General features: G+C 36.7%; 3 protein-coding genes across 5 annotated transcripts; all 3 read left to right on the forward strand.

The window, feature by feature from the left end:
• The first annotated feature begins 34489 nt into the window (after positions 1 to 34489).
• Positions 34490 to 49560, forward strand: LOC120086086 (chlorophyll a-b binding protein 7, chloroplastic). 2 transcript variants are annotated; one of them, XM_039042521.1, is made up of 6 exons: positions 34493 to 34702; positions 34775 to 34941; positions 42486 to 42632; positions 46787 to 46919; positions 47475 to 47567; positions 49072 to 49560. In XM_039042521.1, the coding sequence occupies exons 1-6, from the start codon at positions 34502 to 34504 to the stop codon at positions 49372 to 49374; spliced, it is 1044 nt and encodes a 347-aa protein (XP_038898449.1). In that variant the 5' UTR covers positions 34493 to 34501; the 3' UTR covers positions 49375 to 49560. The 2 variants fall into 2 exon arrangements, with proteins under 2 accessions (XP_038898450.1, XP_038898449.1); XM_039042522.1 differs by lacking the exon at positions 42486 to 42632 and having other exon boundaries at positions 34490 to 34702.
• A 3419-nt stretch (positions 49561 to 52979) lies between these two features.
• Positions 52980 to 60204, forward strand: LOC120086337 (probable GPI-anchored adhesin-like protein PGA55). Of its 2 annotated transcripts, XM_039042942.1 has the most exons (9): positions 52980 to 53122; positions 53227 to 53331; positions 53489 to 56427; positions 56538 to 56696; positions 56808 to 56987; positions 57408 to 57602; positions 58011 to 58109; positions 58245 to 58841; positions 58965 to 60204. In XM_039042942.1, exons 3-9 carry the CDS (start codon positions 53542 to 53544, stop codon positions 59292 to 59294), a joined length of 4446 nt encoding a protein of 1481 aa, XP_038898870.1. In that variant the 5' UTR covers positions 52980 to 53122; positions 53227 to 53331; positions 53489 to 53541; the 3' UTR covers positions 59295 to 60204. The 2 variants fall into 2 exon arrangements, with proteins under 2 accessions (XP_038898870.1, XP_038898868.1); XM_039042940.1 differs by having other exon boundaries at positions 53022 to 53331.
• A 5610-nt stretch (positions 60205 to 65814) lies between these two features.
• On the forward strand, positions 65815 to 71775 carry LOC120087235 (squamosa promoter-binding-like protein 14). The gene is made up of 10 exons (XM_039044151.1): positions 65815 to 66964; positions 67107 to 67300; positions 67394 to 68217; positions 68332 to 68406; positions 68512 to 68619; positions 68707 to 68824; positions 69039 to 69174; positions 69331 to 69472; positions 69570 to 70169; positions 70688 to 71775. The coding sequence occupies exons 1-10, from the start codon at positions 66387 to 66389 to the stop codon at positions 71102 to 71104; spliced, it is 3192 nt and encodes a 1063-aa protein (XP_038900079.1). The 5' UTR covers positions 65815 to 66386; the 3' UTR covers positions 71105 to 71775.
• Positions 71776 to 72089: the final 314 nt, after the last annotated feature.

Consider the following 72089-nt stretch of genomic DNA (forward strand, 5'->3'; position numbering starts at 1 on the left):
TGTGGAGAGTAGTGGGATCGAGGTCGTTTTTCACGAAATTCATTTCACATGATTCTTTCCACTGTAAGTAATCGGTCATTTTAAAAGCTTTAAATGGAAATACTAACGAGTTTCTGAAGAGAAAAACACATTGACCTACGTTAGATTTTGAGCAAATACCCATTGTAATACAAAACAACATCCAATAAGGTTTTAGCAAAACTAATATGAACCCCGTGTGACATCTAGTTTCGCAATGACATTTCAAAGGTTTAGGACAAAAGTCGTCGAAGGGAGGTCAGGTATCCCTCCTCTGAATTGAGAAGATTTTAACCAGTCATTAATACCATAACAACTCTTGTTCCTATAACGACTAGCCATCATTGATTTGGCCAAGAGATCATTAACTTACTTAACAATCTCCCGTAAGTGTGACCTGCCACCAAAAGGTCAATCCAAAGGGAAAAAATTTGATTGGGACAAAACCTAAAGCAACACTATCCATTTCTGGAGTTCACCTTGATCTTGACCAACTGCACAAAACCTATCCAAAGGGGTACCCACAAAGGCGACACGAGGGAGTACAGAATGATCTCACGGTGTGAACCAATGACAGAGACCATAGGACGTGTTGACACGCACCCTTCACCCACTTATTATAAACACTCTCTTCGTTCACCTTGATATTAACTCATGCAAACACCATCCGTAGAGGGATGCATCTAGGGGCACCACGAAGCCAAGCATGAATCTCACAGTGTGAACATATAGGGAGAAACATGAGTGGAATCATAGACATATTAAATACGCCTCTTCCTCTCACTGAGTATTTTATAACCTAGTGTTTAGCTTACTTAGAAAAAACATGGCTAAGGATTTTAACTAAGTGATTTTTAGGTTTGCGCAAGAGTAACTTTTACCTTGGATAGTGAAAAAACTTTTAATCATCATCCATTAAACTCTTTAACGAAATCTTTGACCAAATCGTTGCATGCTTGTTGAAAATTTATCTAATTCACCTTTCCAGGTAGGTTCCCAGGTAGGGGTGTTACATTTCTGTCAACTTAAGAACGCCAGTCTAGCCAGAACTTGCCTTAGACAAGAGGTCCCTTACAAAAAATGTAATCTTTTATTCCAACCAATTTAATCCTATTAAACTGATTTTAAAAGATTAATCTAGGTTACTAAACTCTTTAGAACCACTTGAACTCAGGTCTATCTCAATCCAATTTTAAAACCCTTTTAAAAACTTGAGCTCACCCTAAGTCCGCATGCAACTCTGATTAATTGATTTTAGGTCTAATTTCCTTTATAACTTTTATAAATGGAAACAACCACAATGCTAAACTAACACATGCAACGCATTCATAACGATTATAAACAGCCTAGGTGTCATGCTCAATGCATTGTCCATTCATTGCTACTCCTTTTATATAACACTTATAAAAAACAGCAATGAAACAAGAAAAACATGCTTCCATTCACCCTTAGAGTATAACACTTATAATAAAAGGATGATGCATGATAATGCTCACTACATGCAAAATATAACTCTTATATTTCATGATGCATGCATATGCTTTCAAGTAATTTCTTCATGCTCGATTATAACATTTATAATACATGATGCATGATGAATTGCACAACCTAAGGTGGGTTTTGAACTATATGTCAATTGGCATATACACCATACATCACATGCATAATAAACCAATGTTGATGAACCGGGTGAAATTGCCTTAAAAACACAAAAATAAAGCTAACTATTACAAAGACAAGGAGTCTCCGGTTCAAATAGGCAAACTGGGTCTTGAACCATTCAGGCAAACTGGGTCTTGAACCATTCAGGCAAAGCATCGTGTCTCCAACCATCATGTACTAAGCACACCACGATCGTCTACACGATAAAACAAACGCTTTTCTCTATCGCTTACCAGCGCTCCCAGAGTTAAACAGTCGTTTAGAAAAATCTAAACGATCGTTTAGCTTACTACACGATCGTGTACCTTTCACTAAGCGATGAAGCTTGAGGTACACGATCGCTTAGCGCGCTCCGCACAACACCTGCCTTCCACGATCGTCTAAATGACTACGATGCCGCGAAACACCATCGCCTAAGCGATTGCTTAACTAGCGCCTCCGTATCGCATACGCGCGATCATGCAGGTACTAACTAAGCGATGAGCCTTGCTAACTACACGATCATCTAGCGCACGCCTTTTACTAAACGACAAGCATCGCATGCTCCCACTACGATAGTTTACCTCCAGTGCCTACGCGATCGGTCAACCAACGCTACGCGATAGAGTAAACGATTTATCCCATCGTTTAGCATTAGCTAAACGATCGTTTACAAAATACTACACGATCACGTAGAAAAATCTAAACGATCGCTTAGTTAAATCCCAACAATCATTTACCTGAAGCTATACGATACGATCAACGCTTGGTCTTCTTCTTCATTGAGAACTGCATCTCCATGCTCCGAAGCTTCATCATGAACGACTCGACTGACTCAAACTCTTTGAATTACAAACTCGATTGAAAAGTTAATTTCGCCCATAAACACATGGATCCTTACAATTAACACTTAGTAATGACAAAAAGCTTTAACTAAAAGGCAATTAAACCCGAAACATTTATCAACTTAACCACAAATGCAGAAAACGATTAATCACAAATGCATAAACCCACCGCGACTGTAAATTTGAGTTCAAAACAAAGTTGTAATTTGGAATATCAGAACAACCTAGCTCTGATACCAATTGAAGAAAATCGAATCCGAGATTTCTATGAGCAGCGAAAAATAGATCATTCTAAATTAAAATCATTAATGAACATTACAAATTACAGTCGAAAACAAAACATACAGTTATGTAATCAATACAGAAATTACAACATGAACATCAAATAAACAAGGAGAATGCTACAAACGTTTGTCGACTCGTCTCTACGCTCCTTGCTCACGAACGCTCGAACATAGCAACCTCGAACACTCGAATAACACGACCGCATTGCACGAACACTTCGCGCTCGTCCTCAGCGATCACCTCGATCACGAACACTCTAGCAAGAACACGAACAACCTCCACAGAACCTCGATGGTGTCAAATTGAGTAAGACACCACTAAGAAGGTTACCTTGGTATTCTCGGTGTGAGAATCCAGAGGGTGGGCTCTGTTTAGACTTGGTTTGAGGCAGACGAAGAAGGAATGAACAATCGTGTACATGATTGGGCAAGTGGGAGAAGACAGAAAATTATCGCATAGGTCGATGCCTAATCATTTAGCTAAAGCTAAGCGATCGTTTAGCTCAGTGTCTGTCGCCTACAAAACACTACACGATCGTTTACTTTGCTCAAGCTCTTGCTTAGAAAATCTATATTTACTTGACAAGCTCCGTGAGTTTCTTTTTCGAGAGAAATCTCAAAACAATTTTTCAACTCTTTGCAAAACTTACTAAAATTAGGAAAACAATTTTCCTTTTATCTCACGGTTACCATGAACCACCAATAACCTCCCACTCAATTGGTTATTAGAGAAAAAGATTTAATTATCCAATAATTAATATTATTATAAATATAAATGATAACTAACTTTTTTAATATTTCATCTCATGAAACATATAAACCATAGTTCTTTTTCTATTCCATGTACTTAATGAATAAATCTCAATTTAACAATCAAATTCTCATTAGTATGTAATCTCTATACTATTATTCATTACGATTATATTCATCATATATAATCAAAATACCTCTTGTCAATTTGAACATTTCAATAATCAAAAGAAACTTCATCCTCAACTGAATCCATTGAGCTACTAAGGGGACCTTATGGACCTGTAGCTCGAAGCTCTAACGGTACGTGGAATAACTGACTAAACTCTTTAGTCACGGGATCACCATCTATTAACTGCCAGGCACTCCACTGAAAGACCGACAGCTAAACTCTTCTTCCACAGATATATTATGTGTCCATCTTAAACCAATCAGTATAGTGCGACCCACCCTTCACAGATCGCTCATAAGTACAGCTCAGCCAAAAAACCGTTATGCCCCTGTAGGTTACATCTAACTCCTTAGTACCACTGATCCCTCTAATGAACATAAGTCATGGTCCTACTAATGACTAAGTCTTCTCTTTCCAAAGAGAAGTTGTGTGGCCACTATGTTCACAGCCCCCGAATAAAACCCTTAAGGAGTGCAATCTCTCTACTTATCCCCTGCTTTGGCGAAAACGAAGTGAATTCCTTCTGTGGATATGGGATTACAAGCTCCCAGATTTTAGACAAGTCCCCAAAAAGGTAGGCATGTTGAGTTGGCAATCTGGCCATTCTCACCCATTACTAATTCAAAGGACCACCCTCAAAGCAAGCCACTTCTCAAATACTACGATGGTCTGTCACCTTATTGGTCGTTTTAGGTGAGATGTAAGTCTCTTTATATCAACGGCGTTATATACAGAGTCTAATCATCTCGTGGTTCAGGTCTTATACAAACTCTTTGTATAGGACATCCCCGCTCCACATCTCCACATGGATGGTCAGCATCAACCATCTGTAGTAGTTTACAACACTTGCAAACCTCTACAAAGCGGGCCGTATCCATAGTGTCACCAAGATCAGGTATCCCACCTTAATCTTTATACTACAGACCGATTTAGGTTATCACTTAAGGCATGATCCACTTGTATATCACATATACATGCTTAAGTTCACATAAGATAACCAAAGAGCTTTGTTAATCGGATATGACTAAATGCCAGAATTAAATAACAGTTATTTTATTCATTGAACAATGTGTATCTTTACAAAAAAACGAGACTCCAGAAGAATTAGGACACCAATCCTAACAAGGAAACCTTCGTGGTAGTGGCCAATTAGGGTTTTGAGTTCGTAGCAATTTTGGAGAAGAGGATTATGTGAAGAAGATTAGATCTTCAAGGGTGAGTTTCTAGTCTTTCTTATCTCCCTCTTTCTAATTTCATAATTGCATGCTATAATTTTAATTTAAATGCATAATCATTCTATATGTTTTTGTAAAATCTGGATTTGGGACTGATCCTCGCTTCCGCTACGAACCTTCATCGATTCCTTCAGATCACCACCTGGGGAGGAAAACATTAAAAATGGTGAGCTTAAATGCTCAGTGAATGACTTCTTTTAAGAAAACATGCTTTCATTAACTCATGATATAAACATATTTATAGTAAAATATTTACATTCATATTTAAGGGTTCGGAAATAAAAATTTTAAAGTATGTGAAATCATAGCATGTAAACCTTGAACTAAAACACATCAACATTCCCTGTAAAATTCTTCTATTCCCTTACCTAAACATGTGAAAGAGCCCTTTTGCTCGATCCTTAGTAACCCTAGTTGAGAGAGAGCCCTTTTGCTCGATCTCATCAATGTTAATATCATAGATCTTACGTGCACGTAGAATTGGATATGATACTGCTTACCTTACCATACCTTTGGTATAAAGGATCATCATATAACTAAATACCTTACTATACCTTTGGTACCAAATGCTCAAGAGTAGGTTTTACATAGCAAATAACATGTTAACATCATAAAACATCATACCCATCATCATGCTTAAGGAAATCAGTGAATAGCTCATTTTAAATGTCAAGTCATGGTTTAAAACTCAACTTTACTTAAAGAAAACATTGAAACATCATGATAAAAGCAACTATGCGTTGGAAATATATATATAAGTAAAACACTCAGTAAATATTTCAAAAACCAGTCACGCACTGTTTTTTATTACTTCCTTAAAGGATTATAGGCCTTCTTTATATGCATATGCTCTGTAAGGATAATAAGAGTCTTTGGTTAATGCCTTAGCTTCCTCTCGAGCTTAACTTTTATTCAAAATAATGTAAAATAAGCCTCAATTCTAGTTTGATGCTTCATTTCATTTCCTTTCCTACTCGACGAATCCTCAGTATATTGTATTTAACACATTATCATACTTAACTAAATTTTTACCCTATAACTAACTAGTGTGTGTGTCAGCTCGCAACAAGATACTCTTAGGTGTCAAACTTGCTAGTTTCGCCTATGCGACGATCGTTTGTTTACATTTAACATATGTTGGTTAGCTGCTTGCTTATGCGAGGTTTGTAGCTGCTTGCTTATTCATTCAATCCGAAAATCCAGATTTCACTTCCAACTTGAATAACTTAAATTTCAAATACAATCTCTTGAAACTTCCTTTTAAGAACTTATTCCTAAACATCTCAGCTACCTTAACTTAGAATTCCAACTTCTGGTTCCTTTCTTCAAGCTTGGAATTCACCAATTCTTTTACAACTCGTCCGTCTGGCCTTAGATTCTCGAATACTTGAAGAAATTCTTCACTTTCAGTTCAACTCCTTAACAATTTTCCTCTGCTAGCCTCGAATCAACTCTTTCAACTCTAAGCTTAAGTTGGCATAAATTCTCTTTCCTTAGCTCACGTAAAATGCCAAAACCCAGCACCCTCGTTCGAACTCTTCTTTTATACTAAGGCTGCATGGTTATTAAACTTATTAAACATCTTAAACTTCTTAAGATGACAACTTCTTAAGATAACCCATCCTTAGGGCCTCTAAGCATGCAATGTAATTTACTAACTAAGTGTTTAAACTGAATTCTTAAGTCCATCACTAACATTCAGGCTTGCGTTCTTGCTAGCCTTCTGCCTCAGAGAATGCATACCATGACTAATATCGCATCCCCATTACTAACACATCACTGGTCAACACATACGCTGGTTTTACCCTAAGACACTCGTGCTTATGCCTATTGCTCATAAGCGCATCCCTTACCTCTAGCACGCCTCAGCACTCCTCAACTACCATGCGTTCACTTAGGAAACCTCAACTGCCTGCATACTATCCATCTTAGGCCTTCACTGACCTCCAAGCCTTTGACGCATATGTCACACCCCACCCCAGACTACCCTCTGAGCCTAGGAGAGGATGTGACTGTAACAGTTATCAACCATTTTTTTGACACTTACTGCCTAATAACTCTTGTGGAAATAACTCTGATACCAATGAACAAATTCAATGACCAACTGATTAAGTCAAGGAGGCAAACAACAACGGATTAAGTAGGCCCATTTTATTACAACAAAGTAAAGTTTATACAACTCTAAGACTAACGACATAGTTTACAATCACAACTCTTTAAAACCCTCTGGAAGTGTAACTGTGGCTTGTGGAAAACCTTGACCTTAGCAGCACCCTGGAATTCCTCACCTTTTGCTACCTGGGAAGAAAAACATGAAATAACAGAATGAGCTTCACAAAGCTCAGTGAGTGGTAAGCAACTTCTAGAGTCTATTTCAACTCATAAATAACAAGTATATCATAAATACGAGGTTACATTTAAACCTCAGCCTTGAACGAGTCTGATCTCAACTTCTATCTACACGCATGGTAGATAGCTAAACTGATAACTAACTAGAATGAGTTTACTGTCTATCTACACACACGGTAGATAGTTAACTGTTACTAAATACAACGTTTACTCTTTACGTTTCCTTTGTCTTCTATGTGCACATAGCTCCCCACTCATGGGCTTAGACGCTAGGCCCGTCGGCCCTCTCACTATCCCATACGAGGATCCTCCCACAGGCATAGGAACTAGACCTCGTTTTGCTTACGGGCTCAGGAACTAGACCTCGTTTTGCTTACGGGCTCAGGAACTAGGTCTATTGACCCCCTGACCACCCCGATCACATAATCTCATTCTCATGCTAGGTACTCATTCCTAACATAAGCATACACAATTTACTCTAAAAGATATGCTCTAAGACTTAAAGGAAAGTACCACTCACCTTGGTCATTTAGGAACCTCTCTCTAGAAGTCCCTTGATCTTCTCGAGCTCCTCTTGAACCCTAAATTCTAGATTCAATTTAAAGCTCTGACTATTCATAGTTCTAGGCTTTATCTCGAGTTACTTCCTTCTGCAAATATGCTCTAAAATGTCTCAGGAAGCTTACCTCAAAATCTTAGCTCATAACTTCTCGTGGTTTGGCCGAAGACATCAAAACATCAAGAGTGGCCCAGCTTACCCGACAGCTCGACCCCTCTATCTTGTCCTCATTCTTCAGCCCGATTCCTTGGAGCTTCCTCTTCGGCGGCCCTACCCTAGCTTTCAATTAGATTTTGAATCACCTCAAATGCACGAGTATTCTTGGAGAACTTCTCGTCCCAAGTTGATGCCACTTCTTGTCTTTTCTGCCCGACAGCATCTCCTCTCTTAGGGCCTCTTGACCAACGCATGGTCTTGCTACTAATGCATACTTTCCTCCCAATACACTCTTCTTTATGTCCTTTGAAAAGAATTTGAGTTCTCATCCGAAGTCCTTGGCTATATTTATAGGCGTTCAAGATTGCTATAAGGCCAACATCTTCTATTTGGCTGCATGTCCAAGTGTTTTCCTTAGCATCTGCCAACTTCCAGCCTTCTCCACCTCCTGCTTGAGGTGTCTTCACCTCACACCATCAACGCAACTTTTGATCAACGCAACCTTAAGTGTCTTTCTCCCCCATTGCCAATGCGTGAGGCTTAAATTTGCATGTCTACTTGTGCACCCACCTTATTTTCTTAAGGCTTAAGACTCCTTCCTAGCAAGCCACATGTCTGATGACGTCCTCCATATGCATTCATTCTCCATATGCGCTCATCCTTCATATGCGTCCATCCAGTTCAATATGCGTTCAACTAGGATGATGACCAACACCTCTTTTTCAACGCTTACTGCTAGCCTCGGATATAACCGCATAGTATACCATCGACGCATAGTAGGCCATCAACGCATAGTATACCATGAACGCATAGTATGCCATCAACGCATAGTATACCATCAACGCATAGTGTATCACCAACGCATGGTTTATTATCAACACATAGCAACCCTTGGCTCCACTTGGTTTTCAACTCAACACCATCGCATCTTCTACAACGTAACCAAACTCACTTACTTTGTCACCGCAAGCCTTAACAATCGCAAGAGCGAACCACCATGCGTCCGACCTAGCTCTTCCATCGCATGGCCTATGCCTTATCAAAGTCGTCGCATCCAACGTATCCATCGTGCATGCCATCGTCTACTTCCAACGCTTAGCACGGTCGCATGGTGCCAACACATAGGACGGTCGCTTGGCATCAACGCATGGGACGGTCGCATGGCATCAACGCATAGGACGGTCGCATAGTCCAACACATCCATCGTGTCCAACGTGACCATCGCGTTCGCCTGCCCTTGTGCCACCGCAACCTTCCAATGCATCTCTTTCAGCTGTCTGCCTTCAGCCGTATAGACGCATACCACCGCGTCCAACATATCCAACGCATCCATCGAACCCTATGCGTTGTCTAACCTCTAAGAGCAGTGACTGCTGCATGCATTATTCTGGCCCTACTTCAACCTCTCCCGTTGCCCAAGTAATCTATCAAAATTTTTATGGCCAACGCATGGCAATGCCTAGTCCCACACTTAGTTATTTTCACAGCATGGTTATACTTAGCCACATCTTCACTAGTTATGGTTCATTTCCAAAGTACTTAAATTCTTTTCATCACTTAGGGAACTTCCTACTCTTGTCCTAGAAATTAACTCTTAGTTAATTCCTTAACCACCTGCTTCAGTAAGGAAAATGGAAATCCGGGTCTCACAGCATACTCCCGTTACACTTAGTCAATTTTCTGTTGAGTTATATGTCCTAAAACTCGCAGTTTGTAAGAATAAACATATTCTATTTGTAATAATAATAAAAAAAGGTTATTGAGATTTTGTTCAATAAAACTGTTATTGAATATGTAAAATGCACCAAATCCAATAAACTAAAATCTATGGCTATTGCATGAGTACTTACACTTTATGTGGAGATATAAAAGTGGATCAAGTTCGAGTAGATAGCCAAAACGGTCTATAGTATATGGAGAAGACTGGATAATTTATTCTGGAAACACTATCAGATGCAACCCACTTTATATTGAGTACAAACGATGTGATCCTGAATCGTTCATGTGGAGACATGTGAATGGGGGCATCCTATGTAAAGAGTCTGTATAAGATCGGACCAAGAAATGAAGTCACTCTTAATTTATAACGTTGTTTACTGTTTAAGACTGACTATTTCAAAGTGATGACCTAGTAACTTGACCTTAATCCTGAGCTAACTATGAACTCCCATTTATTCGAGATTATCCTTAGATTTGCATGATTGAGAGTTGGCTCAATAGCGCCTACTCAATAAACCTCCCACTTCAGGGGTAAGGCCGGGTAGATAGCTAGAGACATAGAGTGTAAAATGAAATTCACTCCTACTAGCTTTTAGGGATAGTAGAAAGGTTGTTCTCTTAAGTACTGACTTCAGGTCTTGAACAAGGAGTTTTACCCTCTCATTGGCCCAAAAGGGATTCTGTTTGGTGATTGGATCACAAATCAATTGTTCATTAGAGGATCAGTAGAACTTAAGGAACAAGATGTAATCTCGGGGGTAAGACAACTTTTGACTAGCCATTATTACGAGCAACCTATGATGGGTGGATTTATTAATTATGGTTAAATTAAGTAGACAACAATATATCTATAGTGAGGGAGTGAAACTACTGGGATTTAGTGGAGCAACCCGGTAGTTAACGAATGTTGATTAATTTGATTTAAAGAGTTCAACCAATTAATCTTGGATTGTTGGAGCCCATGATCTGTAGGTCCATTAGGTCCCCTTACTTTCTCACAAATGGATTAAACCTTAGAATAACGTGATGAGTAAATTTGAAGCGTTCAAATTTGAATTAAGGGAATATGCAATTATATACGATATAATTACGTGTTTCTATTATTGAATTAAACGGAATTGGAGAATTGGATAATATTTAAATTTGATTTAAATATTTATTACATGAATATGGGAATTGGTTTTTTAATAATTTAATATTGGACATTAAATTATTTTAATTAATTAAATGGTTTAATTAATTAAATAAATTTTATTTAAAATTAATTATTTGAATTAATTTTATTTTAAAAATTAGAAATTTGAATTTTGTGAAAATTCAAATAAATCGATTTTGTTTTGATTTAATTTTTGGAAAATTAAATTAAAATTGAATTTTATTAAAAAAAAATCAATAAATAATTTATTTTAATTCAATTTAAATTTGAAAATCAATTTAGTGGGTTTATCCCACTTCGAACACTTAATTCCCATTATAACTTTGATCTACTTGGTGTCAAGAGGTCGTGTAATTATATTGCATGATAGAGTAGAATAAAACTCAGTTGAAATGGCTGAGAAAAAGAGACATGCAAAGTGAATTTTGCTGATTTTTGGAAGAATAAGAGTTATTCAACTCAAAACAAAAAAACAGTCTTTTTCTCTCCAAAATTCCCTTAAAATTCCTACTTGTTTTGGAATCCACCTTCCAATCTAAGGTCTTAGAGAATAGTAGGGAAGATCAAGTGGAGATTCACAACCTTTTGAAGAGGAAATTCAAGCTGGAATTACTGAATTGAAGAGTTCAACAAAGGTGATCTTAAAAACCCCTATTTTTCTTGTTATGGACATGCATGTTTCTATGCTAAATTCGATGGAATTAGAGTGCTTAAGATCTTAATTGCTTCCCCATGTTGAATGTCAACTCCATCATTTTCACCCTTAGGTTCTTAAGCACACAACGCCCATGTGTTCCTCACTTGTCTTAGCTCTCTAAAATTTGTCCAAGTGTTAGCTACTCCTTACTATTAGAGAGCACCCTATTTGAAAAATTAGAAGATTTTTCCCTATCTCTGCCTCACACGCATATTCATTATAACTTCCATGTGTTTTAACTACTATAAACATTGTAACCACTTGCTTACAATAATTTGTATACATAATTAGGATAATTTAGCATGTAATTAAGGAGACTTAAACAGGATTAACTAGTAAAATAGGGTTAGGGATTTACATGAATCCCGAGTGAGTTGTGAACTCCTCCTGCCTATGGAGGTCGTCATTTGATTTGTATGGGTGAGAGTGACCAGATTCGTCGACTCAATATACCTACCCTTTTGAGGATTTGTCTGATTGGGGATCTGGGAACGCAGCTATACAAGAATATATTCACTTATTCTCTTCTATTAGAGTAAGTAGAGGAATTGTTCCCTTTAGGGTTATTTCTGGGGCTTGAACAATGTGGTGCCACACCCTCTCCTCGGTTATAGTTGGACTATAACTAATTATTTTTTAGGGATCAATGGTACTTAAGAAGTTATATGTAATTATTGGGTTTTATGCCCTAAAACTCGTAGATAGTAAATGTAAATAACTTACTGTCATCAATAAAGAGTTATCTATGTTATTTCAATAAGTGTTATTAATTGTGTTGTATGTGTTTTGTCTTAATAACCCTAAATCTAATAAACTTACATCCTAGGTTGTCTTATAAGTCTTGAGCTGTATGTGGAGACGTACAGAGGTCAATTTTCAAGATACAGCCTAAAGGGTTTATAGTATAAAAATAAGGTTGGGTACCTTATCTTTGTGACACTATGAATACAATCCACTTTATATTTGATATAAACACAATGATTCAATGTGTTCGTACAGTTGACACACGAGTGGAGATATCCTATGTAATAAGTTTGCATAAGACCGGACCGCAAAATAATAACCACTAGATGTAACTCTGTTGACTAGTTGAGTTTCTATTTCAATAGGATGACCTAGGTAACCTAGTCTTAATTCTAAGCCTATTATGAACTCCTTTTCACGATAGATTGCCCTTTGATTTGTATGGGTGAGAGTGGTCAATTCGCCGACTCAATAAGCCTACCATTTTGGGGACAAGATCGAATGGGAAGTTGGAAGCATAATAATATAAGACAGATTTCACTCATTCCCGACTTTAGGGTAAGTAAATGAGTGTTCTGTTGGGAATGTCCTAGAACTCGTAGTTCGTGTTAAACATTTTATTTATCAATAAAATATTATTGAGAAATTTATTCAATAAAGTTGTTGATTTTGCATTCTATTATGAAAATCCAATAAACATATCCATGGCGATAATGTGAATACTTTAACTTTATGTGGTGACAGAAATAGGATCAAGTTAATAGTATATAGCCTAAATGGTCTAATAAGTATATGGATGAAATTAGGTATCTCATCCTGGTAACACTATTGAATGTAGCCAATTTTGTAGCTAATATAAATGATGTGATCCACAGATCATTCATGTAGAGACATGTGAGTGGGGGCATCCTATGCAATGAGTTTGCATATAGACTGGACCACGAAATAGTCACTTTTCTTTATAATGACTATTTACTATTAAAACTGACTATTTCATTTTAAGTAACCTAGGATAACTCGATCTTAATCCTGAGCTAGTTATGAACTCCTGTTTGTTTGGGATTATCCTTTGATCTGCATGGGTGAGAGTAGTCCAACAGCACTGCTTAATAAGCCTTCCATTTTAGGGATAAAACCAGATGAATAGTTGGGGACATAGCTCTGCAAGATGGAATTCACTCCTACCCGATTTAGGGTTAGAAGATAGGTTGTTCTCTGAAGTACTGATTCTAGGTCTTGAACAATCCGGGCCCCGCCTTCTCATGATAGAGAAAGGACTTGATTCATAAGTATTATGAATCAAATTGTTCATTAGAGGGTCAGTGGGAATTTAAGGAACGAGATGTATTCACAGGGGTAAAACGGTGCGGTGATCTTGACCCAGCTGTGATTACGAACGGCCCGTGAAGAATCGACTTACTAACTATGGTTATATAGAGTGGACATAATATATCTACAGTGAGGGGAGTTCAACTATGGGCTTTAGTGGAGTGACCTATTAGTTAACGAATGAGGGTTAATTCGGTGTAATGAGTTTAGCCAATTAATCTCTGATCGTTAGAGCTCATGATCTGTAGGTCTGCGAGATCCCCCTACTAGCTCATAAAAGGATTAGATTTAGAATAACATGATAAGTTAATTTGAAACATTCAAATTAGAATTAAACGGGATAGGAAAATTTATATTTAAATATGATTTAAATATGATTTAAATATATGAAGGTGGATTTGTGTAAAAATTAATTTAATATTTGATATTAAATTAATTAGAATTATTTAAATAATTATTTATTAATTAAAAAATAATTTATGAAATTAATTTTACAAAATTAATAATATTTTCAATTTTTTAAAATAAAATTGATTTTTTTTAAATCATTTGGTTTGAAAATTTGGGAAATCAACACAAATGGAAATTTGGTTTTTCCCACTAAACCTTCAACTAGCTCACACAAAACCCATTTTCATTTGGCTTCAATAACTCTAAGCACGAGCTGCATCTCATGCAACCATCTTCTTTGCATGAAAGACCTGCAATAAATAAAGAAGATCGGAACGGAATTGAGGTATGCATCTAAAGAATTTTTACAAAAAAATCTGGGCTGAAGAAATTGTTCTTCAAGTGGATTGTAAGCAGTGAGCTCTTCTCAAAGTTCCTTTGATTCAAGCTGATTTTAAGTTCCACAACTCATTCTAAAGCTCCAAGAGAATAGTAAGGTAGATCTTGAGGTGGTTCACGACAAGTTTCGGAGAAGACTACAGCTAAAAATCAAGATCTCAAGGAGTTTTACAAAGGTATGACTTCAAACCCTCTTGGGATTGTTGAGCATGCTTTAGTTACTACCAAAATTAATGTATTAGAGTGCTTATTAATCCTAGTTGCTTCCGTTGCATGCTGATATACTCTTACAATTGGTATCAGAGCATCTATTAAGCACTCAATTTGGTTTAATTTTAGTGTGGTGGGTGTTTTTCATGAGTTATATGAACATGGTGTACTGATATGGTTTTCTGAGTTTTGGCATTTATTTTCTCTTTGATTTCTTGATTAAATTTGTAATTGGATCTTGATTCATAAGCTTATATGTGTTCTCAAGAGTCTGTAATTTAGTTGGAGTCATTAGAGTTCAAATTAAGATGTAATTGAAGAAATAAGTGAAGAACGCTGAGCTGCAGATTCCAGTTTTTCAGCTTCTGCTCAAATATCGTTGTTGAGGTATAAACGCTAGACGATCGTGTAGCTACGAGCGCTGAATGATGTAAAGAGGTGCTATACGATAGTGCTACACGATCATGTAGCTTTGTCCGGCGCTATACGATAGCATTACACGATCATGTAGTTTTGTCCGGCACTAGACGATGGCGATGCACGATAGTTGGAAGACACAAGACGATCGCGCTAGACGATAGTCGTCAGCACTACACGATGAGCCTCATCGAGATTTCGAGCATGAAGCGAAAGCAATCGGTTCGACCAATTTTCTCGAGTTCTATTCGGTTTAGCCTCAAAAGGTTTTTGGCTGGTCTGATTCAGACTTTTCTAGCTCGGTTCAAGTGGTATGGGTTCGGTTTTGAGCGGTTCAGAAGCTGTTTTGTAATAATTAGGCATTTGTTTACTTGTTTATGCCAAAACTAAAATCATATCAGATTATGTTTAATTGTTTATGCATGTGATGTATGTAATAATTAAATAAATCATGTATATGCATACAATATGCCATGTAGAAACACCACCGTAGGAAGCATGTTACATACATTGAAAGTATGTTATAAAATGTTATAATATACAATATGCATGTTAGGGCTTCTTTTATTCAGTATAATTGTTATATTAGATATTGAATGTCTTTGTTGTATGTTGTGGATGTTTTAGCATGTCTAAAATTTTGTAAGTTGTTATAAAATTGGATTAGACATTTAAAATCCATAAACGAAGAACAATTGCATGCTTACTCAGGTTAACAATTAGTCTTAATTGTTAAAATATATTATTACCTTATAAAATTTGGTTACAAACTCAAATCGATTCATAAACTTGTCTAAGGCTGGGGGTACTTAAGTTGGTTTACGGAACACCTCCTACCTGGGGATTATGACCGAAAGATTGAGCATTGTTACTAATTTTATGAGCCTGCGTAAGCAGTATAAGGTATAAAACTGGTTTAAACACTTAGACATCATAGGGTTATATCCAAATATAATTGTTATACTTGGATAAAAATGATATAGACTTAGGTTGTTTAAATTTAGCCATTTTGTACCTAAGTAAATACATACCCAAACATATAGAACACTTCAATGAGAGATTAACAATATATTCGACATATAGTTATTAATTCTCACGTCCTCAAGAGTTCACACTGTGAGATCCATGCTCGGCTTTGTGTCGCTTTTACCGTGACTTCTCCATTCGAAAATTTGACCATGACGACAACACTGAAACTCTCACCTACCTTATTAGTGATGGTGACCTTCCAAGAACGGGACTGCCAAAGAAATAAGTGGATGGCTTTATTTATAGCGCCTTGGCACGCGAGAAAGAGGGATCCCGATTTTGCCTGAACTCTCCACTTAAGAAATTTTTTTGTGATCAGCAATGAAGAACAAAGAGAGATTGTTTTATGAGAATCCTTCATCTCTACCATTCCCTCTGAGTAATGACAGAAATTTCACCGGAGTAGAGCTTGAGTAAGCGACTTTACTTCATTCTGCCATCAAACACTGGTAACTTTGATAATCACCTGTTTGAAGCAAGAGATTTGTTAGAGTATATCAGCAAGCAGCGGAAGCAACAAGGATCAATAAACACTCTAATTCATTAATTTTAGCAGTAACTAAAGCATGTTCATCAATTACAAGAGGGTTTGAAGCCATACCTTTGTATAACTCCTCGAAATCTAGATTCTCAGCTGTAAATTTCTTTGAATCTTGCTGTGAACCACCTCAAGATCTTCTCCACTATTCTCTTGGTACTTTAGATTGAGTTGTGAGACTCAAAATAAACTTGAATGAAAGGAAACTTGGAGAAGAACTCACTGCTACAACCCACTTGAAGAACAACTTCTTCGACACAAATTTTTCACAAAAACTCTATATTTTCATGCCTCAACTCCACTCCAATCTTCTTTATTTATTGCAGGTCTTTCATGCAAAGAAGATGACTGCATGAGATGCAACTCATGCTTGGAGTTATTGAAGCCAAAATTAAGTGTGTTTGGTGTGAGCTGATTGAAGGTGTTAATGGAAAAAATCATAATTCCATTTTGTGTTGTTTTTCAAACTTTTCAATTTTTTACCAAATGATTTCCAAAATCAATTTGATTTCAAAAAATTGAAAATATTATTAATTTTGCAAAATTAATTTCATAAATTAATTTTCTAATAAAATTTATTTAAATAATTTAATTAATTCTACACAATTCCACCTTCATATATTTAAATCATATTTAAATATTAATTCTCCTATTCCGTTTAATTCTTAAAATTAAACGTGTAATTATATTTCATATAATTACTAATTCCTTTAAATCTAATTTGAACATTTCAAATTAACTTATCACGCTACTCTAAAGCTAATCTACTTACGAGCTAGTAGGGGGACCTCGCGAACCTATAGATCATGGGCTCCAATGATCCAAGATTAATGGGTTAAACTCATTACAACGAATTAACCCCCATTCATTAACTAATGAGTCACTCCACTAAAGCCCATAGTTGCACTCCCCTCACTGTAGATATATTATGTCCACATGATTTAACCATAATTAGTAAGTCGACCCTTCACAGATTGTTCGTAATAACGGCTGGGTCAAATCTCTATTTTACCTCCCGAGATTACGTCTTATTCCTTAAGTTCCAACTGATCCTCTAATGAACAACTAATTTTTTATCCAATCACTAAACCAAAACTCGCTCAGCCCAGTGAGAGGGTGAGGCCCCTTGTTCAAAACCTGAATTCAGTACTTAAGAGAACAACCTTTCTCTTATCCCTAAATTGGGTAGGCATGAATTCCGTCTTACACCCTATGTCTCCAGCTATCTATTTGGTCTTAATCCTGAAATGGGAGGCTTATTGAGCCGACATTGTTGAGTCAACCCTCACCTATGCAAATCTAAGGATAATCCCGAATAAACAGGACTTCATAGTTAGCTCAGGATTAAGATCGAGTTACCTAGGTCATCTAAGTGAAATAGTCAGTCTTATACAGTAAACAGCATTATAAAGCAAGAGTGACTTATTTCTTGGTCCAATCTTATGCAAACTCATTACATAGGACGCCCTCACTCCTCATGTCAAATACATGAACGAATTTGGATCACTTCGTTTGTAGTAACTTTACAACGACTTGTAACAGCTACAGAGTAGACCGCATCCACTAGTGTCACCAGGATAAGGTACCCAACCTTAATCATGTACTATAGACCTTTTTTGCTATTTACTCGAACTTGATCCATCTTTATGTCTCTACATAAAGTTCAAGTATTCATATAATAGTTATGGATCTTAGTCTATCTTAGTTTATTGGATTTAGACTTTTATGTATGCAATTTATGAAATCAATAATAACTTTATTGACTGTAGAATATGTTTATCTTTTTACAAACTGGGAGTTTTAGGACATAAAACCCAACAAGATTGCTGAAAACAACTTTTCATTCATTTTATTTCTCATCTTTATCAGTTGTATTATATTTCGAACTACGAAATCATTTCATTTGTAATCGACACTTCTAGCTTTATATATATATATTTTTATGCATCATGACTACATCCATTGTCTTCTTTCTTTTTACCATCTTCTCCTTTATTGCCATGAGTAACTAATTTTCTAAGGAGTAAAGGGGAAGTTCACGATCATGAGCTAAGTTGAGAGTTTAAAGAGTTAATCTTGTTTGCTTAGTGTGAGGCTATAAAAATGCTTGCATGTGATCATCCATAGAGTCAAGTAGCTATAACTAACTGCTCGAAGGGGGTAAGTAGTTGTGGAACTCACTAAACAAAGTAAGAAGTGGTTCTAGAGATAGAATTAACCTTATGACTAACGCAACATCATTCATGTGTCATAAAGATATGATAAATGTGGCTAGCCACCAAGAGGCGTGGGATGAACGAATGATTGAGCATTGTTACTTTTGATGTCAACTTAGGGACTTGATATTGGCTTATCCCAAACCTTGTCTTCTCCATTCATTTTTACACACGTAAAAAGCTACTAATTATCGCAACATTCCCAGATTTAGTTTCTATCTGCTCTTAGTTTGTTTAGATAGCCATAGCATAGTCTCGCATGATTTCTCCCTTGTACATTATTAGTTTTTTTGCATAGCGTTGTTGAAGTTGATGCCCTAAATCTCATAGGGTCCTGTAGTTTGTAATTGTATTGTATAAAAATTTTATTTATTTAATAAAATATGAGATGTTTTATTTGACATTTAGTAGCATTAAACCCACAAACCAATAAACTAACATCTAAGGTTATTTTCTGTAGCTTAAACATGTATGTAGAGATATACAGGTAGACCATATTTAAGTGATAACCTAAATGGTCTGTAGTAGGTGGATAAGATTGGATACCTTATCCTAGTGACATTACAAGTAGACCCACTCTGTAGATGTTATAATTGTTGTAAAGTGCTACAAATGATCTGATCATAATCATTCATATGGAGACATGTGAGCGGGGGTATTATATACAAAGGAGTTTGTATAAGACCGGATCACGAAATGACTAGTCTCATTATATAACACCGTTAATAATTGAGACTTACATGTCACCAAGATGATCATAAGTGACATGATCTGAATCCTGAGTGAGTTATGAACTCCTGCCTATGTAGGCAGTCTTTTGATTTCCTACCATTTTGGGGATTCATCTGATTGGGGAGCTTGGAACACAGCTACACAAGATGAAATTCACTTCTTCCCGAGTCTGGGCTTGAACAATGTGGTGCCACACCCTTTCTTGGCCTGAGAGGAGTTTGGTTATAGTTGGACTATGATTTATTGTTTATTAAAGGAATCATTGGTACTTATAGAGCTAGATGTAACTATAGTGGCAAAACGATAATTTTGGCCCAGCTGTACTTACGAGCAATTTGAGAAGAATCATCGCACTGTTGACTGGTTATATCCAATGGATACAAAAATATATCTGTAGTACGAAGAGTGCAACTGTGGTCTTTAATTGAGTGTCCGACAGTTAATGGATGTTAAATAATTTAATTAAAGGAGTTTAATTAATTATTCAAGTACCATTGGAGCTTCAAGCTACAAGTCCATGAAGTTCTATCTATAGCTCAATAGGGATTAAATGATAATCAATTTTAGATTAATTTGAATTGTTCAAATTAATTTAGGAAATTAATTATATGTAATATAATAAATTTAATTTAATTATATATGATATAATTACTATAATGTATTTGATACATTATAATATAAGGTTTATTTGAGAGGAAATAAATATTTGAATACGATTCAAATATTAATTATGTGAATTGGATTCAAATAATTAAATTTAGTATAATTGAGATTTATATTAAATATCATGCATTAATGAGAGAATGAAAACCATAGGTTATATGTTATATTTGATATAACATAAAGTTTAATATATATTATATGATAAGTTTAATATATATTATATAATAAAGTGATTATCATATAAATATATATTAATGTTTTTTTAATTAATTTATGTTTTGAAAAATAATTTTGGGAGGAGTTGTAACTTCCTCCCCTTTTTCTCTCTATTACGTGCATGGGTGGGTAAAAAGTGGGGAGGGTTAGTTTTTTATCTTCTTATTTTTTTAGATTGACAGAAACTCACATAAAACACTTTAAGGAATTAGTTCTCTAATCTCACCCTCTCCCTCCCTCAATCTCACTCCCTCACCCAAAATACCAAGAGCCCACATAACTCCTTGGATTCTCATCTTAGAGAATACATAGGAAACTTTTGTGGTGGTGGCCAATTAGGGTTTCAAGAATGTGACATTTTGGAGAAGGAATTACGTGAAGAAGATTTCTCTTCAAGGGTCAGTATATTTTTCAATCTCTTTATCTCATTTTCTAATTACATGTTGTAATTGTTGATAATGTATAATTTTCTGTATTATTCTATAAAATTAAATGTTCTGTAAAAATTGGGATTTGGGACTGATCCCCGCTTCCTCTACGAACCTTCATTGATTCTTTCGAGCATATTATCATGAAAATCTTTCAGTTATAATTCCCCATGTTCGACCTTGGATCATTCCGAGAAACTTGTGACCATGTTATACTTGGCAAGTGTTCGGATCTAAGTAGGTGTTGTTGAAGGAAATCGGAAGCGAGATTTCCATGAGCAGCGGAACAAGACTATTCCAAACTACAATCATGAATGAACATATATTTACAGTCGACTTCAATACAAACGGTTATACAATTCATACAGAGAAATTACAACATGAATAAACTCAAATGAACAAAGATCAAACTCTACGCACATATGAGGATGCGTCTCCACGCTCCGTTGCGTGACTCTGGTCGAACAACAACAACCACGAGCGCTTGATCTACACGAACACCGCACGAACACTTTGCGCTCGTCCTCAACGATCTCCTCAGTCACGAACGGCCTCCACAGCACCATGAACAGCCTCTAGAAAACCTCAACGGTGTCGAATTGAGTCTGACACCAACAACAAGGCGACCTTGGTATTTTCGGTGTGAGAATCCAGAGGGTGGGCTCTGTTCGGACTTAGTATGAGGCAAACGAAGGAGGAAAACACCGATTGTGACTATCGTATAGGTCGATGCCCAATCGTTTAGATAAAGCTATGTGATCGTCTAGCAAAAGCTATGCGATCGTTTAGTCTATCGTTTAGCTCGGTTTGTCGCCTACAGACAATACACGATCGTTTACCTTGGGCCAACGATCGTCTAGCAAAATTATGCGATCATTTAGTAAATATTGCACGATCGTTTAGCTCTACTCTGCACGATCGTTTAGCTAGCCCAACCATCGTTTAGTAAATCTGTATTTACTTGACGACTACCGTGAGTTTCTTTACACGAGAGAAAACTCAAAAACCTTTTTCAATCGTTTAAAACACCTCATTTTCAAAATAAGAAAACCATTTTCTTTTACACTCAATGTTACCATGATTCAATAACCACCCACTACTTTGGTTATTTAAAAGAAAAAGAATTAATTATCCAATAATTAATATTATTATAAACATAAATGATAACCAACTTATTATACTATATTTACAACTTATAGTTTTAATATTTCATCTCATGAAACATATAAACCATAGTTCTTTTTCTATTCCATAGTACTTAATGTAAATCTTATTTACATCAATCCTCCACTAGATGTATCTCATACATCATACCGATTATATCATATATAATCAAAATACCTTTTGTCAATTTGAACATTTCAAATCAACACCAAGAACTGATCCTCAACTGAATCCAAGCTACTAAGGGGACCTCATGGACCTGTAGCTTGAAGCTCCAACGGTACGTGAATAATTGACTAAACTCTTTAGTCACGGGATCTGCCATCCGTTAACTGCCAGGCACTCCACTAAAGACCGACAGCTGAATTCTTCTTACTACAGATATATTATATGTCCATTTTAACCAATCAACAGTGCGACAACTCTTCACAAATCGCTCGTAAGTACAACTGAGCCAATAACCGTTATGCCCCTGTATTTACATCTGTCTCCTTAAGTACCACTAATCCCTCTAATAAATATAAGTCATTGTCCTACTATGACTGAGTCTTCTCTTCCAAAGAGAAGTTGTGGCCACTATGTTCAAGCCCCGAAATCAACCCTTAATGGAGCCTGAACATAGTGGAGTGAGTTCCCAACCCTTAATGGAGCTTGAACATAGTGGAATCAGCCCTTAACGGAGCTTGAACATAGAGAAGTTGTGGAGTGAGTTCCCAGCTCCCAGATCAGACAAGTTCTAAAAAATGTAGGCATATTGAGTTGGCAATCTGGCCACTCTCACCCATACTAATCAAAGGATCACCCTCAAAGGCAGGAGTTCCCNATATTTCATCTCATGAAACATATAAACCATAGTTCTTTTTATATTTCATGGTACTTAATGTAAATCTCATTTACATCAATCCTCCACTAGATGTATCTCATACATCGTATCAATTATATCATATATAATCAAAATACCTCTTGTCAATTTGAACATTTCAAATCAACACCAAGAACTGATCCTCAATTGAATCAAGCTACCAAGGGGACCTCATGGACCTATAGCTTGAAGCTCCAACGGTACATGAATAACTAACTAAACTCTTTAGTCATAGGATCTGCCATCCGTTAACTGTCAGGCACTCCACTAAAGACCGACAGCTGAACTCTTCTTACTACAGATATATTATGTGTCCATCTTAACCAATCAGCAATGCGACAACCCTTCACAGATCGATCGTAGGTACAATTGGGCCAATAATCGTTATGCCCCTATAGTTACATCTGTCTCTTTAAGTACCACTAATCCCTCTAATGAACATAAGTCATAGTCTTACTATGACCGAGTCTTCTCTTCCAAAGAAAAGTTGTGGCCACTATGTTCAAGCCCTAGAATCAGCCTTTAATGGAGCAATCTCTCTACTTATCCCTGCCTCGGAAAAGGAGTGAATTTCATCTTGTGGATTGAGTTCCCAGCTCCCATATCAGAAAAGTCCCCAAAAAGGTAGGCATGTTGAGTTAGCAATCTGGCCAATCTCATCCATACTAATCAAAGGATCGCCCTCAAAGGCAGAAGTTCCCAAAACACTCAGGATTGAGGTCGAGTCACCTATGGTCGTCTAGGTGAGATGTAAGTCTCTAGTATCAACGGCGTTATATATAGAGTCTAATCATCTTGTGGTCCAGGTCTTATACAAACTCTTTGTATAGGACACCCCCGCTCCACGTCTCCACACGAATGGTCAAGATCAACCATCTGTAGTAGTTTACAACACTTGAAAACCTCTACAAAGCGGACCGTATCCGTAGTATCACCAGGATTAGGTATCCCACCTTACTTCTTATACTACAGACCGATTTAGGTTATCACTTAAGGCATGATCCACTTATATATCACATATACATGCTTAAGTTCACATAAGATAACCAAGGAGCTTTGTTAATTGGATATGAGTAAATGCCAGAATTAAATAATATTTATTTTATTCATTGAACAATGTGTATCTTTACCAAATAACGAGACTCCGGGAGAATTAGAACACCAATCCCAACAATCTCCCACCTGTCTTAATGACTCGGGAGATTAATGTACAATACAATATAAAACTGTACAATATACAATAAACTAGGGCATACCCCAGTATCATCTCCCACTTGCCCTAGACAAGATGCCACATGTCCCGCAGACCCAGACTATCTAGGTGACCCTCAAATACGTTAGCCGTGAGGGCCTTTGTAAAGGTATTAGCAACGTTGTATCCTGTAAGGATCAGATTCTTATCTCCATATACAAGCACGTAGTCCCTCATTCTCCGAAGATACTTGAGGATCATCTTGACCGCCGTCCAGTGATCAAATCTTGGATTGGACTGATACCGACTGACAATCCCTACTGCATAGCAAATGTCGGGTCTGGTACACAACATTGCATACATCAAGCTTTCTACAGAAGAAGCATAGGGAATCTGTCTCATTTCCTCAACTTCTTGAGGTTTCTTAGGAAATTGATCCTTAGACAGAATGATTCCATGCCTGAAGGGTAATAAACTCCTCTTGGAATCCTACATCCTGTACCTGATCAACATTTGATCAATGTACGATGCCTGAGACAGGTCTAACCGTTTGTTCTTGCGATCCCGAATGATCTGGATCCTTAGAACGTACTGTGCCTCACCTAAATCTTTCATTTGGAACTGTGCACCTAGCCAACTCTTAATGTCAGTCAGATACCCTACATCATTCCTAATGAGTAGGATATCATCCACATACAGTACCAGGAAAACTATTGAGCTGTTGATGATCTTCTTGTAAACGCAAGGCTCATTAACGTTCTGGTCAAAACCAAACGACTTGACAACAGTGTCAAATCTAATGTTCCAAGATCTAGATGCTTGTTTCATCCCATAAATGGACCTATTAAGCTTGCAAACTCTTTGCTCTTGATCTGGAACAATGAACACCTCTAGTTGAGTCATATAGATAGTTTTCTCAAGATTACCATTAAGAAAAGCAGTCTTGATGTCCATTTTCCATATTTCATAATCATAAAATATGGCTATGGACAAGAGAATCCTGATAGACTTCAGCATGACAACAGGTGAGAAAGTTTCCTCATAGTCAACTCCCTCCACTTGGGTATAACCCTTTGCCACGAGTATAACCTTAAATATTTGCACCTTTCCATCTACACCTCTCTTAGCTTAAAAATCTACTTACACCCAATAGGTCTTACCCCATCAGGTGGATCAACAAGCTCTCAGACGATATTGAAGTACATAGACTCAATTTCCTGGTTCGTGGCCTTAACCCATTCATCTTTGTCAACATCCTCCATTGCTTTCATAAAAGACAATGGATCCTCAACCCCATCATTCGTAATGATGTTTTGGGATTCAGTCAAACCCATATAGCGATCCGGTGGGTTCATAACCCTCCCACTACGTCGAGGCAATCTTAACTCTTGAGCTGGTTGACTAGACACCCCGACCTCAACAATTCTTGTTGATCTGTCGGCCTGTTCAACAACTCTTGTTGAACCTTCAGCAGTCTCAGTCTCACTAGAGATCTCACGTAAAATGAGCTTACTTCGTGGCTTATGATCCCTCATGTGATCTTCTTACAAGAAGATAGCATTAGTAGAAACAAACATTTTGTTTTCACTCGGATCGTAGAAATGTTAAACAAGGTTTTTATGACTAACGACCTTAGTACATATAAGTTATTTTCTATTGAACCATAACCAATCTTCATTCCATTCTTGAAAATAAACACTTTATTCTCAGAAAAGGAGACAGTGTAACCTTGTTCAATGAGACAAGAAACCGAGATTAAGTTCCTCTTAATATGAGGAACTACGAAAACATTATCCAGTAACAGATAACGTTTCTAGTCAACAAATAACTTCAGCCTACCTACAGCAACAACTGAAACAACCTCACCAGTACCGACTCAAAGAGTCATCTCTCCCTGTAGCAACGTTTACCAAGAATTGAATCCTTGGTAAGAGGAACTGTTATGATTGGTAGCACTCGAATCAAGGATCCAGGTAGAATCATCATTCTCTACCAGACATGTCTCCAAGACCAATAAATCATATTTACCGTATTGTCTCCTCTTTTGGAGAGTAATGGGATGGAGGTTATTTGCCACAAAATTCGTTTCACACGATTATTTCCACTGTAAGTAATCGGTCATTTTTAAAAGCTTTCAACGGAAATACTGACGAGTTGTTGGAAGAAAAACACATTGACCTACATTAGGTTTTAAGCAAATACCCGTTGTAAAACAAAAAAACAACCAATAAAGTTTTAGCAAAACTAACATGAACCCCGTGTGACATCTAGTTTCGCAATGACGCTTCAAAGGTTTAGGACAAAAGCCGCTGAAGGGAGGTCAGTTATCCCTCATATGAATTGAGAAGTTCTCAACCAGTCATTAATACCAGAACAACTCTTGTTCCTATAACAACAAGCCATCATTGATTTGGCCAATAGATCATTAACTTACTTAACAATCTCCCATAAGTGTGACCCACCATTTTAAGCCCTATAGGTCCGTCCCAAAAGGCCAATCCGAAGGGGAAAAATCTGATTGGGGCAAAACCTAAAGCGACCCTATCCATTTCTGAAGTTCACCTCGATATTGACCAACTGCACAAAACCCATCCGAAGGGGGACGCTCTGAAGGCGACACGAGGGCGTATAGAATGATTTCACGGTGTGAACCAATGACAAAGACCATAGGACGTGTTGACGCACACTCTTCACCCACTTACTATAAATACTCTCTCCGCCCACCTTGATATTGACTCATATAAATACCATCTGAAGATGGATGCATCCTGGGCATCTCGAGGCCAAGCATGAATCTCACGGTGTGAACATACAGGGAGAAACGTGAGTGGAATCATAGACATATTTGATATGCCTCCTCCTCCCACTGAGTATTTTATAACTTAAGATTTAGCTTACTTAGAAAAAACACAACTAAGGATTTAAACTAAGTGACTTTTAGGTTTTCCCAAGAGTAACATTTACCTTGGATAGTGAAATAACTTTTGATCATCATCCATTAAACTCTTTAACGGAATCTTTATCCAAAACATTGCATGCTTGTTGAAAATCTATCTAATTCACCTTTCCAGGTAGGTTCCCAGGTAGGGGTGTTACATTTCCGTCAACTTAAGAATCCCAGCCTAGCTAGAACCCGCCTTAGACAAAAGGTCCTTTATAGACAAGTTTACAACAAATTTAATCTTTTATTCCAACCAATTTAATCCTATTAAACCGATTTTAAAAGATTAATCTAGGTTACTAAACTCTTTAGAACCACTTGAACTTAGGTCTATCTCAATCCAATTTTAAAATCCTTTTAAAAAACTTGAATTCACCCTAAGTCCACATGCAACTCTGAATTATTGATTTTATGTCTAATTTCCTTTATAATACTTATAAACGGAAACAACCACCACAATGCGAAGCTAACACATGCAAGGCATTCATAACAATTATAAATAGCCTAAGTGTCATGCTCAATGCATTGTCCATTCATTGCTACTTCTTTTATATCACACTTATACAAAACCACAATGAAACAAGCAAGACATGCTTCCATTCACCCTTAGACTATGACATTTATAATAAAAGGATGATGCATGATAATGCTCAATGAATGAAAAATATAACTCTTATATTTCATGATGCATGCACATGCTTTCAAGTAATTTCTTCATGCTCGATTATAACATTTATAATACATGATGCATGAATAATTGCACAACCTAAGGTGGGTTTTTAACTATATGACCAAACACTTTGGCATATAAGTACCATACATCACATGTATTAGCAATAAAAGTTGATAAACAGGGTAAAATTGCCTTAAAAAGACAAAAGGAAAGCTAACTATTACAAAGACAAGGAGTCTCCGGTTCAAACAGACGAACCGGGTCTTGAACCGCTCGACAAAGCATCGGTTCTCCAACCAGCCATCGTTTACTAAGCACCCCGCGATCGTCTACTCGATAAAACAAACACTTCGTTCTATCGCTTACCAGCGCTCCCAGAGTTAAACGATCGTTTAGTATTTACTATACAATCGTCTAGAAAAATCCAAACGATCATTTAGCTATTGCTACACGATCATGTACCTATACTAAGCGATGAAGCCTGAAGTACACGATCACTTAGCGCGCTCCGTACAGAGCCCGCCTTCCGCGATCGTCTAAGCGACTATGATGTCGTGAACCACCATCACCTAAGCGATCGCTTAGCTAGCGTCTCCGTATCGCATACACGCGATCGCATTGGTAGTAACTAAGTGATAAAGCTTGCTAACTATACGATCATCTAGCGCGCGCCTTCCACTAAACGACGAGCATCGCATGCTCCCACTACGATCTCCTACCTTCAGCGCCTATGTGATCGCGCAACCAACGCTACACGATATGGTAAACGATTTACCCCATCGCTTAGCATTAGCTAAATGATCGATTAGAAAATACTACACAATCGTCTAGAAAACACTACTAAACGATCACTTACTAAAATCCCAACGATTGTTTAGCTGAGGCTACACGATCCAACCAACGCTTGATCTTCTTCTTCGTTGAGAATTGCATCGCCATGTGCCAAAGCTTCATCACGAACGACTCGACGAACTCGAACTTTTCGAATTACAGACTCGATTGCAAAGTTAATTTCGCCAAAAAACACAGGGGCCCTTATAATTAACATTTTGTAATACTGAAAGCTTTAACAAAAAAGGCAATTTAAACCCGAAACATTCATCATATTCATCCACAAATGTAGAAAACGGTTAATTACAAATGCAGAAACCCACCACGACTGTCAAAAGCGTTCAATTCAGATCTGTAATTTGGAATATCAGAGAACCTGGCTCTGATACCAATTGAAAGCAATCGGAAGCGAGATTTCTATAAGCAGCGGAACAAGACTATTCCAAATTACAATCATGAATGAACATATATTTACAGTCGACTTGAATACAAACGGTTATACAATTCATACAGAAAAATTATGGCATGAATAAACTCAAATGAACAGAGATCAAACTCTACAAACATATGAGGATGAGTCTCCATGCTTCGTTGTGCGACTCTAATCGAACAACAGCAACCACGAGTGCTCGATTTACATGACTGCAACACAGCACGAACACCGCACAAACACTTCGCGCTCGTCCTCAACGATCTCCTTCGCAACACGAACGGCCTCTACAGCACCACGAATGGCCTCTAGAAAACCTTGACGGTGTTCAGGTTGAGTCTGACACCACCAACAAGGCGACTTGGTATTTCTCGATGTGAGAATCCAGAGGGTGGGTCTGTTTCGAAACTTAGTAGAGGCGCGAAGGAGGAAAACACCATCGCTGTACACGACTGCGGTAAGTGGAGATGTGGGAGACCTATCATATATCCGATGCCCAATCGTTTAGATAAAGCTATGCGATCGTCTAGCAAAAGCTATGCCGATTCCTTTAGGTCTATGTTTAACTCCCGATCTATCGCCTTACAGACACTACATGGATCGTACCTTGGCCAACATCGTTCTTACACAAAACTAATGCGATCATTTTAGTAACTACCTGCACGATTGTGTTAGCTCTACCTCTACACGATTGATTAGCTAGACCAGCCGTCGTTCAGTAAATCTGTATTACTTGACGAACCACCGTTGGAGTTTCCTTTCGCGAGAGGAAAAACTTCAAACCTTTTTCAATCGTTTTAAAACACATCATTATTCAAAATGGGAAAACCATTTTCCTTTTAAACTCAAGGTTACCATGATTCAATAACCACCCACTACTTTGGTTATTTAAAAGAAAAAGAATTAATTATCCAATAATTAATATTATTATAAACATAAATGATAACCAACTTATTATACTATATTTACAACTTATAGTTTTAATATTTCATCTCATGAAACATATAAACCATAGTTCTTTTTCTATTCCATAGTACTTAATGTAAATCTTATTTACATCAATCCTCCACTAGATGTATCTCATACATCATACCGATTATATCATATATAATCAAAATACCTTTTGTCAATTTGAACATTTCAAATCAACACCAAGAACTGATCCTCAACTGAATCCAAGCTACTAAGGGGACCTCATGGACCTGTAGCTTGAAGCTCCAACGGTACGTGAATAATTGACTAAACTCTTTAGTCACGGGATCTGCCATCCGTTAACTGCCAGGCACTCCACTAAAGACCGACAGCTGAATTCTTCTTACTACAGATATATTATATGTCCATTTTAACCAATCAACAGTGCGACAACTCTTCACAAATCGCTCGTAAGTACAACTGAGCCAATAACCGTTATGCCCCTGTATTTACATCTGTCTCCTTAAGTACCACTAATCCCTCTAATAAATATAAGTCATTGTCCTACTATGACTGAGTCTTCTCTTCCAAAGAGAAGTTGTGGCCACTATGTTCAAGCCCCGAAATCAACCCTTAATGGAGCCTGAACATAGTGGAGTGAGTTCCCAACCCTTAATGGAGCTTGAACATAGTGGAATCAGCCCTTAACGGAGCTTGAACATAGAGAAGTTGTGGAGTGAGTTCCCAGCTCCCAGATCAGACAAGTTCTAAAAAATGTAGGCATATTGAGTTGGCAATCTGGCCACTCTCACCCATACTAATCAAAGGATCACCCTCAAAGGCAGGAGTTCCCAAAACACTCAGGATTGAGGTCGTGTCACCTATGGTCGTTTAGGTGAGATGTAAGTCTCTAGTATCAACGGCATTATATACAGAGTCTAATCATCTCGTGGTCCAGGTCTTATACAAACTCTTTGTATAGGACACCCCACTCCACATCTCCATACGAATGATCAGGATCAACCATCTGTAGTAGTTTACAACACTTGCAAACCTCTACAAAGCGGGCCGTATCTGTAGTGTCACCAAGATCAGGTATCCCACCTTAATCCTTATACTACAGACCGATTTAGGTTATCACTTAAGGCATGATCCACTTGTATATCACATATACATGCTTAAGTTCACATAAGATAACCAAGGAGCTTTGTTAATTGGATATGAGTAAATGCTAGAATTAAATAACATTTATTTTATTCATTGAACAATGTGTATCTTTACAAAACAACGAGACTCCAGGAGAATTAGGACACCAATCCCAACAGTTGTTAGTTCTACCTAACCCGAAACAAACAATATTTGTAAAGCTCGAACAACAACCTAAACTAACTCGTAGTTAAAGTGGAAGTAAGAGGTCGATCCACAGTGAAAGGTTATTTAATCTTTCCTTTAACCAAGCTTAATCATGAAAGCTATAAAATGAATGTTTTTTATTAAGACAAGAAACATGCTAAAAAAAAATCAAAAGAACACAGAATAATTCTAAACAAATTTAGAACAATATTGCTTCTAATCCAAGTTAGAAGTTCAATACAATTCCTATCATTGAATTCTACAAATTTAATTCACAATCGGATTAAGCTCGGAGCTACTTACTTAAATAGATTAAACTAGTCTCTACAAAGGCAGACAATTAGCATTAACCAAGTCAAGAAAGTGTCTTAATCAACAATTAAGGTAGGATAGCCCTAACCTTAATCAATCTACATGTTTCTATCTTTATTGGGTTCAATAGTGGCCATATAGAAGAGAAAACATGCACATTAAGTTCTAGGATTCAATTGCATCGATTGCTTGTTAAGATAGCTTACTCAATTAACCAATCTAGTAATTAGTGCATGCTAGGATAACCATTAAACACACAATTACTAATGCCTCTTGCAGATCTTGGCTAGACACTATATCGAACACATTAAAAGCAACGCATTCGATCGTGAGTGTGACAAAACCAAGAATCTAGGCTAAACATGTTCAAGATATAGATTATTCAACATGCTCCAAGAATTAAAAACATATTCAAGAATGCTCAAATCAGATTGCTAATGATAAAGACAAGTAGAAAACTCAAAAGAATTGCAAAAACTCTTGGAATAGAAACAAGATTGAATACTTCACAAATCCATAGACAAATTCACGAAGAACTACAAATTATTGATTACAATTAAAAAAAAGAAATCAAAATCTAAACAAAGTAGGAAACAAAATTACCATATAGACTAATTGATACAAAGAGAAATTCCAGCCTTTATCGAAAATCGTGCTTCCTCCTTCAGCAAAAAATGAAAGAAAAACTATTTATACTTGCAGAGTAGCGTCGTGACGCTGATGCTAGCGTTGCAACGCTAAATCGCAAAAAAGCCAAAAAGCGATGACTTGAGACGCGATGCTAGCCTTGACGCTGCATTGCGCAAGGCGCATGCAGGATTAGTCGCGTCAAATTTTGGAGCGTTGCAACGCTGCCCTGTTTTGTAGCAAAAGTGAGCCTTCTGTCTTCAAGCGTTGTTCGACGCTTCTCCTAGGGTCGTGACGCTGGAGCTCGATGGCATTTTAGTAATTATCTGATTTTCCTCAACTTAGTTGACTTTCTTGGTCATTTTTTTAATCTGTTTGGCCTGATTTTCTCGGAATGACTCCTAATCGCCCAAGGATGAAGGATTAAGAAGAAGAAGAGAACCAAGAAGTAGTGGACGAGGATGGAAATGAAGTAGCGTACGAAAAAGGACGTAAATAGGAAAAAAAGAAGGTGAAGCAGCATCGATGGAAGAAGAAGAAGAAAAAGAAGAAGAAGAAGAAATTGATTTTGAGAGATTGATGAAATGGAGATGATTGGAGGAGATGAAGCGTCGTTCGTTGGAGGAAAAAATCCTCGGAGAAAATTGTGTCGATTAATCGTTGTTGGGTCAAGACGCCGCCTTTTCTCCTTTTTTTTTTTTTTTTTTTTGCATTTGGACTGGGCTTTTCGGTATCTTACACCGTTTTTGGGGTTTGTTCGGCTGTAACCGTTTCTTAAACTTTTTTGCTATAAATTATAAATACTTTGACCTACTTTTCTATATATAAAAATCACCCTATTCTAAAATCATTTCTTTAAAAACCCAACAAAAAGCAAATGCCACCATATGTCCAAAATTAGCGCTTATACACGAACATAAAATAACCTTTCAATTGGTCAACTTTGATGAAAAATAATATGCCTTGTCATTCGCTCTGGATTTTTTCGTCAAGCTTGTTTCACCTATATCTTATTCGTTTAAGCTGTGATTCAAATTATGTTGGAATCATTGTTTCGAGCTCTACGCAATGGATACTTGAAAATATTAAATTGTTAGTTAATAAGAGCATGTTTGTTATCATCAAAATTCATTAATTAACTAAAAGTAATTAATTTGAGATCGAGGGCAAAAAAGACAACAACTCCTTAGATTTCTTAACTCTTTATTCCTTACTATTTCTCTTCTTACCCCCAACACCCCTACGGGTCGTTTGACTTAAAATTTTATAAATGTCTAGGAATAGGATGTCTGAGAATCAAAGATAGTTGTGCATGAGAAATGTTATCATAATTTGTTGAATAAGATATGTTTGTATTTCATTCATGAAATTAAGTACGAAAATCTTATATAACTATAATAGATCAACTAATTAAAATTAAATATCATTTAATACATCGATAAAAGTTAATTATTAAGAATTAATAATAATTTTAATTATAAATATTTGAAAACTGAGTAAATTATTTCAAATTAACCAATTAATATATTAAATGAACGTCATATTAATTGTAATCTAATTAAATCATTTTTATAATTAATTAAGTTTAACATTAGTGCTTTTAATTTTAATTAAATAATATAAGAAAATATATATTAATCAACAATATATTATACAACAAGTGAAAAATGAGACAAAAATATGATACGTTAATAAAGAATGCTAATAAAAAATATAAAAAAGATTTATATTTATTTATAAAGATCAAATTAAAATTAATTTAAATAAATAATTGTTTGATTATAAAAACTCAATAAACAATCAATTATCATCGACGAAAATAAATTTTACTAACTAAATTTAATTAATATAGTTTATTAATTAAATATATTTAAGATATTGTTAGTTAATTAATTATTTATTTATGTAAAAAATTAATTACATTCATTTAATAAATTTTTATTATAAAAATAAATTAAGTAAATATGTTAATATATTATTATTGATTTATTAAAATAAATATTTATATTAATTTTGTTAAATTAATATTAAGTAATTAACTATAATCAAATGAAATTATATACCAAATGAAAAACAAGCAAAGAAGGAAGAAGAGAAAATTCACTGTTTTTGAAGGAGAGAGAAAAATGCGGGAAATGAGGATGCCGAAAATAACTGATTATCAGATAAAATATTGAAAAATGTAAAAATGTAAAAGAAACTTGATTTTTTGTATACTTACGTCGATTCCCATTAAGAAATAATTATTTATTTATTTTTATTTTCTTTTTGCAATTTGAAAAGAAAAAAACGTCTTAAAAAGGTGGTGTCTGATGCGTTTTCGCTCAGTGATCACTCCATTATCAGAGATGGCAATGGCGCTAGTTCAGCCACATACGCCTGCGATTTCGTCTTCCTCCGCCTCATTCTACGGAAGTTCTCTCCAGCGACTCCGTTCGCGGACCCCAACCCTTAATCTTCGGAACGGCCACTCCATCCCTCATCGTTCCACTTGCAGAGCTTCCTGGCAGGAGGTTCGTAAGAAAACAAGCTAGCTGTATCCAACTTTAGCTGATTTCTGAGTCCTTGTTTTCATCTTGCTTTAGCTTGCAGGGGTTCTGATATTCTCCGCAATTCCTTTCACGGCGGTGAAAGCCATCGCCAATAGCCCACTTGGAGAGTCGCTCCAGAGACAATTGGAAAAGAAGAAAAAATCTGCCATAGCCAACTCTTCGAAGTTCAAGGTTCTTGCCGAGGAGGCTAGAAAAGATAGGTAATCGGGTAAGCTTATTATTGGTGCCCAAATCCTTCTATCTTAACTATTATCGCCCTGTTCACCGTATTATTAAACCTGCTACATTTTCGGTTAAACTGGTCGGTCGTTTACACCGTTGAAAATTGGTCTGACGACGCACGCGTGATTTGGTGACGCTAATGCCAAGTTGAACTACTCAGATTTTAATAATTACATGCACGTTGAATTAAGATCTATCTAGAACATATAGGACTTCAAGCTGTATGGTATTATCAGTCATGTTCAAAGTGAGTAGATCATGGCCCAAGACAATGATTGTTAAAGAAGATCATAGAAACCAAAGAGTTCCTGGTTAAACAACTTATTGGAATCATTTTGAACTTGCTCCAGGCATGCACAGAATAGCCTTAAGCTCAAAGTTCATTAAAATGCACAAACTAGAGGCTGTTCTAGGCAGTGCAATCGAGACATTATCTACTGATTTCATTTTCATGGAAACTTGATCTGTTGGAACAATGTGACTAGTAGCCGCAGAGGCAACTATCCAGTATTTGTTTGAATCAGGTATTGAATTTGTAGCACACAATAACAAGTACCTGAAAGTTACCTTTGTTGCACCATTCTTTACCAACTAGCTGACAATTAAACTTAGCGATTCATTGCTGGTGATGTGCTTGGATTAAGAGTCTGGATGCTGTTCCCATACTTGCTTTTGCCTGAAGGTACGTACTCCATCACAGCCTCCTCAATCCCCACGCCATTCTGGCCAAGCCTCCACCATCGCCTTCAGATTTGCTCCTATTTGCATCATTCTCTCCATTCATCTTCCTCGCTCTCCTCCAATCCTTAATGCTAAATCTGTGGTTAACTGCTGCCACCATTGGACTCCGTTATGCCACTTGAGAGGGATCTGATTCATCTTAAAGGTTTTCTCACAAATTTTCTATAAATTTAAGGTTAGTAAAGGCTTTCTTCACTGTGTTATTCTTGATGTCCTTCTTTTGGACTTCTGCAGAGGATGGAGAGTTTAAACTTCATAAGGGCTCTTGATTTAGATGATAATTTTGCAAACAAGTACTTGTTTGTAAAGTGTTGTAGGTCCACTACTTGGTTATATCTTATATGCCGAACGCATAAGTGAAATAGAAAACTTCATATATAGGATGATGGTGTTAAGGATTGAAGGCTTTAAATGTATGTCTTAACAAAGAACAGTAACATCCTATGCAGGATTTAATAATCTTACGTGTTTCTTTGACACCCAATTGTTGTAGGGTTAGACAGGTTGTCCTGTGAGATTAGTGTAAGCACGTGCAAGCTGGCTTGGGCACATGCGGATATGACAAAAAAAAAAGAAAAAAAGGAAGAAAAAGGATGGAAGGCTGTATTACCATGTATGTTGTGCTACAGAGGATACTGAGTGGTTAAGAAAGAAGAGGAAGTAAACTTTCTTGGAAAATCATATTCTAAAGTAAAATATTGCTTATGACAAAAGGATTAGAGTATTCAAAACTCGAATAGTTGCATTGGTTGTAAATTTGTCTGACCAATATAGTTGTATAGTTGATGGACCAAAGGTTGTCGAGGCCTTAGATCCAATCAAATAATGTTTTCTTCCTACTCTAACTCCGTAGTATTAGTGTAAAAAATTATAATGGATTGATCCACAGAGAGTCAGTCAATTTCTCGATTAAAATGCTTATTCTTTAGGTAACCGGAAGGGGGGGGGGGGTGATTGGTTTGTGAGTGCTTTAATTGTAAAAGAAAAGTGTTTGAAAATTAAAAGTGCACGAAACTAAAGTTTGAAAGTGATCAAACAGAGTGAAGTATCAGTGGAACGAAGTATCCAACGCAGGTTGTGTTGAGTTTTTTCCTAATTTGCTTACTCAATCATTGATTACTCACAAGAGGTAACTTGTAATCTGTTAGGACCCTCCTAACAAGAACAGTACTCAAGAATATAGGATGAACTCAAAGGCAATTCAATTATAGAAATATAGGAAGATGTATTGAAATATGCTATAAACTCACGAACAAAATAACAGGATAAACCCTAGCCTTTTGAGAGGGTTAGTCTCTCCTAAATTCCTTAAAAGAAATTCCCACCAAATTCTTCACACCCTCCTACCACTCCACTCCTTCTATTTATAGCCATATTCACTAACTAACTTCCTATCTAATTACTCTTATACCCTTACTAATACCAATACCAATATTCTCCTAAAAGTCCTACTATTTCTATACTAGGGGCCTTACATAATCCTGAATGTTTAACCGCCTATCGCATTTAGAAAGCTAAATGGATGTCCTATTTATCAAATTGACCTTCATGTCTAGATGAAAAGCATCCTAAACATGCAAATCAATTAGCATTAAGTGACCATCACAGCAGCTGCCAGGTTAAATGGCAAAGTTGAGATTCTGCTCTTTATGTATCTGAAAAAAATGTCCTTTTGGCAGCCGGTCATAGAAAAAAATACAAATCAAGCTAGACAAGTGGAGAAGATATAATTTATCAAGTGGGGGAAGAGCAACACTTTGTAAGTCCGTCTTTTCTAATCTCCCCATGTATTACATGTCCTCTTTTCTTATGTCGGAAAAGGTAGTAAATTCAATAGAATGTTGGGAGGGACACAAAAGAGGGAATATAAACCATTTGATTAAATGGGAGGTAGTCTTTCGGAATAAAAAAGATGGAGGATTGGGTCTTGGTGGATTAGAAATGAAGAATTTGGCACACTTAACCAAATGGGGATGGAGGTACTTTAATGAAGAAAATTCACTTTGGCACCAAGTCATTAGAAGCATACATGGGAATGACTTGTTTAATAGGCACACATTTGGAAAAGTCAGCCTAAACCTTAGACGTCCATGGATCAATATTTCAAGAACTTGGGCGAAAGTAGAAGCACTAGCAAAATATAAGCTGGGCAATGGTTTTCGAATCAGATTTTGGTTGGACCCCCTTGGGTTGATAAGTTGCCATTGAATGTGCTATTCCCCAAGTTATTCAAGGTTGCTCTTAATCCGCAAGGGACTGTAGCAGATCATTGGGACACCACACACCTTTCATGGTCAGTCTTTTTCTGAAGACTCCTAAAGGATGATGAATTAATCGAATTTCAGAATTTAATTGGGATGTTAGTGGGGGAAAAGGTGTTGGATAAACCAGATACACGCTCTTGGTCAGTAGAAACAGGGGAATCTTCTTGGTTAAATCCTTGTTTAATCACCTAAAAATCTCATCTCCTTTAGAGAGAGGTTTGGAAAAAGCAATTTGGAAGACTAAGAGTCCGCGTTGAGTTAACATAACAATCTGGATAATGATTTTTGGTGCTTTGAATTGTTCAGAGGTCCTACAAAGGAAACTCCCAACTCAATGCTTGTCTCCTACAATCTGTCATTTCTGTTTCGCAGCAAATGAATCCCAACATCTATTTTTTTAGTGTTTCTATGCTGTCAATTGTTGGCAGAATTTATTTCGGACCTCTGGCACAAGCTGGGTTTTTGGAAAGTCCTTCCAGAGACAATGTAGTGCATATTTTGATGGGTCCATTGCTGAAGTCAGGCCCTAAATTACTCAAGAACGATGCTGTCAAAGCAAGGTTTGGCAGGACAGATTTGAGGCAGCAAGGCTGACTCTTGGTGTTCCCTCTCCAAATATTTTGAAGAATATACCGTGCAAGATATCAATTTAAACTGGGGTTTGTTTTTTATGCAAGCTTGATAATGTTTGTATTGTAATTAGCTTTCATTTGATGTACGGATTTAGTTGTTTTAGGTTTGCTTGCTGTATTTTGTATTGCCTTCTTGGATGCTGTGTCAGTTTCTTTTTGTTTGTCCGCTCGGACTTAGACATCTTATATTTGGTTTCATTATTTGGATATGATGAGGGTGCTAAGGGGGTGTCAACCTAGTTGAGATGCCTGAGTGCATCTCCTGATCCATCTCTATGTAATTTCTTTTCCTTATATCAATGAAAAGTTTTGTTTCCTTTTAAAAAAATAAACAATGAAATTGTCTTGACCCAAAAGTCCAGAACATACTCCAGCTTGTAAATATCAGTAAATGCCTTTGTGCCTCCACATACACTCTTCAAATAAATGTTGCTAGGGCTATAATTTAACTACTGCTCTCCTGACTGATAATTTTCAATTCAGCAAATTATGTACTCACCAACATCTGCTTCCATGTAAGAGTCACCAATTCCCATCAAAGTGGAAAACTTTGAAGGGCATTCTTCTTTGAGAATCTTCCATATTTCTTGAGCTGAATGTAGGTGGGTAACACTAGCTGCTGTCTCATTTAATAATGAGAATCTAGGATACTACAATGATGTTGTTGTGGATGCACACATTTACCAAAGGATCATTTCTTTAATGGACATGCAAGATGCTATCAATAAATCCAACTATGTATCCAAAGATCTCCTCTGAGAGATTTGGAAGCTCCCTTACCCTAGAAGGATTAAAGGGTTGTTTGGGCCCCCAACTTCAAGTGCGTGGAGTGGGCTAGAAAGGCTCCAATTGTAATAGTTGATGTTTCCAACGATTGGAACCTACAATTAACTATCGTTTTACTATTTCAAATCCCACTTTGTTATAGCGTTTACTATTTCCTACTCATCATCTCTTTCCCCTTTTGTTACAGTGTTTATTATTTCCTACCTAGTTAAAATAGCATGCACCCCAAGCATAGACTATTATAACCTACAAACTATTATAACCCATATACTATAATAATCACTGACTATAATAACCAACTCAGCGCCTCAAACGTCCCCTAAGTTCCTCCTTTGGGAAGTTTACCACTCGTATCAATGCCATGGAGAGTCTGCAAAACTGCTGTCCTTGGATCTCTCTCCCTCTTGTTGCTTGATTTGCCAACGAGGTTTTGAGTCTCAAATGTACCTCTTCTTCAAATGCTCCTTCGTCGTTTCTATTTGGGCTGATTTGTTTGAAGCTTTTCATTGGTGCACAACCCCCCATCTAGCACACAGGGTTGGCTAAGGATGTGGCTGATGGACTACCCATTCAAAGCTACTAAAGAACACCTATGGGTTAACTTTATTTCCGTGGTTTTGTGGAAGATTTGGGCTGAGAAAAATGCTAAAACATTTCAAGGAAACCAAATCTTTAGAGAAAATCCTTAATTTAGTTGATATAAATATCAATGGAATCTTTTGGTGTAAAAACTTACATGCTATTAGAAGTCCTAGTTTTTCTTTCCTTGTTGCATTTTTTTTAAAATGGAAACAAACTTTTCATGGATATAATGAAAAGAGATAAATGCTCTGAGTACAAGGAAACAATAGAAGAATACAACTCAAATAAAGCTATGGATTAGTAGATGCATTGGGCTATCTCAGCTAGGTTGACACGATCTTAACATTCTCATCGTATTCCAATACATAATAAATCTCTAAAAGGGCTTATAGTTCATAACAAAATACATTATAAAGATTAAGACATACAAGCATGAAAGCTCTAATTAAATCGAAGAAATAAATGCATTCCAATTGAGACATATGTCTTGTATGGAATGATCTGCCAAAAACTTGGAAACATATTTTGTATATTTTGAATATCCTTAGACATATGTCTTGCACTTTCTTTGTTGCATATCGGAAACATATTTTGTATATCCCATGAATAGGCTATCATTTTGTACATCTTTGGACATTTCATTCAATCAATGAAATAATTTCTTATCCAAAAAAAAGGAGGGAAAAAAAATAAGGGAAACACTTTTGATTGGTTTTTTTATCATATTAAATTTCTTGCTATTACTTGTTGCAAATGTACATCTTTCTATAGTTTTTATTCTCCATCCTCTCTTTTGACCAATTGAAAAAATCTTTTGTAACTCCTTTGGTTTGGGTTTGTGGCCCTTCTTTTGTAAATTCCATACATCAATGAAATTTGTTTCTTATCAAAAAGAAAAAAAGGAAAAAGAAAAAAAAAAAAAAAACAACTGTCAAATTGGAAAGTGCTATCTTGTGGCTAGGCTCCAGGAAATGAAGTTCTCCAGTTAGTCGACTGAGAAACAAGCACCAAATTTAGATTGTCAGAACGGTGGATGTGAAAGGGATTGTTGGAGGTGTCATCCACCAAATAGTTTTTTGCAATTGTGTAAGGTTTAGTTGTCGTTGTACAAGATTTTTCTTGAATATTCTTAGAATTCTAGGAGTAAATATCTGGATACTCGTATCTCTTCAAGTTGGAACTACTATGGTGAGAACATGCTATAGACAAGCACTGGTCTGACACCACATTCGGGTGAAGGAAGTTTTGTAAACTAACTTTCTATTATTATGATGAAAGTGCCATACAACAAACATGGATATCGCCAAATGTCTAGCCAACTCATAACAGAATGAGGAGCCTAACTTAGACTAAGTAAAACAAACTAACAACATTTAGTTAACAAAAGTAAAAATGTTTGTTATTTCTTTTTAGGAAAAACAACTTTTTGGTCCCTAGATTTTGAGTCTAGTTTCTATTTAGTCCATGGGTTTCAAAGTGCTACACATTTAGTACTTAAGTTTCGAGTTTGGTTTCAATTTAGTCCTTAGGTTTCAAAATGCTACAATTTTATCCTTAACATTTGCGTTTTGCTTCAATTTGGTCCCTATCTTTTAGAATTTACACTTTTAACCTCGATTTTTCACTAAAGACTCACTTTCCCTCTTTAGAGTTAATTTATGTTAATAAATTAAAAATCGTTAAAAGAATTTAATTAATTAAGTTTCACTATTTTTATCACTTTTAAAATTAAATTTAAAATTCCACTTCATAATTATTTTTAGTTAATTAATAAAAATTGATGTCAATGAAAATAAGTATTTAATGAAAAATTGGTTAAAAATGTAAAATCTTGAAACTTAAGGACCAAAATTGTAACATTTTGAAACTCAAGGACTACATTGAAACAAAACTCAAAACTTAAGGGCTAAATGTATAACATTTTAAAACCGAGGGACCAAATAGAAACTAGAGTAAAAAACCTAGGGACCAAAAAGTATTATTCTCTTTTTTTTTAATATTTTTGAATGTTTAGTTTAGACCAACATGCACACATTTTGACTATTCTCATGGGACAACCACCTGGCTCTACTATATTTGGTTGCCAAGGAAGCTTGTAGGATATTTACATTCTATAGGTGGCCATCATGACTTGAACTTATTCTTTTTAAAATTCTCTTTTATTTATAAGGGCTTCGATTGACCACTGTAGAATGTTTGCTACCATAATTCTTCTTCTAATTAGACTATTCCAATTCAATTTTTGGATCTCTCTTTAATTTTTAAAGTTTCATTGTAGAACTGGGCCAGTAGTATTTCTTAAATATTTATTTCACTTAATTTCCTTTTACTCTTGAAATTGAGTACATGGCTGTGATCTTTTGCTCGTACTAATTTACATTGTATTGGATGTGGTATTATGAATTATTGTTTTTCTAACTATGAATGTTTAACGGCCAAGTAAATTAGAAACCTATTGTACATCTGAATCCAATTGTATCATGTTGTAAATGCTATTCTATTGGTGAATAATTGCAGCTCATGGTATGGAGAAGAGCGTCCTCGGTGGCTTGGTCCACTACCATATGATTATCCAAAATATCTAACAGGTGAACTGCCTGGTGATTATGGATTTGATATTGCAGGTTTGAGTGAGGATCCTGTGGCTTTTCAGAAGTACTTCAAGTATATTATGCTTCTTTTAGCCTATTTTCTTTTTTCAGCAATTCCTTTTTTTACCCAATATCTGGAATCATATGTAGATGATGTAGCCTAAGTATTCAAAGGAGAGAAATTTTCAAGAATTCAAATTGAAGTCTTTTATTAATGAGAATATCATCTAATACAAGAAGACTCTCTATTTATGGAGAAATACAAGAGTCCTAAAAGGATAACTAAAAGAGGTTAAAACTAAATTGATAATTAAAATGTAATTAATCAAGGATTAACCAAGATTAACTTGATTTTACCAAACTTTCCCAAACCTATTACACATCATATTCTATCCCTCCCAAGAAAAAAACTCATCCTCGAGTTTTAAAACGAAAATGAAGGTAAAAATAAAAAAAGTAAGCCACTCACACAAAAATATCTCTGAACAATCAAAACCAACAACATCCAAATTGCATCGTCATGCCACTTTGCAAAAACCTCGGACCAACATCCAAATCCATTGCTAGTAAAACATAAGCATACTCCTTAGAAAATTTAGAAAAGCCCACTTTGCAAGTTTGAAGAACCAATTGGGGTGGGGTTTTTGCATTTCAGTAGATTTGGGTATGGGCTGGAATGCAGATTTGAGTGGAAGTAAATGGGCCATGGTGGAGTAATTGACCGGTTTGGCAAAAGGAATATGGGTCGGTTTGAGAAAGAGAAGATGTCTGGGAGAATTGGGAAATTTGGGTTGGGTCTGGTTTTGTGTTTTTCGAGTCGGGTTAGAAACGGAAAATCCGGAAAAAAATTTCGAAGACGTTCTCCTCGCAAAGATTTCTCCAAAGCAGCTTCATTGTCTCCTCTCTCATGCACGATTGCAAATTTGGTGTCAATTGGCTCTAGACGATTTCTTCTAGGAACCATGAGGCTTCCTTCGTCTTCCATCCTTATAGGAGTTTTTGGTTTGGCCAAGTTTGCTTTTTTAGAATATGTATTTATATTGTAATTATAATTAGTTGTCCTTTATTGTAATTTTTTATCTCCTAGATTAGGGTTTCTTAGTTGGCATATATATATGTGTGTGTGTATCTTCAACCTGATTAATTGAATAAGATAATTATTCTTTCTAAGACTATTGAGTATATGGTATCAGAGCAGTCTAGGGATTAGAATTTTCGTTCGATGGCTATATTAGGGTTTACGCTTCTCACAAGGTGAGGGTTTGATTTGATTCATCAAGTTTGAGTGGTCGTTTGTCTACACCACCCATCCTAGGAGAAGCGCTGTCGCCGTCCAATCAAGTATGCTGTCGTCAGTTGCTAGAAACGTCCGTGCATGAAGCTCACGCGCACCACTCTGATTCTACTCCGTCGCCATGTGCCGGCGCGTAGGAGCGAGTGGGACCACTTCTCCACGTTCCATCAGTTGGGTTCTTCTCGGCACATCTTTTCTGATTGTTTTGTGCATTTGGTTCCATCTCGGTTGTGAACTATTTGGAAAAAAATACCCTTTTGTGCTTAGGGTTTGTTGCTATGTTGTTCAATTTGGAGCTGTTTTGTTCTTTTGGTTCAGCTTTGATTTCGATTCTGGTCTGTTCTTTCCACTTGTGAGATCTACAAACTGTTTTTTAGCTTATAATGGATGAAGTGAAGCATATGATAGTATCTAATGTAATTCCCCTAGCATCGAAGATAACTGAACACAAGTTAAATGGATTGAATTACTATGATTAGCGTCGGACGATTCAATTTTATTTGCTTAGTACAGATATGGATGATCATGTGACTGAATAGCCATCAAAAGATGAAAAAAAAAAAAAAAAAGGCTTGGCTTCATGATGATGCTCGACTTTATCTTCAGATTAAGAATTCTATTGAAAGTGAGGTTGTTGGTTTGGTAGATCATTGTGATTTTGTGAAAGAACTCTTAGAATTCTTAGAATTTCTATATTCTGGAAAAGAATACGTTCATAGAATGTTTGATGTCTGTATGCAATTATTTCGAGCTCAACAAAATGTAGAATCTGTTACAAGTTACTTTATGAGACTTAAGAAGACAGCTGTTGAACTTGCTTTAATATTGTCGTTTAGTCCCGATATCAAAGTTCAACAAGCTCAGCGAGAAAAGATGGCGTTTATGATAGTTTTGAATGGACTTTTACTTGAGTTTGAAATGGTTAAAACACAGATTCTTTTTTATTTTGAAATTTTGTCATTAGAGGAAGCCTTCAGTCCTGTTCTTTGTATTGAGAGTTCTAAATCCAGTTCGCCTGTTTCTCAACCTAATAGTGCTCTTATGAATAAGAATAATAATAACTCCCGCGATACTTTAAGGATGACTACCAATTTTCAGAAGCCTAGTTATGATAATCGAAGATCAGATTCTCAGGAGATCATCTGTCACTATTTTCGTAAGCCAAGACATATGAAACATGATTGTCGAAAGTTGTTGTATAAGACTCAATGATCTCAACATGCTCAAATAGCTTCCACCAATGATATGGCTGAGAAGTTTGTTATCATCTTTGTCGACGACTTTGCTAAATTTCAAGTATTCCAAGGATCCTTGCAGGTATCTTCTTCATCAAATCCTATTGCCACCATTGCCAAGACAGGTAATACGAAATGTCTTCTTACATCATCTACCAAATGGATCATAGGCTATGGTGCCACCGACGAAAAACCCAAAATTTTCCGATTCAACTTCACCGGCTAAAAACCCAAAAAATTCTAATTTGAGACATTTGATCTCCCGCATTGTTTCGTAGTCGACTGGAACTAGATCTTTAAACTTTTTCGAATCAGAGTGCCCATGGGTTTCTACCTTCATCTTCAACATCATGATCTCTGATTTCATCAATCAGTCATTCCTCTTTGTTCCGTTCAAGTTGTGCAATGGATAGGGTCAAACTTATCTTCCTTCTCATGCTTCTTCAACTATGTTTATTTTTTCTTCTTCGCTCAATGTCGGTAGTTTGGTTGCTCCAATTTTGTTGTCGGCGATTTTTGCTTGTAGAATTTCGAACATGTTTTCTTCCGTGCTTGAGGTTTTGTGGGTTCCACAATTTTTCTTTATCGCTTTCTTCTTCACAGTGATTTTTGAGAATTAACTCTTTCTTAAGTTCTTGCAAATGTTCTGAAAGTCGCTCCACATTTTAAGTCATTTTTCTCAACAAACGTTAGATTTTCTTGGTTCCCTTCTTCATTTCTTCCAATACTTCAGGATTGATGTAAAAATTGGGTGTTCTTGAATAGGCTTCTTCATCATAATTGTTGTAGGACCGATTCTTGAATTTTTTCGAACACATTTTGATCTTTCTTGGTCGTTCTTCATAGCACAAATGATAATTTTTGTCCCAAAATCCATTAGATCTTCCATAAAATTCGATTCTTGGATGATTTTTCAAACTTCTTCTCAATCTTCTTGAATTTAAAGGGTTCCACCTAGTTAGGTGTGTGTTGTTCGCAAGGAGCACAACCCACAAAACTCCCTAGTTTCCCGGACTTCTATCGGCAGCAGTCAATGTTGGCCCAGACGGATGCTCTAATACCAAATTGATGTAGCATAAGCATTCAAAGGAGAGAAATATTCAAGAATCCAAACCAAAGTCTTTTTTATTGATGAGAAGATCATCTAATACAAAGAGGCTCTCTCTATTTATAGAGAAATACAAGAGTCCTAAAAGGATAACTAGAAAAGGTTAAACCTAAATTGGTAATTAAAATGTAATTAATCAAGGATTAACCAAAATTAACTTGATTTTACCCAACTATTCCAAACCTATTACATTAGGAGATGTATTAGTTCATATCATTAGAGAATTTGATTATTTGACTTGTGAATTGGCCGGTAGACAAAGGGATGACATAATGATGATTATCAATGCAGATAAGCTGTGAGAGTAACAAAATGATCCTGCACGATATAATAGAGACATCATCTTAAAATGATCCCCGAACAAATATCCACATATTTGTTAGCTTAGCTATGGTACAAAACTTGCATATTGCTTAGCTTGCTATTCAACTTTGAAGATATTTGAGCTATTCCATATGCAATATAACTTTGCAGTCCTAAATTATCTTCGATAAGCAACTCTTATTGAATGTATATATTTCTTTTAGTTTTATTTTTTTCTTTTTGAAACTTCCATCAATAATTCATTTAACCACTCTATCGTATTTCAGCTTTGAAATACTGCATGCTCGTTGGGCTATGTTAGCATCCTTGGGTGCTTTAGTTCCAGAGATCTTAGATATTTTTGGAGCTTTTCATTTTACTGAACCCATCTGGTGGCGAGTGGGGTATTCAAAACTTAAGGTTTGTTTTCCAGCTCTTGGTCAACCATTTTTTTTGGAGATTTATTACATAGAATCTTTCTCGTGTGTCTGCATGTTTTGTTTATGTTTTGTTTCTATATTTATACCCTTTTGTCTGGTTATATTTCTAACCACTCTCAAATTGTTGTTTATCTAACTGCTTCTGGCCAATCATGTTTTATTTCAAAGTCTTGTTTTCATGTCTGCCTTTATTAATGAAATAAAATAATAAGGAATTATGACTTCATATCTTTCAGTGCGGTGGTAAGCTTGAGTTTGGTTGCTGCCTTCTAATTTCATTCACTCTTTCGTTACTTTGTGATGTAGAGAGAAATAGTGGTTAATATAGGTTAATTTCATTGTTACTATCTGTTGTGCAATATTCCCTATAAATAGATGATTCTCCCATGTATTTGAGGAAAATTGAATCATATTCCCATCATCGACAATCTCCATGGGTGTGTGTAATTCCTCAATCCTCATTCATTAATTATAACTTTCCCGGAGTTGTAACTGGCTCTTTTTCATGTAACTGTTTGTGTTCTCTTTCCACCAGGGAGATACACTGGACTATCTTGGAATACCAGGGCTTCATTTAGCTGGAAGCCAAGGAGTGGTTGTCATTGCAATTTGCCAAGCTATTTTGATGGTAATCTATGTCAAACAATCTTATTTTCTGCCTTCTGACATTTTCTTTTTGTCGTATCTTTTGGGCATTTTAATTAATGACATAAATGACATATTTGGGAGTGATTTTGAAATTGCTAAAATCATTTTTTTCGTATTCGAAATCTATTCAAATTCCAAATACATGCTTTTATTGATTAAAATCAATTTTGATAGTATTAAAATTGTGTTTACAAGTGTGGAATCAAATATTAGATTAATTTTGAATTATTAAAGATATTTTTTGTAGTGATTTTGAAGATGAAAAAGATGATTTAAATAATTTCAAAATCATTCCTAGACATGCCCTAAATGGTTAGGAAAGTGTGACATTATAACGTATCTTGTTCTGGGTTTAAACCTGTGTTAAGTTGAGTTGGTTAACCTCAATCAAATTTCACCCATTGCCACCAAAACACAAGTGGTTTGGTTCCCCTTACAGTTTCTACAACGAGCATTGGCCCCTTGATAAGCTTGTTTAAGAATTTGGGATTAAAATTTTCCTTTTGGAAAAAAGAGAAACTTTTTGTGAAAAAAAAAGTTCAAAGATATAAACCACCAAATGGGGGCGAAAGGAAAAGCATAATGCCCAAAGAAAAAGGAAAAGGGATTACAAGAACCTGAAAAGAAATAACAAGCCAAACAAGAATGAGGTACTAAAGAACAGCCAACAATCCACAAAAAATGCAAAACTAGAAGATCAAAGTGCCAACACTCGTAGAGAACTTTCAAACAAACGCTAAAACATCAATGGGAAGCTCCTCAAACCACTGAAGCAAATAGAAACCACACCAACCAGCTTGATACATCACACCAGAAAAGGAAGAAAAGCAGCAACTGCCGTGGAGAAATGCATGAGCACCGAAAGGCCGAACTACCAAAAGCTCTATCAGTGTAAGTTAACTGCAAAGAAAATGAGAAGAAGCAGCAACTTCACCCAAAAACTAAAAACCGAAGAGCAAAAGAAAAAACATCAGCCAATGACAATTTTATTCCAAGTAGAGAACGAAACCAAAGGCCAAAATCCATGGTCACAGATATAATCTCATAGATTTAATGCTACAATTCTTTAGAAAGGAAAAAAGTTTTCCCTTTTAATCTAATGTGTTGATGAGAGGGGGAGATGAAGAATTATCTGACTGCTTCTTTAAAGGTGAATTAATTTTGTTTTCTTGAAAAATAGAACAAAGAGCTTTGTAAAAAATCTTCATCAAGGGCCTCGTCAGAAGCCTTTTCATTCCATTAACATTTGGAAAATTGAACTCCAAGTCATAACGACTAAAACTTCTCCGACCCCCCATTTTCCTCCATAAAAACTGACCTTTTGATGATCCCATCTGTTGTGTTAATAGTACTCTTAGAAAGAGTGTTACTAACTAAAGATGTTGAAGAATTAGATAGTTTATTGTTAAGAGAGCTTATTAAACTATTATGTCTGATTGTTCTTACATCCGTATGATGTAAGTTAAAATGTAAAATGTAAATAGGTTGGACCCGAATATGCAAGATATTGTGGCATTGAGGCACTGGAACCTCTGGGAATATTTCTGCCGGGGGATATAAATTATCCAGGTGGTGTGTTGTTTGATCCTTTGAATCTGTCCAAGGATGCTGCAGCCTTTGAGGAACTAAAAGTAAAAGAGATTAAAAATGGACGTTTAGCCATGGTTGCCTGGCTAGGGTTTTACAGTCAAGCTGCTTTGACGGGTAAGGGACCAGTCCAAAACCTTCTTGAACACATTTCAGATCCTTTCCACAATAACTTTCTTTCCCTTCTAAACTCTTCATAAAGTAGTTAATAATCGGAACCTGGAGTGCAAAGTATAATGTCGTCAAATCTGTATGGTGTTCATAAGGGATGGACAATCTATCATGGGTGTTCTAGACGGGAGCTTGTTGCTCGATAAATTAATACTTGTTGGTGTGGTCATTACATCTATTTATTATCCCAAGCATCTTTGAGAAGCTTATGCTTTGATTAAATTTGTTTCAAAATCAAATTTTAGATCAGGTTGAAAATTAAAGGTAAAATTATAAGTTTAGATCAGGTTTCTGAACTTTAAAAATATCAAATAGGCTATTCAACTTCATTGAAATTTGTGTACAATAGGACATTTTTGTGAATGTTTTAAAAACTGAATAGATCAAAGGCAAGTTGAAAACTTAGAATCTTATTAGACACAAAATTAAAAGTTTAGAAATTTATTAGATACTACATTGGAAGCTTAGGAACTAAACTTGTAATTTAACCAAAATTTTAAAGATCAATGTTCAAGTAAAAAGGCCATTGATTAGTTATCATATGGAGGTATAAGTGGGAATAGTTGTAGGAATTTCTGTCAGATCCATGATCAGTGCTTACGAACCTGTAGTTACAAGTTAGCTTCTTAGCCAAATTTATTACCAGTACACAACTAATCCTGTGACATTTCTGGAAGGAAGAGGAACGCAGTGCCCTCTTTGTGACTGGAGGACTTGGGGAGTATGACAAACATGATTATTCCACATGATTTTATTCTCTCGTTTTAGTTGGTAATTTCAATAGTTCAAAGGGATTATGGAACCGAAGGGATAGGTCAGGATGCATTTTGTAGGGTGCCGGACCTTCTGGTGAAGGTGAGGCGAGCCTAGTAATGTAACCCATTCCCAACCCGGTTCCTTCCTTCCCATTTGTATCGGTTGAGGCCCTCTTGCCGTTGTATTGTGATATTCATGACATCCCCTGGCCTTTCTTACTTGTTAAAGCATTTCAATTTGGCATTATTTTCATACAACTTCGAGAAGGATTTGTTGGGTTGAAATGGAGCCAAGTGTAGGTCTACTGGTATTCCAGCTTTTTAAGGAATGAGTATAGTAATCCCTCCAGTGGTCACAGCCACAGGTCCCCACAAAATGATGAAGAGTGAATAATTAGGAAAGGAGTGTTGTAAAGTTGTGGGAAACCATATATGGTTGCTGTCCATTACGCTTATACTTTTTTTAAGAATGTTGACAAGCCCTCCTCAGGCTTCTAGGTCAACTTTTGTATATGGATTGGATCCAGCCAATTGGGACCTCAATCTGCATGCGAGCCAACCCATGCTTCAACGTGGTCCTCTGCTTCTTCATCTTATTTTTCCATTTCACGATAGACTTGAACTGGGTCGTAAGAGTTGTCCGCCATTGAATGTAAAAGATGGAAATATCTCAAATTTATATTTAGTGGATAAATTATTGGAGTTATTTTGAGATTTGAGAGTAGGAAGCAGTTGTTATGAGTTATATTATTGGGAAGGTAGATTATAGAATAGATTGGACGTGGTGTGCGGGTATGGTGATTATAATATTTATAGAAACAGCATTGCCATTGCGGTAGAGTTTTAAAAGTTTCCGTGAAAGGAAATAAAAGTCCACCCCACGTTACGCGTTCCCTAGTTTTTTTTTTTTTTTTTTTTCTCTCACCTAGTTTTGTCAACATTCATTTGTTGGAGTTGGAATTGGTTTTCCAAACAAAAGAAAAAAACAGCTTTGTTATTTATTTCTGTATTAGATTTTAGATTAGGATTAAGACGGTATATTCAGATTTTGGAGTTTGAATAATCCCATTATTTCCCACCCCACCGACACTCCCAATGACCAAATCTCCACGTTATTCAAATCTTTCTTTGCATTGTTTTTTAAGCGATCAAAACTATCTGTGATCCCCATCGCTCTTTAAAAAGATATGTTATCTCGAAACTCTTCAAAACTAACTTAGCTTGTGACGTGTTGTGTTTGTGTTTTGTTCCCATCTTCTGTTAAAATCTGCGGCAATATTTGCGCCATTAAGATAAGACCCGTCCACTTCTTGAATCTACAACCGCATTCTTCCATTTTCTGTTCGTTTTATCATCATCCCCACTAAAGATTATTCATGCAATCAATTACCTTTTCTCCCATTTTACATTAATTTTTCTCGTGTTTTGGGATATTCTAGAAACAACTCAAATTTTAAATCCTTTTTCTTCTGCAAATGGAATTTTTTGTAATTTTGAAGTTCTATATATCCTCTACAATTTTCATTTTTTCATAAATATGTATTATAGGTACTATTTATGAGCTTTTATATCAAACCATAAATATCATATTCAATTTTTTAAAATTATAGAGATTAGATTTTAGCGAACCAAATTTATAATTTAATCTTTTATTATTAACCAAAAAAAAATTGGATTAGGTGAGTTTCTTTATCGAAAAGCAAATTTGCATAAACGCTGCTCCATGAGAGATAATATGAGCTAATGAAATCTGATAGATTTGAAAGGTTGACATTGTACGTCATTGTGGACTATATTAGCCCTAACTATATTCAATTAGTCTATTTTAATACGTTTATGTTTTTCTTATAAAACCAAACTCAACAAGCTCCCCCACCATGCCTTAGAGAATATGTCGGTTGATTCTTTTGACGTACATTTTATTTCATCCTTTTGTAAAATAAAGAGGGAAAAGCACCAACCCAAATTACGTAGGAGACTTGAATATTAGGCAGCTTTTCAATACTCCTAAAATGGTTTTCGTCAACTAAAATTACGTTGGAGAAATAAATATTCGGAACCTGAATGTGATCTTACAATGGTATAACTAAATAGATTAGATAAAATAAATTTAATATTTTTTTATGGCAATGATATATGGTTTTTACCGAAATGAGCATAACTCAATTGTCATAGTGTTTGGACTATCAATAATACTATCAATTTCGAAGTCAGAATTTTTTTCTCACATATTTAATCTAATACTTTTGAAAAAAAAATTGAATATCTAAATGATTGATGACCTATCATTAAATAAAATTGGACTTCATTTAATAAAGCATTAACGGAAGAATAAAATTGGACTTCATACTAATTATTTTGTTGCTGTGAAGTCACTTGGTAAATGAACAATTAGTGACATAATAAAAGATGAAGTTCTGTAATTTAGTAGAATTTAAAAATAATTGAAAAAATTACTCATAAAATTTGGAAAACTTAATTAATATTCGTTAAATTACAAAATACAGCTATTCCGTGCGTAAAAAGAAGCTTTACGTATATTTTATAAACTTGGATTTAATCTTATCATTTATTGACTGTTTTCTTTTCTTCTGTTCAGCTAAATGAATATTATAATAATAATGAAAAGATGAGAGAATAGCCGACACTAACGTGGCCCATGTTATTGTAAATAGCAGGACATGTAATTTAGAAAATTACACCATTAAAAAAATTCAAATTCAATAATATCAAATTAAAGCATGGAAGATTCTTTTTTAAAAAAAAAAAAAAATGGTTATTTTAATTTTCAGTAAAACAAAACAAACATGTTTGTCAAGTAAATCTTTTGGCGAGTTGATTTGATAATTTGAATTTGCTTTTTTGGGAAAAAAAAATATTTTTTGAAAAGTAGATTTGAAATAATATTAGAATAGCAAGTAGAGAAGAGACCAGTCTCTCTCTTCTTGTTATTCTTCTTCTTCTTCCTCCTCCTCCTCTTCCCTTGGCCAGCTGTTTGTTTCAGTTTCATCTACGATTCTGCGTCTCTCCCTCCTTTTATTTTAATTTTTCCTTTTATTATTATTATTATTATTATTATTATTATTATTATAACAAGTGTGGTCTCCCCTGTGTTGTCTCCCCCAGTTCTCAAGATCTGCATCTGCAAATCTCCCACATTCACGTCTCCTACTCGATGATCGTCTCTACTCGATCTGCCAAATTCAACTCGCTCCTCCGCTTCTGCTTCTGGTAACTCATTCTCCTTCGTCTTTTTGAGATCTTGCACTTTTTAACATTCCCTTACTCTCTCACTTTTAATCGCTTTTGCACTTTCCACACTCTTCTTTCTCACCCTCCTTTCTGAGACTCCTTTTATGTTCATGTTTCTGAATTCCCATTTGATCAGCAATCTCCCTCTGTGATTGCCTTTCGGAGTTTTTACTTCTTTGATTCTAAATCATGGCTGACATGGATTTGCTCGCCGACATACCTGAGGTTAACGAGAAGTGTGCCTTGGATATGAGTACCTATCACAATTTGCCTAAACCTTGCAATGCACCATCCCTTCACTCTCCTTCTCCCATTCCTAAGGATGATACCGATGCTTCTTACGTTTTCGTTACCTCCTCCGATGCTGCTACTTCCGATCTTAATGGGCAACCCAAGTGTTCTCAGAATGTTGATACGGAGGTTGAGATTCGTAATCGGGAATTGAATACTGACGTCGGTACGAAACCTGAATCAATTTTCGTCTCTGATGCATTGAAGGATTCCCAATTCGAATTTTCTGAGCATGTGAAAGAGAGTGACGCTATTCAGGATGACATCAGAGTGGCCGATGTCCTTCCATCTTTTGACGCCAAGGTGGATGAAGCGGAACCTGGACTGGATTCTTCTCAAACGGTGGAAGACGCTCGAATCCTGGAGGACCAGACTATCAACGAATCTTTTGCTGCAGAGACAAATTCTGGTGAAATCCATGGGATACAGTCTCCTCCAAAATTTGAAGACAATCGGATTCAGGAGGAAAATCAAATAATTTCTCCCTCTGTATCTTCTAACACCGATGCAAATTGTTGTGGTGAAATAGAGGTGGAGTCTTCCCAAATGGCGGAAGATATTCAAAATCATGAGGATAACAGAATTGTGGAAATCATGAAGTCTTCTGATACCGAGACAAATCATGTGATGAACATTGAGGCGGAGTCTTCTCAGGAGGCAGATGGCATCCAGATTCACAAGGAAAATGGAACAGTTGCAATCAAGTTTTCTGATACTCGGTCAAACCCTAGGGAAGAAATTGAGGTGGAGTCTTCTCCCAAGGCAGATGACAATCAGAATCACGAGGAAACTGGCGTAATGAAAGCCTCTTCTGATACCGAGGCAAATCCTAGGTCAGAAATTGAGGTGGAGTCTTCACGGGAGGTTGAAGACATTGAGCTTCAGGGGCAAAATGAAGTAGTGGATGCCATCAAATCTTCTGCCACCGTGGAAAAGCGTGAGCAAGAAGGTGAAGTAATTCCTGAGTATAATGAAACAGTGGCTATCAATGAATTGTCCGATACCATACATAATGGCAGCGAAGAAACTGAGATGGAATCTTTCAAAAGAGAGGAAGGGATTCAAGAATCAGAAGATGCAAGTTTGGAGGCTGCGGACTGCCATTGTGTAAATAGCAAAGAGAAGGTTGATGAGATGGTAGATGAAGCTGTGACAAGCGACCCTGTGGGAGGTATGGGAGAATCTCAAATTATAAGTATGCATGCTGCTAAATCTGACCTAGATTATTCTGATGATTCAGTGGAAGACGTTAAGGGGGAACGTACATCAGGGGTTGTCTTGAATGAAGAGAACTCTAAGAGAACTCAATTTTCAATTAATCAGGATGGTGAACATTACCAGGTTGTTGGTGAGGAACAAGAAAGTTTAAACAGTGAAGTTTCTGTTTTAGAGCCATCAGAAGAAAACAAAGTGGACGTGGAGCAGCATTTGGCAGCAGCTCCTAGTCCACTGGTCAGTTCAGAAGACATAAATGGTCCCATCTCCATTAGCACGGAAGATGGCTTGCCAACTAGTATGGATCAAGATGACCCCTTGGAAACTATTGATGACAAAGACACTGTAGCTAACAGGACCAGCTTCCATAACCACAATGAATCCTCGTCTGGCTCTGTAGATTGTGATATTGCTACTGTTGAAACTCATAGATTATCTCCTAGGATGCTTATTAGTGATCCAATAAATGAGATTACTGTGAATGATGAACAAGAGGTGAATCATGTGTTGGAACTAGAAGATAATTCAGAAATGGCGTCTCATCCTAAAGTGGAGGAATGTCTCAAGGTTGAAGTTTTGGAAGGTATGGTCTCTGGAAATGGAGATGAGGTGCCCACTGCATTCGACGAATCTAGAATTTTTTCAGGTGATAACTTTGTTGCTGGCAGTCAATTAATCACCAAGGACACTGCCCCAGTGGAAAGCATTGACTCAGCAGTATCTGCTGTTGTGATAGGAAATACTTCAATTGAAATAAGGGAACGGGCCTCTACGAATTGCCCTAGTGATCCAATAGTGAGATCCGATCTTGATGTTGAGGATTGTAAAATGTCTGAAATTGTGGCTTCTGCTGGTGATGTTGGCCAACCGGATAAAGAAGTTGGTGAAAATCATGAGGTTGGTTTTCTTGGTAACTCTAATTTTGAAACCAAGTGTGAGAATGGTCACGTCGAAATAGATCACCAAGCAACTTTCCATAGTAATGATTGTTCGTCAATCGAATGTCAAGAGAGAGGTTCCTCTGTTCCTGAAGTTTCTAATGGTGTCGATAAATCTTCTGTAATTCAACTAAGTTCTACTGTTGCAACAGACTCAGAATTGCATGATAACGGAAGTAGCTCAAGTCCAACTGCTAATGAGAAATCCGGAGACGGCATCAAGATTCCATCCTCCATAGAAGGTGGTAGCAGAAATATATATGGCGATGATTGCAGTGTGTCAAAAACTGAAGTTCTCAAGGGTTCTATAGTAAACGATGAAAGGAATCTGAACTCAATGTCTGATGTTGTCTCTGAAACGGATGACAAACCGGCAACAGAAGAAACTAGGGTCATTCATGAGGGTTGCCAGAATGAACCTTCACCTATTTCTCCAGAAGGAGGTTCTGGTGATACTTTAATGGGGCAAAATGTAGGGGCTGAGGCAGGAACAAGACCGTTTAACTTTTTGGTTAAGGTACCTAGATTTGATGACAAAAATATCAGAGAGCAGATTAAGCGTGCTCAGACAGAAGTTGATTGGAAGACCAAGGATCGAGATGCCATTCGGGTTCAAATACAGACAATGAGGGTAATTATGATCATTAATCTATTGTTTCAAAGTTTACTGTATGTGTGTGCATTTGTGTGTGTACATATTCATATATACATCTTTCATAGCACAAATGGTTATCTGACCAGGCTGCGTGGAAAGTGTTGAGTGATGATCTTGAAGCAGCAGTGTCGGAAGGAAGAGCTGCAAGAGACTTACTCAAGTCAAAAAGGCTGGAGATAGACTCTGTTCAATCAGTGATAACAAAAGTGAAGAATGCCATGTCTGTTGAGGATATTGATGGCAGGGTAAGCACGCATTCATCTTCTAGTTAAATATGTGTGCAGATGTGCATGCTCGTGCCCCTGAATTTATCTTTTATTACAACATTCTGTGACATCATGCTTCAATGTGTGTAGATACGCAACATTGAACATACGATAGAGCATGAAACACTGCCACTAAAAGAAGAAAAACAATTAATTCGTGAAATCAAGCAATTGAAGCAGCTGCGGGAACAGCTTTCATCAACTATGGGTAAGCAGGATGAGCTTCAACAGGCATTGGACCAGAAAGACCAGATTGAAGAGCGCCTTAAGGTATGATCTAGAGTTTGATACTTTTGTACCTTCTATGCCATTTGCATCCATTTATGAAATATATAATACCCTGCTTATCTAAATATGGTTTCAAGTACTTGCGATGCAGCATAAGTTTCGGTCAATTCATCTTAAATTTTGTTTTAAAAATGTGTATGCGTATGATATTTATTAAACGTAAGTATTTGATATTTATTAGATTCATCTTCAGTTAGGTAGCTTGTTTGGATATGATGAGGGTGCTATGGGGGATGTCAACCTAGTTGAGATTCCTGGGTTCACCTCTTGATCCTTAGGTTCTTTTGTTCATTGCATCTCTCTATTGCAGTTTGAGCATTAGTCTTATTAATTTAGACAATGCATCAATTTTGTTTTAAAAATGCATATTCACATGATAATCTTATTAATTGTACTCCACAGCTATTAAGAAAGGAGATGGATTTGCTGAGAGACAATGTTTTGAAAGCCGAATCAGCTATAAAGGCCGCTAAGAAGAAATATAATGATGAGAGCATAAAGCTGGGCGAATTGCAATCCCAGTTTAAAGCAGCAGATAAGATTCGTCAAGAAGCATATGCTAATTTACAGAGTATGAGGAAGCAATTATATGAGAAGGTCTGTACTCGTAATTTTTGCTCATAATGCAATCTACTTGTGGTAAGCATTTAGAAGGCACTGTGTAAAATAAGTGTTGAAGGTATGAGGGCCAGGGTCTTTTTCTTTCATGACATGAGAATGGAAGATGTTGACATCTCTTGGGAAGATAGTTCCCAACGATCTATTTTAGTTTTGTGAGTATAGATCAGATGTTTTTTTTGTTTTCCATTTTTGTTTTGAATTCTTCAGTCTCGGTTGAAAAATTGCAAGGTGTGGGGCCTGGCCTGTGGGGCTATTTTAGCTCAAATCGATTATGTTGCAATTGTACACATGTATCATTTTATGTTAATTTCCGTTGGCGATTCTCCACCAGTATGGATCCTTTAAATATTGTCACTCAGGTTGAAATTTGACCTTTGGCTGCAGAATAAATACTGCTGGAAGTATCGGGATGAGGCAAAAGAAGCCAATGAAATAGCGTCAAGTCGAGATCTAGAGAAACTGCAACATTTTTGTGTTAATCAGGTTACTTTATTCTTGCCTTCTATTTGTTGACATGATCAGCATACTTGTTGTTATTGAGTTGGCGTTGCTATTTCTGATTTGCTTTCATTTCGGGTGTCTTAGTTGTCTTCATGCTCTGACTGATTAATATTTTAGGTGGAGCGCATGATGGAACTATGGAACACAAATGCTGAGTTCAGGGAAGAATATATTAAGAGCAACACGAGGAGTACCCTGAGGCGACTAAAGACATTGGATGGCCGCTCTCTTGGCCCCAATGAAGAGCCGCAAGTACTGAATCTTATTGTTAAGGAGGAGGGATCAGTGAGGGACAATTCTCTTTCAACGGTTTCAACAACGCAGGAATCTGAAAAACTGATACCCGCTGATGATGCGAGAGATAATGACAAATCAGAGACCAAAGTAGCAGGAACGAAGAATCAAATGACAAAAAGAAAGAAGCCTGAAATAGTTCTGGGCTTAGTGAATGACCCTAGAAATATCTCTAGCGAGAATGAAGTAGAAGAGGCACCGCGACCGGAGGAGATTAAGCGAACAAGAGAGGAAGAGGAGCTGGCGGTGAAAGCAGAAGAGTTGAGAAAGGAGGAGGAAGCAATGAAGTTGAAGGAGCAACGTAAGTTGGAAGAGAAGGCCAAAGCCAAAGAGGCGTTGGAGAGGAAAAAAAGAAATGCTGAGAAAGCCCAGGCCAGGGCGGTAATCAAAGCACGAAAAGAGGCAGAAGAGAGAGAGAAGGTATTGGTGGGTGCATGTATATATTTAATTTGCATGGATGAATATTGTGGTTTTCTTCTTTTTTTTTTTTTTTTTTTGGTATGAATTACATTTTGACAGCTAAGATGTGTTTGTCGTGCACAGCTAAGGGAGAAGAGAGCAAAAAAGAAGGAAAGGAAGATGGCAGCTGAGACGGAAGGTGGAAATGGTTGGGATGAAAGGGAATCTGGTTTAGTCACCGAGACCCCTTCAGAATCTTCAAAGGAGGAGTCTGAAAACACAGGTAAACAGGGGATGGCAGTGAAGAGGCCTCAAAAAGTGTCGCAGTACACAAAGCAGAGCAAGACAAAGTCCATTCCTCCTCCACTTCGAAATCGGGGTAAGAGGAGGATGCAACCGTGGATGTGGGTTCTTCTGACAATCGTCTTTGTTTTTGCGCTGTTCTTCGTCGGACAACAACGGCTTCTCTACTAGATCTTTTTGGTTCGACTTCTAAATTTAGAATGCAATTCAATTTTATATAGTTATAGAGTGACACACAATTAGTTGGCAAGGGAAGAGAGATAGACGTTCGGATTGGGACATTCCCATAGAATATAGAGAGAGAGAGAGAGAGATAATGGTAGGCTAATTCTTTGGTTCCTTTCTCAGGATTCAAATTCATCTCCCCAACTTACAAGTTGAAGTTCCTTTAAATTAACCAAAAAAAAAAGGAAGAAAGGCGAGGTTTGAGGCTTTTCCCATTAAGCATTACATGACATTTTATTTTAATTTGTTGATGGGTAAGCTGCGAGATCCGAAGCAGAGGAAGAAATGAAAGAGTCGTTGGAGGTCAGCTTTTGGTTTGGTAAATTCACCACTATGATTAGGAGAGTGTTTAATTAGGGTGGATTGCATTCTTGGGGTTGGGGCTGTGGAGAAAGAAAGAAAAGAGAGGGAGATTCCATTGGGAGAGTAGAATAGGAATAGGAATAGGAATAGGAATAGGAATAGGAACAGATGAGGATGAGTAGTAGAGGATGGGTGGTGTGGGGCATATGCTTCTGCTGTGTGAGTCCGTACATAGGGGCCCTCACTGACATTGTAGCTATCAGGAACCAGAATCATGGTGTCCCCACCGCTTCTATGCCATCATCTGTCTTCTGTACGACGGCGTTTATTGGTGCCCCTACCAATGCCTATTGCCGCCTAATGGATCTCACTATTACCACCCACAACTATGGTCAACGCTTCAGATTATATGTTATCAATATCATCCCTCTTCCCTTATCCTATCCTAAACCCTAATTTTATTTCCATCTTTCTTTTTCTTTCTCTAACCAAGCTGCCTTTCTACATTTTTTTTTAATTATTATTATTGATTGATTCTTCTTTTCCTCTAAAATTCTGTTTATCCTTAATCTTTTATCTAATTAAATCATAACCTCCTCAAAACAATAAGGTAAAGATTTATCGAATATTTACTTATTCAACCATCTATTTTAATACAAGTAAAACTTGTTTTTATTTTTTTCTTTCGAAAAAAAATTGTGCCTACTATGCCATATTTTGAAATTATATGTGTACTTGAAGAAATAACAAAAGTAAGACAGCCTTGGTTGGGGGACCTGGTACGGCTGGCCTGCGTAAAGATGCCAGATCTGGAGACGAGTGTCAAACCCTATGGGTTGCACGGTGTGAAGTGTGAGTACTGTTAAAGTGCTCATTTTAGAATAGTAGCTAAACCCAATTTATAATTGCTCCAAATAACACTATCCACGCGCCCGGACATCATTTTTGACTAAATTCTCCACTTTTCCAATTTCTCAAAAACAATTGCATAAATAATACAAGCATAAAATTCATTAAACTTTATACCAAGCTAGTTAATTTTTCTTCAATAAGCTATTGGCTATTGGTTTTGTATCGTTGACATAAATCCAGAATTGGTATATAATGGGGATGATGGTACAATACAAATCCTTTCTTCAGTTCTTTTCATAGGTTGTGGAAAGCATTCTTCTACGTAGATTAAGTGCTTTTCACTTTATTTCTAGTTTAATAATTTTAAGCATCAAACAATACTCTTTTTTGTTAAATAAGAATAAACACTCTCGTTAATTTATTTTTCGTGCAAGAACATTTTTTTTCTTGTATTTGGGAAGAAAAAATTAGTATTGATTATGATTACTGTCTGGGTGTGTAGGGAGATTAAGAAATGAAGAGAAATGAGAAATTGTTGGTAAAGATACATGTATTAACATCGGAAAAGAGGTGATAAATGAATGAGTTATGTAAGTGTTGAGAAGAAAAGAATAATAGAATAATTTTGATAAATATTTGAAACTGAAAAATGGGGTGGAGAGCGGAGAATAGAGAGAGAGAGAGAGAGAGGGTGAAATAGGATTGGATTGTGGTGCGCGTGAGTGTTGGGTGTGGGTGTACGTTTTAGAATGACCTGTAAACAGGACGTATATAACAGCTGGCTGGGGCTGGGAGTCTGGCACTTGGACTCCCAATCTTTTTCAGAGTAGACCCCAAATTCCAATAACCCATTACCCAATCCATCCCCTTCTATGTTTCTTTCTGTTTCTGTTTCTATTTCATTTTAAACATTACTTTCATTTTTATTCACAGGTGTAACGTGTAATTTTCTTTTATCCAAAATATCAACTTTTAAATTTCTCATATTCAATCATTTTTAATCCCTCAAACGTTCTATATCATCAAAAAAAAAAAAAAAAAAGTGTTTCAAATTCAATCAACTAATTAAATACTCACTCGGTGAGTTAAATGAATTATAAAACATATATATCATATAAAATCAATATCATTTGGAGGGAAAATATATGTACAATATAAAATCGATTTTTTTTAGAAAATGACATTATAGTTTTTTTTAAAAAAATTTATAAATTTTAGGGAGAGAAATATTTATTGGTTAAATTTGGCATTGGCAAATTATTTTTGTGTAAAACTTTGCTTTGTTGAGTTTAATGGGTTTGTGAAAGATTTTAGTTCTTTTATTATTCTTAAAATTAGTAGGCGAATGAGGCAAAATTTGAAGTTATGGTAAAATTATAACAATTATTACTATTATTGTTGTTTATTAGTTCAACGATAAATAGATTGAGAGATTCAAACCTCTAAATTTGTAGTCCGCACTTAGTTGAGCTATGTTGATATTAAGAATTGTAACTCATATTTAAGTTTAAAGTTTAATTTATGTCACGTATACCAATTCGTAATGAAAATTGATATAATTCTAATCGAATTCTATCGACAGAACAATATAATAGACCTCAGTTGTAAACGTAACTATATCACTTTTGATCGTATTTACCTAAAATTAAGAATTTTGTCAAATTTATTGTTACTGCTATAGTTATTTTTATCTCTAAGAGTCAAACTATCCACCCTCCCAAGCTACCATCTTTACTCGATAAGGGATGTGAAGACAGTAGATGTCAATCCTCCTATGACATCTATCGTCTAACTGGTACTTTAAACCGTTTCCTCGCACCCGTTTAACCTAATAGACGGTTTATAAGCATCATAACGTATCCATGCATTTCTAGTTATAGCCTTGCATAACTTATTAACAACGAACAAACCAGTTGTAACTTATATACATACTTCAAACATAGTTCACACACAACCACTTCCACATATATCCAAACTTAGGGTTTACCCTTCCCACTATATGTACAAGAGTTCCAATGCCTATACAGACATAGTATCGACCTAAGAAACGTTTGGTCTATTAGGGATCTACAGATTTGTAGCAAACTGACAGCTGTAAGCTAGACTCCAAAAAATCGATCGCTACCTGGAAAGTAAAAATATTTGAAAATAGTGAGCTAAAAATTGCCCGACGAATGACTAACATTTAAAACTTTTTTCCAAAATTAAAAATATATTGAATGGATTACAAGCTTCAAACACACAAATATACTTTCTTATTTCAAGGTTAAGAAGGCAGGGTCAACTTAAATATAAATACTAGCACTTTAAACATTTAAATTTATAGAAAACCTTGAAATATATCACATGATACCTTCTTACTTTATTTGTACTCTTTTGCCTTAGTTGAGGAAGAGTTCCTTTTTGCTTATCCATTCAACGTCGATAACCTCAGCTGATGTAGAGAAGTCTCGATACAATCAATGTCAATAGTAGATAATCTCAGTTGTTGAGTGATCTCAATATAAACAACATCGACAATAATCATACGTGCACATAGATATGCCCCAAATGCTAATTTAAATATAAACATAATGTATGCCCTAGATATCGTCATCTCCTTCAGTATCAAGGGATTGGGATACCTTCATCTCCTTGGGTATTGGGTTTCATCATCACAGTACTAAAAACATGCTCATACTAAATATATATGACATTTAAATACTTAAGCATTCCTTATAAAACTTATTATTGAAATGACATGAAAATTAATAACACATTAGGAATGCTTCGTTAAATAAAACATGCCTTACACAATGCACAACAACATAGTTTATAAATTTTCCTTTAGAAATTACTTGTGTTTATCATAGGCTTTATAAACAGTGGACCACATAACTAACATTAAGAGACAATGCATGCTTTGTTAGATACGAAAAAGCCTTACCTTTAAGGTGGACCGTGCGTCCAACATATACTTACTTTAGGTAAATCATGCGTTGAAACAACTCATGGATGGCATACTTGAAACTCAAGCATTCAACACGAGTCATTTTTTAAAATATTTAAGTAAAACACTCTTTAAACATGTGTTGAAACTATAATAAGGAAACACTTGTAAGACTTTGTCACTTGTTGTTACTTGTCAGCTCTCAAGGGGTTATAGACTTGTTCTATTTCTATTTGGCCTGTCACATAAATGAACATCCTTGGTTAACGATACTAGCTCCTTTTTAGCTTACTTACTTTATCTAACCTGGTACTTTGGACCTCATTTTGAGTCCACCCTTAATATTAACTAAAACTTGACACTACTTTAAGGACTCCATTTAACTTACCAATGCTTTTATTTCAAGACTAGATGCAATGCTAGATTTTGGCAAGCTTAAGTACACTATGCGTGTAGATGGGCACACGACACGAACTTAGGGTAGACACTCGCTCACTTGACTTGGGTGTCAGCGTTGGAGTAGGCGATAGATCTTTATCTTCACGCGATGCATGCGACACTTCCTTTGTCGCTCAACCTTGCACGTCTCACCTATGCGGAGGCATACATACACCCTAGCGCTAGCTCAACACCCACCTTCAAGCTACCCGATCAGTTGCTTGCTTCTTCAAGCGTTGCAATTGCTTGCTTGTTCATCAACATCAAATTCCCTATTTAACTTTCAAAACCTATAACTCAAAATCCATTCATCAAAACACGAAATATCCTTTTATGAACTTTTTACATAACCTCCTAAATTCCTTACCTCAAAATTTGAGCTTTAAATTCCTCCTAGAGAACTCAAATTCCACCGATCTTCACAACTTACTCGGGGTGAACTTGAAATCAAAACACTTTTCAATTTCTTTAAGTTTTCAGCATCAATCCATGGAAATTTTCTCACAGTAGCTCTAAATCACCTTCCTCGCTAGTTAAGCTTCACTTTGATTGCAGATTTCCTTATTTGGCAGGAGAGAAATGGCAAAATAGACTGCATCTTCTCAAACTCATATTTATACTTGCCCTTACATGGCTATACTGCTTAATTAAGTGATACCTAGACCATTAACATTTGTTTAAAGTTCCTAATATTACCACTTAGCCCACTAACCAGACTTAGCAAGTTAACCCTAAGGGCCTTGCATCTTACCACTCGACCACAACTTGACCACATATAGTGACCTTTGTAGTGCCTAGCCTTAAGCGCTCGGTTGCACGACCAACCACCCAAGTCCAATGATCACCTAAAGCATCTCCTTGAGCATTTGGCACAGCTGATCGCTTACATCAGTGCTAGATAACCTCTAATAAGGCCAACACATGCTTCTTGCCAAGCCACCTGTTAAGGCCCTTGCCTTAAGCTCTTCCACACATGGCTCTCCTCTTCCCTTATTCTCCAAAATTTTACCAAGTATTGGAGACCATCCAAATTCACCAGAGAACTCCTTTTCCTATACTGTGAACATTTTCCACACTTAAACTCAATCCATTCATTTCCAAAGCTTTACTACTTAAATAAATTGTCCTTCTTCTAACTTAGTTACTACCTCTAAAACTTAACTAATTAAACTAACTTGTTTAACGTGCTTTTTAAATCAATAGATAACAAGGTAGACTTCCAATCAATAGACATTTAGGAATCCAAGTTTCAGGGTTTACACAAACCATAACGGTAACAGTAATGATAACAATAAATATGTCAAAATTCATAGTTTTTTCTCCGAAATTGTAACAATAGTGCTAAGCATAATCATAATCGTAACGTTAACATGTAAGTACGAATGTGGAATACTAGTAAACATAACCAATATAAAAAAATGGATCCCACCTTTGAAATTACCTTTCATTTATTGTAACACACTTTCGGTAAATGTAAGCTTTACGAATTTATTAAAAAGTAAAGAGTAAAAAATGTTGTTGTTGTTGTTTTTTTTAAAAAATAAATTAAAAAAAAAACAAAAATTGACACACGTACAGAGTCGCACGCGCTCATTTATTCATTATGAGTCTCACTCTGAGACAAAACTGTACTTTTCTTCTTCCTGCGTTGCCATTCTCCCCTCGATCTCAAAACCTAATCTCTTTCTATTCCCGTATTTACTATAATAACACTATTAATTACCTTTATTTATTACCTCTCATTGCTCGTTTTTCTTTTGATTTTAATAATAAAATAATAATTAATGAATAAGCTAGTGAGTGGGTGTGTTTTTCTTTCACCGCTTCCTGTGGTCGTGTCAGAGTTGCACGGAGTGAAGGATAAAAAATAAAAAAAAAAAAAGAAAAAGAAAAAGAAAAAAAAAAGTGAGGACGATTGATTCCTCTTCGTTTAAGTCGTAAGTCCAGGGCGGCCAAGGAGAATTGAAAGTTGAACCCCATTGTTGTTTGAATTTACAGTTTATACCAAACGTGAAACGACTTTCTCTTGCTTTGTTTAGGGGTTTCGTACGGGTACAGCAGGGAAGGTATGAGGAAATACCACCCAGTTCCAGTTACTTATTAAAAAGTTGCCGACCGACCTGAAGATTAAGATCAAGATTAACAAGATTATTGATTGTACAGATTTCCCATCTTCCTTTCTCTGCCTTCTTCTTCTCCTTCAACTTCCTTCAACTTCGCAGTTCACAGATCTCAGATCCAAATCCGATTCTTCTCTACCTAATTTCTTCGACCTATGGCCGATCTATTTCACCCCTTTCATGTCTTCCCTCCCCTCTCTTCTTCTTTTCACTTCCGCCGTCTCCTCACGTAGATTCATTCACTTTCAGTTCTCTCTTCTTCACTTTTCTTTGCCTTTCTTTGCCTTCCCCCACTTTCTTCTTCTTATGGATTAACTTTCTTCACCCTTTCCCCCCTACATACACCCATCTTCCCTTCCCATAACTTTATCATCCTTCCCTTCTTCTTCTTCCTCCATGGACGACCTCGGTGCCCAGGTTGTTCCTCCTATTTTCATCCACCAGACCTTGTCCAGTCGCTACACTGATCTGCCTTCCATCCCCAAGAAGCGTGCTTTATCTTATCAGGTCCCCAACTTTCATCATCAGGGTCAACTCCATCCTCATACTTGGAACCCTAAGGCTTGGGATTGGGATAGCGCTAGATTCCTCACCAAACCCTCCAACCACTCCGATTCTCTTTCATCCCAGCTCAAGAGGAAAGACGATTTCGCTGCTGCTGCTGCTGCTGCTGCTACTCCCTCCACCTTCAACAACAAGACGCTCGACGACGAGGATGAGAGTCTTCGCCTTAATCTTGGTGGTGGTTTCAATTTGAATTACGTTGAGGAGCCCGTGTCCAAACCTCCCAAAAAGGTCCGCCCTGGATCTCCCGGCTCTGTCACCTACCCTATGTGCCAGGTCGATAATTGTAAGGAAGATCTGTCCAATGCCAAAGACTATCACCGCAGACACAAAGTTTGCGAGGTCCATAGCAAATCTTCCAAAGCCCTAGTTGCTAAACAGATGCAGAGGTTCTGCCAGCAGTGCAGCAGGTCACTTTTCCTTCCTACAATTTCTTACTTGTTCCTTCTTATGCCTTCTTGTTTTGATGCGCCTGAAATTCGAATTCCAATCTGCCCCTCCCCCCCTCTAAACAACTGTTTTAACTGTTATTGCTATTAACCTTCTCCTCAGATTTCATCCTCTTTCGGAATTTGATGATGGGAAGAGGAGCTGTAGGAGGAGACTTGCGGGGCACAACTGGCGTAGAAGAAAGACACAGCCCGAGGATGTAACCTCAAGGCTGACCCGGCCAGGAAGTAGAGGACCCCCAAGCACTGGGAATTTGGACATCGTCAGTCTATTGACTGTTCTAGCTAGGGCTCAAGGTCTACCAATTGCCGGATCCAGTGTCTTATTGTTATTTGTTTCTTCCTTACCCCTTCTGACGTTTGTTTAAATGCATTGATTTCAAACATCAGGGAAAAACGAAGACCAGAGTGTGAAGAGCTTGCTATCAGCAAATAGTGACCAGCTCATTCAGATCCTCAGTAAGATCAATTCACTTCCTTTACCAGCTGACCTTGCAACGAAGTTGCCCAATTTAGAGAATTTTAGGGGGAAGGCTCCTCCGCAAAGTTCTTTGCAGCACCAAAACAAATTAAATGGAAATCCATCTTCTCCTTCGACCATGGACTTGCTTACTGTACTTTCAGCTACTTTAGCCGCATCAGCTCCAGATGCTCTCGCAATGCTGTCGCAGAAGAGCAGTGTCAGCAGTGATAGTGAAAAAACAAGGTCGTCGTGCCCATCTGGTTCTGATCTCCAGAATAGGCCTCTGGAACTTCCTTCAGTTGGAGGAGAAAGAAGCAGTACCAGTTACCAGTCTCCCATGGAAGATTCAGAAGGACAGGTTCAAGGAACTCGAGTTGGTTTGCCACTTCAGCTGTTTAACTCTTCGCCTGAACATGATGCCCCACCAAACTTGGCGGCTTCTAGAAAGTACTTCTCTTCTGATAGCAGTAATCCTATTGAAGAGAGATCTCCGTCATCTTCACCTCCTCTCCTGCAAAAGTTGTTCCCTGTGCGGAGCACAGAAGAAACTACCAGTAATGGGAAAATACCAATCAGAAAAGAAATTAGTGGTGTTGAGGTTCGAAAGCCTCCTAGTAGCAATATTCCGTTTGAACTCTTCAGAGAGTTAGATGGGGCCAGACCAAATTCCTTTCGAACTGTTCCGTATCAAGCTGAATACACTTCTTCGGGGTCTGATCATTCACCTTCTAGTTTAAATTCTGATGCTCAGGTATCCTGCTGAATACTATCTTCTTTGTATGTATGGGCGTGTGTCTTTTGTGTGTGTGTGTGTGTTTTTATATCATTATTCTTCTTTATTGCGATTTGAAACAATGTTATTCAGGATCGCACTGGAAGGATAAGTTTTAAACTCTTTGATAAGGATCCTAGTCAGTTTCCAGGGACATTGCGGACACAAGTAAGATTCTAATTTCTTCGTTGCTTCTAGTTTTCTTTTATAAAAAATGCTGCAACTGCATATGTTAGGAGAAAAATTCTTATAGTTGTGCTTCGAATGTTCTAGATATACAATTGGCTGTCTAATTGTCCGTCTGAAATGGAAAGCTACATACGGCCTGGTTGCGTGGTTCTGTCGGTTTATATGTCTATGTCATCCATTGCATGGGAACAGGTGCGTAAAGAGCTTTTAATCCTGGACTGACATTGTACTGCCGAATGTTTTTTTAGCTCTAACTAGTCTCACCCATTCCTTGCCCAGCTCGAAGAAAATTTGGATCTGCATGTTAAATCTTTGATTCATAACGAAGAACTTGATTTTTGGAGAAGTGGAAGATTTTTAGTTCACGCCGGGAGGCAACTAGCGTCACACAAGGATGGTGAGAACTTACCAGGGTAGTGGTCTTTGTCTTGTTGAATTTGAGCATTCTCTTGCTGTTGGTTATGTATTAATAATCAGCATCACATTTTTATCTCGATTTTGTTCATGAAATGTGGATAGTCTTATAGTGTAGTCCTTGAAAGTTGAAACCATAGGTTATGGGTTATTGTTGTTCTCGTATTAAGTTCTGTTTTCCCTGATTGGGTTTTCAGGGAAGATTCGTCTGAACAAATCCTCAAAAGCTTGGAGTAATCCAGAGTTAATCTTGGTGTCCCCTTTGGCAGTTGTGGGTGGACACAAGACCTCCTTTTTATTAAGGGGAAGGAATTTGAAAAATCCTGGCACCAGGTAAGTCCAATGTTTTAATTGGATGAATTTTGTTTTGTTTTGTTTTGTTTTTTTTTTTTGTTTTTCCGTTTTTATAGTTTTTGTTTCTTTCCTTTTCTCTGTTATGTTTTCTTTATTTCTTCTCATTTCTATAACTGACGTTTCACAACCCTGTAGGATTCATTGCACATCTATGGGAGGCTATGTATCTGAAGAAGTAATGGGATTAAGCAGGCAGGGAATATACGACGAGATACATTCTGGAAGTTTCAAAGTTGGGGATGTATCAACTACTACTCTTGGTCGTTGTTTCATTGAGGTAGATGTTTGGCCTGAACTTGCACATGATTTCTGCCCTACTATCATTTTTTTTACAAGATCCTAGTTTTGATGAACCGTCTAAACAATGCTGACAGGTGGAAAATGGTTTTCGAGGAAATAGTTTCCCTGTTATCATAGCTGATGCTACCATCTGTAGGGAATTGAGGCATCTTGAGTCCGATTTTGATGAGTTTAAAGTACCTGATATCTGTTCAGAAAGTAATTCATATGATCCTTCGCAGCCAAGGCTAAGGGATGAAATTTTGCAGTTCTTGAATGAACTTGGATGGTTATTCCAAAGGGAAAGGTCCTCTTACGAGCTAGATAATCCAGATTTTTTAATAAGGCGGTTCAGATTTTTACTCACGTTCTCAGCAGAGAGGGACTTCTGTGCGTTGGTGAAAACACTTCTTGACATTTTAGCTAAAAAATGCTTGATCACAGATGGACTGTCAATGAAATCGTTGGAGATGATATCTGAGATTCAGCTCTTAAACCGGTCAGTGAAAAGGAGGTGCAGGCGGATGGTTGACTTACTTGTTCATTATCACGTATCTGGTTTTGGTGATGCAGAGAAAAAGTACCTCTTTCCACCGAATTTTATTGGTCCTGGTGGTATTACGCCTCTGCATTTGGCAGCGTCGATGACAGATGCAGATGATTTGGTTGATGCACTAACAAATGACCCGCTAGAGGTAACATCTAGCTTCTTCTTCTTCTTCTTCTTCTTCTTTTTATATTTATTATTTATATATTTTTTTCCATTAATACCTTGTAAAAATACGTATCCTGATTTCCTTTTGAGAACTAGATGCTCATTTTGCGTTACTGTATACTTTGACATTGTCCCATAATAATCTGATAGTTGACCTCCGTGGAGATCAAGGATTATATGGTGTACTTCTTTGTGTTCAAAATTACATAATCCGTTCCTAGGCGTACTTCCCAAAAAGGAGCCAAGTGTGGCTTGGGTTTCCCCCCCTCTCTTCTCTCCTTCTGAAGAAATAGAGAATATCTTTAAAAATTTTTCATTTTTCTTAAAAATATCTTACTGAAGTAGCTTTTAACAACTTTCATTATCTATCATTATAATTGTTCGTTTACCTTTTCCTTTTTCTTTCAAGTCAGAAGGTTATTGGACCGAGTAGCACAGGAAAAGTGAATTCCTACATTGTTGTGAATGTTTTGTTCATTTGTTCTTTTGAAATTGCAGATTGGGTTGGGGTGCTGGAGTTCCCAACTTGATGAAAACGGGCAGTCACCACGGGCTTATGCTTTAATGAGGGGTAATCATTCTTGTAACGAGCTGGTGGAGCGAAAACTTAGTGATAGAAAGAATGGTCAAGTTTCAGTAAGAATTGGGAATGAGATAGAGCAAGTAGAGGTGTCTAGTGGTGAGCGGGGCAGGGTGCAAGGTAGGTCCTGCCCCAGGTGTGCTGTTGTTGCAGCGAAGTGCAGCAGGAGGGTTCCTGGGAGTGGGACACACAGGTTACTTCATCGGCCCTACATTCATTCAATGCTTGCTATAGCTGCTGTGTGCGTTTGCGTGTGCCTATTTTTGCGAGGTTCCCCGGACATTGGTTTAGTTGCACCCTTCAAATGGGAGAACTTGGACTATGGGACAATTTAGTTCGAATGGACTTGGAGATGGAGTGAGGTGCTGAATAGAAAACATGAGGAATCAAACCGGAAGGCCAAAGAAGGGACAGGGGTTGGTAAGATGAGAATCTCTTGCCGTGAATAATGAAAAGATGAGAAGGCTAGGGAGGAAATACAAGATTGTTGAGGTTTAGCTAATGAAGAAGATGTCAACTAATGGTCGCTCTGACGTTATGAAGTTGTGAAGTAGAGACAGAGATGGATTAGTTGGAAGGGGATTGTATTGTATTGTTTTGCATCTGTGGACAAGACTGAGGTTTGGGGTTTTGAAATGTAGCGTAGCCTGCCCGCAACAGGGCTGCCTCGGGACGAGCAGGTCGACAATGATGAATGATTTTGAAGAAGAAAGGATGGAACAGAAGGTTTGATTTTACTTGGTGAAGCATGTTTTGCTTTGCCTTTCCCTGACCCCCACCCCGTCTTCCTTCCCCCGTTTTTTTCCTTTCTTTTTTTATTTTTTATTTAATTGTCATTTCTTAGTAGCACGCCATACAGTAAGCAGTAAGTATGAATATAATCTAATATATAAATATTACAGTTGTCTCAAACAACACAATGTAAAGTTGATCCAATCACATTTATACTTTTACAAGACTTTTTGTCAAGGAAAGAGGCCCAGTGCAAGAACTGTTCTGTACCCAACGCTTTCCATTCCTATTTCCTACAATACTTCAACACGTTTTGTTATATTATCATTCGTTAATTTATTTTTTTTTTATTTACATCTTTTAACTGTGTTCATGCATATTCTATTCTTGTGGTAATCTTCCTGCGTTTTTAGAACTTGAATTATAACTTTTCATGGGTAGAAGTGTTTAAACGCTTATCCTTGAAGTATGTTGATTTTATCATATTATTTTTTTAATTTTATATGGTGAGTTAGGGAGTATAGATATTCTAATTGTGCAAAGAATCCTTATCTATTCCAATCCATAATCCATTTTATTGAAGTCCAT

This window comes from Benincasa hispida, chromosome 9 (genome assembly GCF_009727055.1).
Source record: "Benincasa hispida cultivar B227 chromosome 9, ASM972705v1, whole genome shotgun sequence".
NCBI classification, from domain to species: Eukaryota; Viridiplantae; Streptophyta; class Magnoliopsida; order Cucurbitales; family Cucurbitaceae; genus Benincasa; species Benincasa hispida.

Bases quoted from the DNA above. Each gene is read 5' to 3' on its own strand.
- LOC120086086 (XM_039042521.1), top strand. From the start codon at position 34,502: ATGCGTTTTCGCTCAGTGATCACTCCATTATCAGAGATGGCAATGGCG. The intron at 42,633-46,786 runs GTATATTATGCT...ATCGTATTTCAG, and splicing joins GCTTTTCAGAAGTACTTCAA to CTTTGAAATACTGCATGCTC. The intron at 47,568-49,071 runs GTAATCTATGTC...AAATGTAAATAG, and splicing joins TTTGCCAAGCTATTTTGATG to GTTGGACCCGAATATGCAAG.
- LOC120086337 (XM_039042942.1), top strand. From the start codon at position 53,542: ATGGCTGACATGGATTTGCTCGCCGACATACCTGAGGTTAACGAGAAG. The intron at 57,603-58,010 runs GTCTGTACTCGT...CTTTGGCTGCAG, and splicing joins GGAAGCAATTATATGAGAAG to AATAAATACTGCTGGAAGTA. The intron at 58,842-58,964 runs GTATTGGTGGGT...TGTCGTGCACAG, and splicing joins AGGCAGAAGAGAGAGAGAAG to CTAAGGGAGAAGAGAGCAAA.
- LOC120087235 (XM_039044151.1), top strand. From the start codon at position 66,387: ATGGACGACCTCGGTGCCCAGGTTGTTCCTCCTATTTTCATCCACCAG. The intron at 68,218-68,331 runs GTATCCTGCTGA...AATGTTATTCAG, and splicing joins GTTTAAATTCTGATGCTCAG to GATCGCACTGGAAGGATAAG. The intron at 69,175-69,330 runs GTAAGTCCAATG...ACAACCCTGTAG, and splicing joins TTGAAAAATCCTGGCACCAG to GATTCATTGCACATCTATGG.